We start from the raw sequence: 72089 nt of genomic DNA, 5'->3' as shown, positions 1-72089 counted from the left end.
GAACTCGGTAGTTCGACAGCGAGACACACTTACTACGTATTGGTGATGCTGTTCAGCAAATCTGGTTGTTTTCAGCAGGAAAGGGGGATCATGGATCAATTGTGAAGGTGAAAGATTGTCGCGAATTTTCCCCCACGACTGGGACGGCCAGTAAACATGGAAGCGAAGGTCCATCAAGATCAGGCAGGGTTTTACAATTTTATAAAAAAAAAAATAGACTAATTAAATTTAACATAAACATACAAGGACCAAGCGGTCGGGAACAAGACAGCTCCGAAAGAGTAAAAAAAAAAATATGATTCTGAAAGCTAGAATTTTGCACAAAACTTATTTCCAAACAATCAGGCTACACTTTAAATGAACATTAACTATACCAAGCCCCGGATGGCAAAAATGTTTCTTTACTTTAAAATGAACAATTTGGCCGGGGAAGTGACGACATGGATAATGCTTATCTTACCTCAATGGCATGCCCTCGAGAAAGACGCATTTTGCTCCTCTGCATGTCTCGTCGTCACATCGGTTCCCCCTCAAAATTTCTACATAAGTTACTTTACTAGAGAACCTACTTGATTTATATAAAGAAGAGCCTCTCTGACATTCGCGACACAGGCAATTCGCCGGACACAAATAATAACCAAACATATTCACAGAAAAAAAGTGAACCACGAACTCAGCCGTCTGCTTATTACTCCCACTCACTTATCCTGAACGTTGTGAAGGATTGTCGAGAAAAAACGGATCCAATTTTTTCACGACAAAGATCTCCGTTGAAATACTCTTCTTCTTCTAATTATGAAAAATTGACAAACAAGAGACCTTCCGTCAATGGTCCAAGTCATAACTGCTAACACTTGGAAACAGAAACCTACCACAACGAACCACACCATCTAAAAGAGACATATCTCTGCCAGAAGCAGACTTCCACTCTGGAGATGGGTCTTCCAATAAAGGAAAGACGAATCACCTAAAACAGTGTAACCTGATTTTATCACTGTCATAAATATATGAGGTCTTACGTACAATAAGAAGAAGAAGTACAGTACCCAACTTCGTGTGAAAAGCGATCTTCTTCAGCAACGGTAATGTCGACAAAAATTTACTAAAACTTCATTCTAGTCGTTTTAATAATTTTGTCCAATATTAGTAAAAGTTGCAATTGTACGGGCCATGGATGAGTGCGTCCGTCCTCACTGACGTGGCAGTTTGCTTAGCGTTCTGATTTCATTTCATTTGTAATGTTTTTTTTTATTTCTGGAGAGTGCACAGTAAGTTGTACTTTATTTTATAAGAGAATTGCACTAGATATACTCGGCTGTTATGTTATATTTAATCTAGAATTTTTTAACATTCTAGAAAAAATCGTAGCAAGGAAGTATAAGATCCCCAGCAGAGCTCCTGAGTGCACCCTCTTCCTCCCGAGACGCGAACCTCGTCAAATGTAAAGCGGGTGGGCTGCTGATCGAATCTTATTAGAAAGAAATGGTTGATGGTCGAATTTGTGCACAGCGACCAAGTCCTGCACTACCATTTTTATCGTGTTTATTCGAGGCCATCCGCTATTTTGCAAGGGCATGTAGCATGTTCAGAAATAGAATAGTATACGAGCACTTGTATAAGAATTGATTCAAGTAAGTTTGTTGAATTTTCAGTCAGTTTGTCTATACTGTCCAGCGACCCACACGCAGTCCAGAATTCTTCCCTTGCAGTAAAGTTACTGTGGCATGTCATTCGTAGCAAAGTTCACTTTGTAAAGTGTAAAGTCTAGCTCTGAGTATCTTAGTGCAATCCTTTTTTCTTTTTTTTTTTTGTAAATTCAGTTCATGTGTTCTCGAGAACCACCTGGTCCTCAACGTTGTTAACCCAGCTTTGTGTATATGTAAGTTGGTGTTATTTTGGAAGTAACATCAATGTGCATAGCTCAGGTAGATTTGCCTTGCTAGAGTTTATTTTTGTAATAAAATCGTTAAACTGCCTTTGTGTTTGGATAGCTATCTTGTGTGAATTCTGGTTCCTAGTCAGTGTCTTGTAGGACTATCTATCCCAGCCCAAACCATCAGGCAAGAACTGAAAAATACAGTTCGCATCGAGAAAATTCGCGACAGGCAACAATTTGGCTCTCTCCTTTAGTTCATGATCACATCCTGGCTATCAATACAACTGTGGAAAAGTGAAACGAAGTTACGGAGCCTTGGTGACATTCATGTGAACCTAACAGTAATATAATCAAAATTACTGATAAAGTCTGTGACTTAGGTTTCATACTGGATTGTAATTTGTCTCAATGCTTAAATAATTTTGTGAAAATTACTTGACATCATCTTGGAAATATTGCTTCAGTTGCAAAAACATCCTGATGAGTGTTCTATTAAAAAGTTTGTGACTGTGTCATCAATAAAGCAGTGTCACACCTCCATTTATTATTACTCTTGCACTGTTTCAGTTGCCATGTCTGCTCATCAAATCAATGACTCGTCACGTTAGTAAGACTGGATCTCTATAAAGTACTTGAGAGAAAATGCAGTTAACAAATGAACTCAACATAAGACCTACTGCTTGTGGTGTCCAGTCATTTAGGCCAAAATGCATTTCGAATGTTGTTCCAAAGCACTCATGTACACAGCTTTTTACAGTATACTCCCACTTGATGTTAGGAGGACTGAAGGTAACAGGTAACTAACCACATTAAATACCGCCTTATTATCTGAGTGTTATGACAGTGTGAACTGAACACTTATAAGTCAGTGCATATGGCGAGTAAACGTGCCGATACTGGAGGATACTTCCAGCGGAGCTGGACTAGATGATTGTTTATAACCAGAAAAGCCTAGAACTGTGGCCGGGGCCGGCGGATGGACAGTGGTTGGGGGGCCGCTGGGAGTTCACTGGCCCTGCAAGATGGAAGCTGGAAAGACAAAAAAGAAGCCCGGAATTGTGGCCGAGGCTGGTGGATGGACAGTGGTTGGGGGGCCGCTGCAAGTTCACTGGTCCTGAAAGATGGAAGCTGGAAAGACATAAAAGAAGCCCGGAATTGTGGCCGAGGCTAGTGGATACACAGCGGTTGGGGGGCTGCTGGAAGTTCACTGGCCCTGCAAGATGGAAGCTGGAAAGACAAAAGAGAAGACTGGAACTGTGGCCGAGGCCGGTGGGTGGACAGTGGTTGGGGGGCCGCTGGAAGTTCACTGACCCTGCAAGATGGAAGCTGGAAAGACAAAACAGAAGACCAGAACTGTGGCTGAGGCCGGCGGATGGACAGTGGTTGGGGGGCCACTGGAAGTTCACTGGCCCTGCAAAATGGAAGCTGGAAAGACAAAAGAGAAGCCCGGAACTGTGGAAGAGGCTGGCGGATGGACAGCGGTTGTGAGGTCGCTGGAAGTTCACTGGCCCTGTAAGATGAGACAGACAAAAGAGAAGCACGGAACTGTGGCCGAGGCCGGTGAATGGATAGTGGTTGGGGGGCCACTGGAAGTTCATTGGCCATGAGAAATGGAAGCTGGAAAGATAAAAGAGAAGCCCGGAACTGTGGCCGAGGCCGCTGGATGGACAGTGGTTAGGGGGCCGCTGGAAGTTCACTAGCCCTGCGAGATGGAAGCTGAAAAGACAAAAAAGAAGCCCGGAACTGTGGCCGAGGCTGGTGGATGGACAGCGGTTGAGCGGCCGCTGGAAGTTCACTGGCCCTGCAAGATGGAAGCTGGAAAGACAAAAGAGAAGCCCGGAACTGTGGCCGAGGCCGGTGAATGGACAGTGGTTGAGGGCCGCTGGAAGTTCGCTGGCCCTGCAAGAGGGAAGCTGGAAAGACAAAACAGAAGCCCGGAACTGTGGCCGAGGCCAGCAGATGGACATCGGTTGGGGGGCCACTGGAAGTTCACTGGCCCTGCAAGATGGAAGCTGGAAAGACAAAAGAGAAGCCCGGAACTGTGGCTGAAGCCAGCGGTTGGGGAGCAGCTGGAAGTTCACTGGCCTTGCAAGATTGAAGCTGGAAAGACAAAAGAGAAGATCAGATCTGTGGGCGAAGCCAGCGGATGGACAGCGTTTTGGTGGACACTGGAAGTTCACTGGCCCTGCAAGATAGAAGCTGGAAAGACAAAAGAAAAGCTCAGAACTGTAGCCGAGGCTGGTGGATGGACAGCGGTTGGGGGGCCGCTGGAAGTTCACTGGCCCTGCAAGATGGAAGCTGGAAAGACAAAAGAGAAGACTGGAACTGTGACTGAGGCCGGCGGATGGACAATGGTTGGGGGCCTGCTGGAAGTTCACTGGTCTGCAAGATGGAAGCTGGAAACATAAAAGTGAAGACTGGAACTGTGGGTGAGGCCGGCGGATGGACAGCGGTCGGAGGGTCGCTGGAAGTTCACTGGCCCTGCAAGATAGAAGGTGGAAACACAAAAGAAAGCCCAGAACAGTGGCCAAGACCGGTGGATGGACAGCGGTTGGGGGGGTTGCTGGAAGTTCAATGGCCCTGCAAGATAGAAGGTGGAAACACAAAAGAAAGCCCAGAACTGTGGCCGAGGCCGGCAGATGGACAGCAGTTGGGGGGCCACTGGAAGTTCACTGGCCCTGCAGGATGAAAGCTGGAAAGACAAAAGAGAAGCCCGGAACTGTGACCAAGGCCGACAGATGGACAGCGGTTGGGGGGCCACTGGAAGTTCACTGGCCCTGCAAGATGGAAGCTGGAAAGACAAAAGAGAAGCCCAAACTGTGGCCGAGGCCGGCTGATGGACAGTAGTTGGGGGGCCGCTGGAAGTCCACTGGCCCTGCAAGATGGATGCTAGAAAGACAAAACAGAAGACCGGAACTGTGTCTGAGGTCGGTGGATGGACAGCGGATGGGGGGTCGATGGAAGTCCACTTGCCCTGCAAGATGGAAGCTGGAAAGACAAAAGAGAAGCCCGGAACTGTGGGCGAGGCTGGCAGATGGACAGCGGTTGGGGGGTCGCTGGAAGTTCACTGGCCCTGCAAGATGGAAGCTGGAAAGACAAAAAAGAAGACTGGAACTGTGGCCGAGGCAGGCGGATGGACAACGGTTGGGGGCCTGCTGAAAGTTCACTGGCCCTGCAAGATGGAAGCTGGAAAGACAAAAGGGAAGCCTGGAACTGTGGGTGAGGCCAGTGGATGGACAGTGGTTGGGGGGATGCTGGAAGTTCACTGGCCCTGCAAGATTGAAGCTGGAAAGACAAAAGGGAAGCCTGGAACTGTGGGCGAGGCCAGCAGATGGACAGCTGTTGGGGGCTGCTGGAAGTTCACTGGTCCTGCAAGATGGAAGCTGGAAAGACAAAAGGGAAGCCTGGAAATGTGGGTGAGGCCAGCGGATGGACAGCGGTTGGGGGGCCGCTGGAAGTTCACTGGCCCTGCAAGATGGAAGCTGGAAAGACAAAAGAGAAGCCCGGAACTGTGGCTGAAGCCAGCGGTTGGGGAGCAGCTGGAAGTTCACTGGCCTTGCAAGATTGAAGCTGGAAAGACAAAAGAGAAGATCAACTGTGGGCGGCCAGCGGAGTGGACACTGGAAGTTCAGCAAGATGGAAGCTGGAAAGACAAAAGAAAAGCTCAGAACTGTAGCCGAGGCTGGTGGATGGACAGCGGTTGGGGCCACTGGAAGTTCACTGGCCCTGCAAGATGGAAGCTGGAAAGACAAAAGAGACGCACTGGAACTGTGGCGGATGGACCGGGCCTGCTGGAAGTTCACTGGTCTGCAAGATGGGAAACATAAAAAGTGAAGTGGAACTGTGGGTGAGGGGGGATGGACACGGTCGGAGGGTCGCTGGAAGTACACTGGCCCTGCAAGATAGAAGCTGGAAACACAAAAGAAAAGAACAGTGGCCAAGACCGGTGGATGGAACTGTGGCCAAGTTCAATGGCCCTGCAAGATGGAAGGTGGAAACACAAAAGAAAGCCCAGAACTGTGCCGGGGCAGATGGACAGCAGTTGTGGGGCCACTGGAAGTTCACTGGCCCTGCAGGATGAAAAGACAAAAAGAAGCCCAGAACTGTGGCCAAGGCCGGCAGATGGTTGGCCACTGGACAGCCCTGCAAGATGGAAGCTGGAAAGACAAAAAGAGAAGCCCAAAATGTGCTGATGGACAAGTTGGGGGCTGCTGAAGTCCACTGGCCCTGCAAGATGGATGCTGGAAAGACAAAACAGAAGACCGGAACTGTGTCTGAGGCCGGTGGATGGACAGCGGATGGGGGGATGGAAGTCCACTTGCCCTGCAAGATGGAAGCTGGAAAGACAAAAGAGAAGCCCAGAACTGTCAGGCTGGCAGATGGACAGCGGTTGGGGTGCTGGAAGTTCACTGGCCCTGCAAGATGGAAGCTGGAAAGACAAAAGAAGACTGGAACTGTGGGCGAGGCAGGCGGATGGACAACGGTTGGGGCCTGCTGAAAGTTCACTGGCCCTGCAAGATGGAAGCTGGAAAGACAAAAGGAAGCCTGGAACTGTGGGTGAGGCCAGCGGATGGACAGTGGTTGGGGGATGCTGGAAGTTCACTGGCCCTGCAAGATTGAAGCTGGAAAGACAAAAGGAAGCCTGGAACTGTGGGCGAGGCTGGCGGATGGACAGCGGTTGGGGGCTGCTGGAAGTTCACTGGTCCTGCAAGATGGAAGCTGGAAAGACAAAAGGAAGCCTGCAATGTGGGTGAGGCCAGCGGATGGACAGCGGTTGGGGGAAAGTTCACTGGCCCTGCAAGAAAGCTGGAAAGACAAGAGAAGCCCGGAACTGTGGCTGAAGCCACTGGGGCAGCTGGAAGTTCACTGGCCTTGCAAGATTGAAGCTGGAAAGACAAAAGAGAAGATCAGATCTGTGGGCGAAGCCAGCGGATGGAACAGCCTGGACACTGGAAGTTCACTGGCCCTGCAAGATAGAAGCTGGAAAGACAAAAGAAAAGCTCAGAACTGTAGGAGGCTGGTGGATGGACAGCGGTTGGGGGGCCGCTGGAAGTTCACTGGCCCTGCAAGATGGAAGCTGGAAAGACAAAAGAGACGACTGGAACTGTGACCGAGGCCGGCGGATGGACAATGGTTGGGGGCCTGCTGGAAGTTCACTGGTCTGCAAGATGGAAGCTGGAAACATAAAAGTGAAGACCGGAACTGTGGGTGAGGCCGGCGGATGGACAGCGGTTGGGGGGCCGCTGGAAGTTCACTGGCCCTGCAATATGGAAGCTGGAAAGACAAAAGGGAAGCCTGGAACTGTGGGTGAGGCCAGCAGATGGACAGCGGTTGTGGGGCCGCTGGAAGTTCACTGGCCCTGCAAGATGAGACAGACAAAAGAGAAGCACAGAACTGTGGCCGAGGCCGATGAATGGATAGTGGTTGGGGGGCCACTGGAAGTTCACTGGCCATGGAAGCTGGAAAGACAAAAGAGAAGCCCGGAGCTGTGGCCGAGGCCGGTGGATGGACAGTGGTTGAGGGGCCGCTGGAAGTTCACTGGCCCTGCGAGATGGAAGCTGAAAAGACAAAAAAGAAGCCCGGAACTGTGGCCGAGGCTGGTGGATGGACAGCGGTTGAGAGGCTGCTGGAAGTTCACTGGCCCTGCAAGATGGAAGCTGGAAAGACAAAAGAGAAGCCCGGAACTGTGGCCGAGGCCAGCGGTTGGGGAGCAGCTGGAAGTTCACTGGCATTAAAAGATCGAAGCTGGAAAGACAAAAGAGAAGATCAGATCTGTGGGCGAAGCCAGCGGATAGACAGCGTTTTGGTGGACGCTGGAAGTTCACTGGCCCTGCAAGATGGAAGCTGGAAAGACAAAAGAAAAGCTCAGAACTGCAGCCGAGGCTGGTGGATGGACAGCGGTTGGGGGGCCGCTGGAAGTTCACTGGCCCTGCAAGATGGAAGCTGGAAAGACAAAAAAGAAGACTGGAACTGTGGCCGAGGCCAGCGGATGGACAACAGTTGGGGGCCTGCTGGAAGTTCACTGGTCCTGCAAGATGGAAGCTGGAAACATAAAAGTGAAGACCGGAACTGTGGGCGAGGCGGATGGACAGCGGTTGGATGGTCGCTGGAAGTTCACTGGCCCTGCAGGATGAAAGCTGGAAAGACAAAAGAGAAGCCCAGAACTGTGGCTGAGGCCGGCGGATGGACAGCGGTTTGGGGGCCACTGCAAGTCCACTGGCCCTGCAAGATGGAAGCAGGAAAGACAAAAGAGAAGACCGGAACTGTGTCTGAGGTCGGTGGATGGACAGCGGATGGGGCGCCGCTGGAAGTCCACTTGCCCTGCAAGATGGAAGCTGGAAAGACAAAAGAGAAGCCCGGAACTGTGGCCGAGGCTGGCAGATGGACAGCGGTTGGGGGGTCGCTGGAAGTTCACTGGCCCTGCAAGATGGAAGCTGGAAAGACAAGAAGACTGGAACTGTGGCCAGGCCGCCAGATGGACAACGGTTGAAAGTTCACTGGTCTTGCAAGATGGAAGCTGGAAACATAAAAGTGAAGACCGGAACTGTGGGTGAGGCCGGCGGATGGACAGCGGTTGGGGGCCACTGGAAGTTCACTGGCCCTGCAAGATGGAAGCTGGAAAGACAAAAGAGAAGACTGGAACTGTGGCCGAGGCCGCCGGATGGACAACGGTTGGGGGCCTGCTGGAAGTTCACTGGTCCTGCAAGATGGAAGCTGGAAACATAAAAGTGGAGACCAGAACTGTGGGTGAGGCTGGCGGATGGACAGCTGTTGGGGGCAGCTGGAAGTTCACTGGCCCTGCAAGATGGAAGCTGGAAAGACAAAAGAGAAGCCCAAAATGTGGCCGAGGCCGGCTGATGGACAGCAGTTGGGGGACCGCTGCAAGTCCACTGGCCCTGCAAGATGGATGCTAGAAAGACAAAAGGGAAGCCCGGAACTGTGTCTGAGGTCGCTGGATGGACAGTGGATGGGGGGCCACTGGAAGTCCACTTGCCCTGCAAGATGGGAGCTGGAAAGATAAAAGAGAAGCCCGGAACTGTGGCCGAGGCTGGCAGATGGACAGCGGTTCGGGGGTCGCTGGAAGTTCAGTGGCCCTGCAAGATGGAAGCTGGAAAGACAAAAGAGAAGACTGGAACTGTGGCCGAGGCCGCCGGATGGACAACGGTTGGGGGCCTGCTGGAAGTTCACTGGTCCTGCAAGATGGAAGCTGGAAACAAAAGTGAAGACCGGAACTGTGGGTGAGGCCAGTGGATGGACAGCGGTTGGGGGGTTGCTGAAAGTTCACTGGCCCTGCAAGATGGAAGCTGGAAAGACAAAAGGGAAGCCTGGAACTGTGGGTGAGGCCAGCAGATGGACAGTGGTTGGGGGGCCGCTGGAAGTTCACTGGCCCTGCAAGATGGAAGCTGGAAAGACAAAAGGGAAGCCCGGAACTGTGGGTGAGGCCAGCAGATGGACAGTGGTTGGGGGGCCGCTGGTAGTTCACTGGCCCTGCAAGATGGAAGCTGGAAAGACAAAAGGGAAGCCTGGAACTGTGGGTGAGGTCAGCGGATGGACAGCGGTTGGGGGGCCGCTGGAAGTTCACTGGCCCTGCAAGATGGAAGCTGGAAAGACAAAAGGGAAGCCTGGAACTGTGGGTGAGGCCAGCGGATGGACAGCGGTTGTGGGGCCGCTGGAAGTTCACTGGCCCTGCAAGATGGAAGCTGGAAAGACAAAAGGGAAGACTGGAACTGTGGGTGAGGCCAGCGGATGGACAGCGGTTGGGGGGCCGCTGGAAGTTCACTCAGCCTGCAAGATGGAAGCTGGAAAGACAAAAGGGAAGCCTGGAACTGTGGCCGAGGCCAGGGGACGGACAGCGGTTGTGGGGCCACTGGAAGTTCACTGGCCCTGCAAGATGGACGCTGGAAAGACAAAAGAGAAGCCTGGAACTGTGGGTGAGTCCGGCGGATGGACAGCAGTTGTGGGGCTGCTGGAATTTCACTGGCCATGCAAGATGGAAGCTGGAAAGACAAAAGAGGAACTCGGAACTGTTGATGATAATAATCTTTTCAATAATATTTCCATTTTCCACGTGTAAATTAAAAATTGTGTACAAAAAATTGAACACTCTACTCGCAATTTGCCACAGAAACGTAGGTTTAAGGACCTATTCTGCTTTAACGGATCATAGACCTACGGTATACTAGATTATATACCACTATACCATGCAAGATGCTGTGTATGCAACAGAGAGAGAGAGAGAGAGAGAGAGAGAGAGAGAGAGAGAGAGAGAGAGCAAAAAATGAAAAACAAAAACATGAATTTCAAAGTGATGACAAGAAAAATGATAAATAAAGAAACCGAACGTGAAAACAAACAGTCAAAAACGGGTTGAAAAAATGTCAACAGAATCCAGACAAAAATGTTAATAAAACCCCCACAGAATACAATAACCAAATAAATAAACCCAAAAATAAAACATTGCAACTATTTGGAAAATTCATGAACCCAGCCACTCGGAAATTAAGAATTCCCGTCAAAATATGCAAAAATAAACATATAAAAACATAAAAATGTTCCAGTACCTGTTATATCTATCCTATGCTCTTTCAGATCTATATCTATCTATCTATATATATATATATATATATATATATATATATATATATATATATATATATATATATATATATATATATATATATATACACACACACACAACGTTATTTGTATGTATAATGCCTTATATTTATATGCATGTGTCAGATGAATATACATATATACAGTATATATATATATATATATATATATATATATATATATATATATATATATATATATATATATATTATATATATATATATTTATACATATGTATATAAATAAATAAATATTATATATAAATAATTATATATATACACATACACACACATTCAGAGCACCTCATGCATACGTGCATTCAGCAACATAATCATGATGACTTCCCCCTAACAAATGTGTCCTGGGTGAAATGAAAATTGGGAGAGTTTTGTATAAATATTTGCACACAGAGAGTTTTTTTTAAATGAAATTTTTTGTACAGAAATTTATGCCAGACAAGTTGGAACTGCACTAACTGCAAAATAGTGTACAGGTTTCTTGTTGCAGTTATGGTAAAATGACTGGGTATTATGTTACTCGTATATTAAATGCAAATGGACTACTTAGGTCGTGAAAGGTTAAACGGAATTTGACTTATACATACATACATACACACACACACACATATATATATATATATATATATATATATATATATATATATATATATATATATATATACATATACAGTATATTATATGTATATATGTATTATTATAATTTCCCAAGAATCCCATCCACAAATGCTTCATTTAACGCTTGAAATACAACTGTGCATTTTGATCACTGCCTTACAGGGAAGAGCAAAGGAATTAGGCCCCTCCCATAATCTTAATATTTTAATCGTCTTTCGACTTTCTCTTCTGGAACATATGACTGCGGAGGGTCTTTTCTTTAGACACGACCGAGCCGAGAAGATTAAGAAGAAGGACAGATGGGCCTTGCACCTGGCATTTGAGTCATAGGAGAAAGCCAAACTCCCTCTGCCTGGAGGTATCCTCCTGCCCTTGACCAACGTTATACAAGGGACAGACCGAGGAAACAACGAGAGACGCACTACAGGAAGCGAGAGAGACACTGTAGAATGCGAGTGGGAGACACATCGGTAGCAAGACACGTGGTCCTCATCTTGTAGGGACCCTCAGTATTTTTAACAGTGAAACCCCAGCCTTTCCTCCGCCGCCATTTCTCGCTGAAGCCACCTCTTCAACACAGTAAAGTGATCTGTTGCAAAAGTTCTTCCAAGTCAGTCACACTGTTCCATTTCTTGAATTACTTCCATTTCTAAGAGCCAGCATTCCCATATCCAACTTGCCTTGTCAGGCCAGTGTTATGTAGGCTAAATGCCTGTGTTTGAATACTTACATAAAATCGTATGTTCAAGGCTTCATGGCATCCTCTGTGCTTGCCTTGTCCTATGTCTATTTTATTGCGTACTTGCTGGATTTTAATTCGTGAATCTCTCTTTTACAGAGGGTCTGGTAGCAGTGGAAATCTCTCTTGACTGTGCCTTGTGTCAGCCTCGCCAGTCGGCACACCGACCGATGTAATTTCAGGTTTTCCCAGTTATAATTAACCTCTCAGGCCTTGCTTGCCTGATTAGTCCATTTCATCTTCTGATATTTCATTTCATGTAAATACACGTAATTTTAAACTTACCCTAACGTGTTTACTTACAAATGCTTTGTGAGTAGAGCCCTCAGCTCAGATAGAATCCCCCATTTTTCCTTGTTTTTTTATGATTTCCTGGACCCATAGCAGTCAGTTAAAGCCAAAATAGAGGTAAGTGACGAAATCATTCATTTAGAGTCTATAACTGGCTCATAGTAGGTATTTCCCCAGGTCAAATCATAAATAAATAAATAAATAAATATATATATATATATATATGTAAAGATTAGTGCCAAATATATATAAAGCGCCCGCCTTTCTGCTTTGCTCGGCCGATAGATAAGCCTCTGTCTATTTGAACCTGGGAGAAGTAGTGAATACTGGTTCAGGGTAGTTTGAACCAGAAGTTAGTGTTATACTCAAGATCTAATCTTTTTGCCCTGGGCAGTAAACTAGCTTTGCATCGTTTTCTTTGGTACAGGAGAGTAAGCTGTTTTCTTTGATATAGAAGCGTGACCTGGGTCAGGACATCCCCTTTAAAAAATGCATTAATCATTTTGAAGCAGTAAGAGAGACAGAGTGGGAAGTGGCTGGTTCGCCTAGTTTGCACCAGAAGTCTTCTGAAGGTTCGCACCCTTTTGGTTTCCTTTCCCAGCCCTTTTTGGGCTGGGAAAGGAAACTGGCTTTGCATCTGTTTGCCTCTTTGTGCCAAAGGGCAGGCGAGCGTAACTTCCCACTGTTTTCTTTGCTTCAAAATATTAGCATTTTAAAGGGGATGTCCTGACCTGGGTCAGGACTTCCCTATCAAAAAAAACAGCTTAATCATTTACCAAAGAAAACGATGCAGAGCCAGTTTACTGCCCAGGCAAAAAGATTAGATCTTGAGTATAACACCCCGACTTTGGTTCAAACAAGAACCAGTATTCACTATTTCTCCCAGGTTCAAAATAGACAGAGGCTTATCTATCCGAGCAAAGCAGAAAGGCGGGCGCTTTCATAGTTTTATTTTGGCCCAGCCCTTTACTGAGAATTAGCTCTGACCGTCGTCTATTGGCGACGGAAGTTAGATTAATAAATATAGCTTACACCCGAGTTGTAGGCCGCAGACATATAAATTTAGCATGGTTTAAGTTAGCGAATTAAAACCAGCGAATAATCCCTTTACCTCGCCGCTGTCAGAATACTGTCACTTCATTTTAGCGTTCGCGGGAGGTATTAGCTATACTCGTCGAGCTTAGGAACAGTTGTATTTCGACTGAAAAGGAGAATTGAATTTTGTTATTACAATTTCTGGTAAAGGGGATATTATTTAAAACCAACGGTGTATTGTCACTTATACAAGCCTCTTCAAGGCACAACTAATCGCATGCACGTAATTCCAGGATAGCATTAAGAAGTTGGTTGTTTTACATTTGTTTTCCTTTTACCCACTGCCTTGTATGTTTATTTTTTTTTTTTTTTTTATTTTGTAACTTTGAAGTGTTCTCTGTTTATTGTCTTTGAGTGCCTTCTTACCCCAGTAAAGTAAAACGAGTAAAGAATGGGTAGATTCAGTACTTACGAAGTATTTCAGCTAGAATTAATTTGCAAGTAAGGGCACCCTTTTCCTAAATTCCACTCTGCACTTAAAGTAAACCTCCAGTTTGTTATTGATTAGTAAGGCAGCAGAGTTTTGCAAATAAAGTAAAGTAACAGTTGTAGCAAAGCAGAAGATAGAGTAAAGTTGAACGTTTTCTTCGCTCATTTTTGCTGTTATCGAAATTCGCACCCGATTAAAGGGTGTGAATTTCATCTTGCCAGGGGAGCTGTAAAGATTAGCGCCAAAATACGCTATGAAAGCGCCCGCCTTTCTGCTTTGCTCGGCCGAAAGATAGGCCTCTGTCTATTTTGAACCTGGGAGAAGTAGTGAATACTGGTTCGGGGTAGTTTGAACCAGAAGTCGGGGGGGTTATACTCAAGATCTAATCTTTTTGCCCTGGGCAGTAAACTGGCTTTGCATCGTTTTCTTTGGTACAGGAGAGTAAGCTGTTTTCTTTGATATAGAAGCGTGACCTGGGTCAAGACATCGCCCCCCCCCCTGTCCAGAAGCGATAAAAGGTCAGGGCGAGGACAGCTCTCTCTCTCACTCACACACAGCCAGTAGTTAAAGTAAGGGGGTCACGAGTGCAGACCTCGCTCTTTCGCTCGCCGCCACGTGGAAGTCAGCTGCCCTTTGCTCCGTGCCCCGACCCACGTGGCCCTCAAAGACTGCAAGTGGGGATTGCAAGTCCCAACAGCGAGCTGATACTCAACTGCGGCCTTTTCATCATCCCAAGGGCGCCCTTTTCCGCCCCAATCTACGACTTGAAGCAGTACCTTGGTGAGGGAGGCCCTTTTGTCGACGCTCCCACACGTGGTCTCTGGCAGAAGACGCCGCTGGACGCCGACGTCAGCCTTACGCCCCTACAATGTGGTAAAGTACCCAAAACGAGTTGCTAGTCACGTTACTTCGCCCTTGTGCATTGATTAACTTCTGGGCCTATAACTTTGTATTCCCTGATGTTTCTTGGTTTAATCCCGGCCCACGTGTTCACTGCTTCTTTCCTCTGAGTCACAAGTAACGCCTCGGGGAGTCCTTGGCGCCTTCCGCGCACACCCGAGTAATTCATTCCCCAAATTCCAGCATTAGATTTGTAACCTGGGTCCTAATATCGTTTCAGAAGGACGATCGTAGCAGAATTTTCCTTGGTCCGTGTTCCTGGCATTCCCAAGCTCCCCCTTCGGGAGGACTTCTGCAGCAGCAATTTAACGTGTTTCAGTTCATTTCCCCTTTGATCTTGTGTGTTATGAAAATATACCTATTTTTGTATCCGCATGTTTCACGCACTTCCCTTTGAGTAAGAGCCCTCCGCTCCTTGTATCACTCTTATTAGTTTGTGTTTTATATGTCCTGGTTATCTTGCAAGGCCATTTTAGAGTAAAGTAATAAATGTGAGTCATAAGAACCACCTGCACCAGGAAACATAAAAAAAAAAAATATATATATATATATATATATATATATATATATATATATATATATATATATATATATATATATATATATTCAATATAATAAACATTTCGAATTCTCTCTCGGTCCAGATAGCAGATATAATGATCTCGTACCAGAGACGATGATTATCTACGAATGAAAGAAAATGGGAAAATAAAAAATGCAAATTTCCACGTATTTAAGAAGCCGACGATTGTGGTATTAAAGAGAGAGAGAAAAAATAAAACTTTATATTTCTAGGCGTTTTAACGAGGCCCATTAGGCATTGGCAACTAAGGGTCCTTCTCCTAAGGATCGTTTCAATTTGGGGGTCTTTCCATTTTTTGTGGGGTGTGGGAAGGCGGTGGGTTTTTCTGTAAGATAGTTTGAGCAGGGTGTAAATGTATGTGTATATATATATGTATAAATGTGTATATATATGTATATATATTATACATATATATTTATATGTATATATACATAAATTATATATGTATATGGAAATTATACATACACTAAAACACACACACAATATATGTGTACATATATATAATAAACAAATAAATGAGCTAAAAATAAATGGTTAGATAAATAGAAAATTGAATAAATGAAAAGGAACACTTTCTACGCTCATTTTCCATTACTGTTAAATATTAATATTGGTCTCATTAAGATGATTAGCGTTTATCTTCTAAATGAGACTACCTACATTACCGTTGGTTAGAGAATTATACGATACAGTGCAACGCGTTTGACGTTGAGTGAAATGAGTTGCTTATTTTTATTTTCTTCCTCTGAATTTTCTCTTATGATTTGTAAGTAGTTATATGTTCTTTTGGAACAACTGATACGCCAAGGAGATAAAACTGTTAAATTATCTTCCTGAACGAGGCTAAAATGTGGATAAAGTTGGAAAAACGAATAAAAATAATTCATGTCTACTTTTAGACAATTTTCTGAACGTATACTGTAAGTATTTAATAGATAATAATAGTAAATGAACCTAAATATTTGTAATTTCTATCAGTAACAACAAATAAAGGTGACTACGGACTCATGTTGAACTTTTTTTACAACTGTTGGAAATAAACACCAGGGGAAAATAATAAAAAATGAGATTGTACTGTACCTTGGAGGACATTTCAAACGATCCATGGTTTGTGGACATCGGTTACTAGGTCACCATTCGACGAAAGGTCGCTGAGTGTCACTCTTGGGATGACCCAGAAGATATACAAGCAATAAGTAAGTGACACGGAAGCCTTACGACAGTCCCCAACTAGAATACACATCGTATAATCTCTCTTCATTTTGAAATGGATATTTTCACCAGTTCATTCACACCAACTACTCAACACGGAGAGGGAATAGCCAATAGCATTGTCGCTATGATACTCTGTAGGCTTAAGAGGCCAATAAACGGCCCCATAGACGTTACGGTCGGCGGATCAGGTTCCGTTCTAGCTCCGGTATCCGTTCGGATTCATTTCAGTCTGCCGAAACCTGGTCGAGGGAAGAGGTGCCGGCTCCGTTAAGTGATGACGCTATAGACTGCATGTGCTCTTGCAGCAGAAATTGGAAAACGCCAGCGATTGTTCATTTAATGAACTGAAACTTTACCCTGGTGACTGGTTTAGTTATCCGAGAATGGACGAGCAGACCAACATGGAATTATTATGTAGGAAAGGCATATATACAGTAGTTTAGGCCAAGCATTGGGACCTATGAGGTCATTCAGCGCTGGAATGGAAATTGAGGGTAAGTAGGTTTGAAAGGTGTAACAGGATGAAAACCTCAAAGCAGTTACACTTTGAAATAATTGTTAGGAGAGGGTGGATAGCATGATGGAAGAAAGATAATATGAATGGAGGTACAATAAAACGGAATGAAGGGGTTGCAGCTAGGGGCCGAACGGACGCTGCAAAGCACCTTTAGTAATGCTTACAGTGCACCCCGTGAGGTGCACTGACGGCACTAACCCCCTACAGGGAAATTAATTTAAATGGTCTCCTCTCTTATAGAGATAAAAACACACTTGTATGAGACAACCAATATCTCTGTACAAGAGGTTGCTGGCTGCACGTGGGGCATATAATCCCAGAGACACGTAAAGCAATAATTCAAGTTATGCAACACAAGTTTACAAAGTTAAAAAGCAATGTTGCATAAACAGCATCTTGCATAGTATATAATCTAGTATAAAGTAGGTCTACGAACCGTTAAAGCAGAATAGGTCCTTAAAACTATGGTTCTTTAGCCAAACAAGAGTAGAATGTTCACCTTTTTTGTACACAGAATTTTTAATTTACACATGGAAAATTTAAATATTATTGAAAACATTATCATAAACTTTTTTTGTATGAAAAATAACAACTGTATATAAATATACTGTATATACATTTGTATATACATATATGTATGCATATATAAATATTTATAAACATTTGTATATACATATTTATATAATATATATATATACATATATATATATATATATATATATATATATATATATATATATATATATATATGTACATATATATGTATACATATATATACATATATGTATATATATACATATAAATATGTATATACAAATGTTTATAAATATTTATATATGCATACATATATATATATATATATGTATATACAAATGTATATATATTTATATACAGTATGTGTATATACACACATTTGTATATATATAAAAGTATTTATATATGCATGTGTGTGTGTATTAGTACTAGTGTTTAAATTACATTGTTATTTTCCATACAAAAAAAAAAGTTTATGATAATATTTTCAATAATATTTAAATTTTCCATGTAAATTAAAAATTCTGTGTACAAAAAGGTGAACATTCTACTTTTGCTTGGCTAAAGAACTGTAGTTTTAAAGACCTATTCTGCTTTAACGGTTCATAGATGTGTGTGTATATATAAATATATATATATATATATATATATATATATATATATATATATATATATATATATATATATATATATATATATCTTTGGGAATGATGGCTAAAATATCAGCAACATAAACGGTACCATATTACAGGAAAATGGAAAATCTTGGGGTGTAAATGCTTTAAAAAATTCCATATATAAATTTGTAATAAGACGAAAGTACTTAGCATCTCATTGTTTCACTTTTCCTTCGTGGCTGTAACTTTGTTCATATATATATATATATATATATATATATATATATATATATATATATATATATATATATATATATATATATATACATACTGTATATACATAATTTCCAAGAACAGGACAAATTTATAAGCAATATTTATGCTAAGCCCGTTGGCCGCTTGGGGGTAGGTTTGTTTTGTGTGAACAAAAAAAAATTCAAGATTCCGTTTGCTTTTTTCACTTGATTTCATCATAATACGAGCTTTACGTATGTATCGTTTATCGGCGTAAAAATAGCAGTAATAGCCTATGTGTTCTTTCATGACCAGTAGTTCTGATTAAAATACTTTCCAGTTTTAATTACGGTCGAGTTTCATCCATTTACAACTTAAATTTAGCAGTATATTTCCTTGACGATCTTTTATCTTTAACGAATAAGGGTATAATGTAAAAATGTATCAGTCCTATTCTACTTTACGTCATTTGCACTACAACTACGGTAATTGTTTACTACCGTACGATGGTTGAAATACAAGCAAATCGGCTGTTGTTATCCGATTCGGTTATAAGCAAAACAACATTTTCTCGTTCGGTTATTTATGGCTGTACGCATTTACGCAAGAGTATAACGTTACTAAGAATACTGTTATCATTCTCTTTTACTTTTTTTTTAACTAGAAGATGGGATAAAGAGATGGAGGAAAAGAATTTGGTCTCTTGTGATAGAGGTGCGAAATAATGGGCAGGAAGACAAGTACTGCTGCTTTATTGATTGTTGTTGTTGTTTCAGATTTAGCTGGCCTTGTGCCAGCACGGGCTCTTGCTCCTAGAGCAGCCCGTAACTCTATGTTGATGAGTCTGTGAGATGGGTAGGTTAGATAAAAACTTTATTATGATGCATGAAAGTGATTTTGAAGTGAGAAGATTTAACAGGCAAGGTTGCAACCTCTTTGAACCCTAAGGTACCCATCAGATGAGGACAAAAGTATGATAGCAGTGAGTGTTGGCTAGTGGGAGAGGCCAACAGATGGGGAAAAAGAATTTGAGTAGTAGGCACAGGTAGCTAGTATGCTAGCTCACGATGATCTAAAGCCATATTCCTTGTCCGGTCCTAATTCTTGTGTGTGTATGTGTGTTTTGTGCATTTGTTGGGTGTTGATTGTGGTGTATAAAAGGTGATTTTGATAGGGGAGAGATTGATTTCTGAAGAGTCAGCAGTTAGAGATGAGATGGAATGGTTTTTGATTTATTGTCTGGTTTAAAGTAGGGGTCGGGTCTGTTGTATCTGTTTTAAGAATTGGGAAGGAGAGCGGGTGGGTAAAGGTAAGGATTCTTTAGAGTTACCGTGGTGGTGCGTAGGAGCATAGGAAGCCTGCAAATTCATGAATGTTTCCCAGTACGTGCTTTGTTATTTGGGTAGCTGTTCTTTCATTTCCTTCATATCTTGTTCTTAACTGTTCTGTTTCTGTACAGTCAAGAAGGTAGTGTTCCAGGGGTTCTTCTGGGATTGTTTCACAGTGCTTGCATGGTTGGGGGTTGTCTACTATTCTTTGCCATGTGCATTGGTATCCCAGCCTTAGCCGATGGATTATGACTGCTAGGGCCCGTGACATGTCTTTGGTTATATTATGTGGTTTTAGGTTTACGGTGTCCATGTACCATTTGGCGGTTTTTGAGCCACCGAAAACAGCTCTTCTAACTTTGCTTTCTTCCTGCAGTTGGCAGTGTGCTACTGCCTTGTCTTTCAGTTGTGTGAGCGAGGGGGTGATTTTGATACTAATGCTGCTGTGTAGCAACCACTTTTTGCTAAAGAATCTGCTTCTTCATTTCCTTGGATTCCCACATGACTTGGAATCCAGTTTAGTGTTATTTGCCTGTTTCTGTTTTGGTGGAGGCTTGCGATTGCCCATATGCTTGATAGAAGTCTGATGTTTTCTTTTGTTATACTGTAGCCTGTATTGCTCCTTTCGAGTCAGTATGAATTGTTGTGTTTCCCTGCCTGTGCTGAGAGTCTTCCAGAGCTTTTGCAATGGCAATTAGTTCAGTTTGTAAAGTGGAGGCATTGTCAGAGAGCCTCCAGCATCCTTTGAGGGTTGTTGAGTGGACCCCAGCTGCTGCTGCTGGGATGCTGAGATCTACTACTGATCCATCCTGAAATATTCATTTGTGGCTGCAGTTTTCCTGATTGCCTCTTGGGCTGCTAGCCTTAGCTGTTGAGCAGTGCATGCTTCTTTGCTTGTAGGGAGGATTGTAAAATTTATTTTGAATAGTTCAGGCTCCCAGGGTGCTTGTTCTTTGTACTCTGTGACTGGTGTGTCTTCCTTGATTGCGGCAGTGTGATTTTGCATTTCTACTCTCCTTAAAGCTGCTAGGAGGTCGCCAGCATATGTTTTTTGGGGGTCTAGTTCCTCGTGAAGCTCAATGTTTTTCTTGATTTCTCTATTGAGTGGGCAGTTCCTGTTACCTTTCAAGGTTTTTAGCAGTATGGATATGTTTCTCTGATCTATTCTGTAAGTTAGAGATTGTAAATTTGTCTCGTTTCTCAAGATACGCAAGTCCACATGGGTGCACCTGTGATGAGTCTTAGGGCATTGTTCTGGATTACTTCGAAGCTTTTTTGTTGTGTGTTTGTGAGGCGAGTAAGGACAGGTGCTGCGTACTCAACAGTTGACCTTATTGTCTGTATGTAAAAAGTTCTGAGGGCATGGTATACTGCTCCTTGTTTTAGAGAGGTGATTCTTCTCATGGCACTCTGCCTGCATTTGATTTTTTGCTTGAGTATTTCTATTTCTTTACGTGGAGAGAGTTGTTTGTTGATATTTACTCCTAGGTATGCAAAGTTTCCTACCCATTCAATGGGTTCACCCATGAGTTGTATTTCGTTTGGGTTTAGATCATGTTTAATCGCCATTGCTTTGGTTTTTGCTGTATTGATTTTTTAGACCTAGATCTGTACAGCTATTTTCAATTTGTGTTACTGCATTTTGCATATTTTGGTAGGATCTGTACCTGTCTGTGCTCACTAAGCACACATCATCTGCACATATGAAAATTTCAGCTCCCTCTGGGGGGGCGACTGTGGCTACATTTTCCATCAGTACATTGAAGAGGAAGGGGCTAAGTATTCCTCCCTGTGGTGTTCCGTTTTCTAAATTGAGAAAATCTGAGATTACTCCTTGGAAGGTGACTCTGGCTTGTCTGTTTTGCATGTATCCTTTGGCCCATGCTAACAGGTTACCCTTAACTCTTTTGTCCACCAAGGTTGCAAGGATGACGGCTGCTCTGGCTAGTTCATAGGCTTTTTCTAGATCGAGAAAAACTACAATTGATTTTCTGTTGTTAATTGTTGACATTACATCTGCTAGGCATTCTTGTGTGCCTATTCCTTCTTTGTAGCCATATAGTCGATGATGTAGCGGTCCTGTTTTCCATAGCAGTCTGTTTAGTACCATTCTCTCTGTGGTCTTTTCTGTGCAGCTGATGAGAGAGATGGGCCTGTAGGAGTTTGGTTCCTTGGGTTTGAGAATTGGCTGTGTGTTTTGTTGATTCCATTGTGTGGGTCTGTTGGTTATATGGAGATGTACTTCCTTGGCTGCTGTGCCCATATTTTTCAGCATGCTGTATGTGATCATGTCTGTTCCTGGAGTTGTGTTCTTTCCTTTTTGGAGGGCTTTGTTAAGCTCATTCATTGTGAATGGGGTGTCTGTGTCGTCAGGCTCATTGCATGCTGTATTGATAACTAGCCATCTCCCTGGATCTAGTGTCACCTGCCTTTCCCTTGTGGCTGGCGGCAGATGTGCCGTTTTGGTCCTGTCAGCAAAATGTTGCGCAAGTCTGTTTGCTTCTGCCTGTGGGTTGGGATGATGTGTTTGTGGTGGTCTGATCTTTCCTGATACCTTGTTGAACCACCACCACATTTTGCAATTGGGGTTAGACAGGTCGTCTGAGAGCACCACATCAGCCAGGTTTCCTGCTTTACTTCTCTGGCTGTTTGGGTTGCATGGTTCATTACATCTCTTAAGACAGCATATAGTTCATCTGTGGGTTGTTTCCTGAAGAGCTTCCTTGTTCTGTTAACTCTCGAATTCATTTCTTTGATTCTTGAACTGTAGTACCAGCTGTCTTTGTGGGGGGTTTTGTTTGTACCAAAGGTTCTCTTTGGCATGGAAGCATTTGCTGCATTGTGTAGGTTCTTTACAAAGTCCTCTTGCAGTTAGTTCATGTTTTGGGCCGGGTCTCATATGTATTGTGTTGCCCAACTGGTCATATGGTTTTCAAACACTGACCAGTTGGCTAGACCTGGTCTCCAACCTGCTGGAGGAGGTGGTGGTGGAGGTATTTTCGTTATTATATCGGTTTCTGTAGCAAAGTGATCACTGGCTAATATTGGGTGCAATTTCCATGTGCAGTTTTCCTGTAGATTTTTGGATATGAAGCTTAGGTCTAGTCTTCCGCCTTGTAGGTGCATTGCTTCGTTGATATCGTTTAGCAGTTTGACTTCAGGAAATTCTTTCATTAGGAGATTTATGTGTCTGCCTGCTGCATTGGTATGTTGCTTTGAGCATAGGCACGGGTGATGGGCATTAAAATCTCACACGAAGAAGGTGTTCTTTCTGGTGGCTGCACTGAAAAGGTTTTCTCCTTCAAAGGTTTTGTTATGGCCTTTGTATATGTTGTGTACAATTAGGGAGGTATTTGCTAGTCTTATAAGGACACTTAGCGTTTCAATCCCTTGACCACAGTCTATATTTCTTGTTTGTTTGGAGGGAATTGTTGTTTTAATAAGCATGATTAGCCCTCTGTTTTCATTTGTGTGTGGGGTTTTGTACACTGTATATCCCTGGGATGTGAATTTGGTGGTTTCTCTTACTAGAGTTTCTTGTGGGAGGATGATATCATGCCCTTCTGATAGCACTTGTGATTGCAGGAGGACAATTTCTGTGTTGGCACTGTTTATTTTCCATTGAAGGATTCTGAGATTGGTATGTACTGTGTTCCTGCAGTTTTGGTTGTCTATATGATTTGGATTGTGTTCTGCCATTTTGGTTTATAACAGGGCTACAACTGTGTTCCTCAGTGTTGCTGTGTAGTCCACTCCTGGGAAGAGTTGTGCTATAACTGGTTCCACAACCCTGGCTACCTCTCGTCTAAACTCCTCATGGGTGAAGGAGACTGCATTTCTTTTGGAGGGGGACTCTGGGGCGCTGATGCAAATGCTGTGGGTAGGATGTGAGGATGAAGGTGCGGTGGTAGGGGTGGGTGGGAGGGTAAGTAGGGGTGTTTTTCTGGCTGGGGTGCTGATGGTGGAAAAAGGAGTAGGATTTGGAAATAAGGGTGTTTTTGTGACGGGGGTGTTGTAGGCAGAGAAAGGAGTGGGATTTGCGGATGGAGTCTGTGTGTCAGCACATGTGTCTTGGTTTCTGTGTTCTTGGAGTCTGGGGTCTCGTTTGTTTATGGGGGGTGGTGGTGGTAGAGTTTTGTGTTGTTGTCTGTGTTGCTGAGGCTGGTATGTGGTTGCAGTTTGTTGTTGGGGTTGTTGCATCTGTTGTGTAGGATTGTGTGTGTGTGCTGCTGTGGAGGTCTTGTGGGAGGGGCTTGCTGTTAGGGTTGTTGGTGAGGTAGTTGTTGCTGGTGTGGTTGTAGTAGGGGTAGTTGTTGCTGGTGTGGTTGTCTGACAGGTAGCTGTTGCTGGTGTGGTTGTTGGAGGGGTAGTTGTTGCTGGTGTGGTTGTTGGTGGGGTAGTTGTTGCTAGTGTTGTTGTGCCTGAGGGAGCACTCCCTCCATTTTCCAAATTATTTGAAGCCGTGTCATGCATCCTTTGTACCATGCATGATGTCCTTGTCAGCAGCTGGGGCATTTGGCTTTTGTTTTCTCCTTATTGTTGTGTTTCTGTATGCAGCTGGTGGTGTCGTGTCTTGAGCTGCAGACACCACAAACTACATATTGTGCTACGCATTGTTTCTGGTGGTGTCCGAAATGCTGGCATCTGAAGCATCTCAAGGGTTCAGGTGTGAAGGCTTCTGTTGGAAATTTTCCCCATATTGGGATGACTACTTCATCTGGTCTGTTCCCTTTGAAGACTGCTAGCACTTTTCTTGTTGGGTCTCCTGCCTTGTTTCTGCATCTTACTGCTTCCTGGATGTAGGGGAGTTCCTTTATGGGGTCTATGGGGAGGGTTATTGGGTATCTGCAAATGATGCCCTTCTGTGTCTTTTCTGCACAATCGAGTATCTGAGCTTCCTGTTTCAGAATCTCAACAGCTTCCTTTGTTTGAGGTGTAATTGTGAAAAGTCCTCTGTTGTTCGGTCTTGCCTGAATTCTTATTCCCGGGTGATTCCTCTCTAACGCTACTACTGCGGCATATGATGTCTGGTTTTCTTTTAGAATAGGTCTGAATTTGGGGACAGGGAGTGGGGGTATTCTTGTAGTGATTCTGTGTTTATGCTGGTGGTGTTTGTGGATGTTTTTGCTGTGTGAGTCTGTCTTTGTGCTTTTCTGAGGGCCTTTCTGTTTGTCACTAGTGTAAAGCCGTCACTTGTTTGTGTTCGTCTTTCAGTGTTAGTATCAGTGTCTGAGCTGTCGTCCATTCTCGGTCTTTGTGTGCCCTGTGTGTGAGCAGTGGGAGAGATGGAAAGGGATCTGACTCGTCATCTTGGGGCAGTCATGATGGGGGTAGCGGATGATGAAGGTGTCGTGCCACTGTGAGGCGAGTCTGTGGGTCAGGGCGTATCCGGCAGCAGAGGCGGAGGAGTTGTTAACCCGAGTGTCAGGTAACAACTGCGCTTTATTGATGAAGCGACCAGCTGATAAAGCGGGGTGCGGACATCTGCGTATAATGCAGAGACCGCGGGTACAAAGATTTACAGGTTACCTGAGGTCAAACTATTTCTCTACAAAAAACAGGACAGGTACATACAGAAAACATGATGATTAACATTGTCTGGTCTGATATAAAAAATATTCTGTTACATATACATAATGCATGGTCACTTGGACAGACAATAAAATATACAATTCATAATAATGATAATAATTTGTGTTCGTCTGACCCTAGGTCAAATGTGAAGGTGTAAGGATCGGATTGAGTGACATACTGGCTGGGTGTTGTCTGGTTTATTGGTGGTTCCTTACTGAATGAATGTAAAGAATCTTCGAAGTTCTTATTGGCTGGTGCAAGCCGCAAAGTAGTATCTACACACAGACAGGGCAAAACAGAGGTAATGTTTCATACATCTGTGTTTGTTGGCAGACAAATAAATGGCGATTGTGAGAGACATAATAAATGTACAGTGATAAAACATATATCAATGGAAAGGCCAGGAAATTCCACATATGGCCAATTGCATGGGATTCAAGACAGATTAATGAATACAATGCAGTAGCATAATATATGTGACATGGTGAGACATTTGGCGTCTTCACAAACAGAAACATACATACAGTTTGATACAGATTCGGTGGAACATTGTGAGTACATGATTAGAATGTTTGCATGGCAATGCAAGTAGTGGTGATTGTACATAAATCAAGACAACAATGAGAGAGAGAAAACAGGATGCTCTTGTTTTGTCTTGGTCCCTCCGGTGGGTGATGCACACACACGTGTGCTCTAAAGAGACCGCGATCGGCATGATGCAGTCTCTTACAATACTTCCCCCCCGCCAAGCAAGGCGTCGATGCAGAAATCGTCTTGCTGACAATTGGAATGGGTGTGAAGGGCTTGGGCTGTGGGAGGGTAGGAGGCTGAAGGGCAGTGCCGGCCAGCAGGAACTTGAGGAGGATGGTAGCGGGTTGAAGGGAACATCGCTCCTTCGTTGGTCAGGTCGTCTGGTACGAGTTCGGGGTGGGGGGCAGCAGGCTGCCTGGAGGAGGCGTCCAGGGTTCCTGTGGTGGGGTGGGTCATCTCAGAGGGTCAGACATCTACTGAGGAATAGGGAATGGCTGGAAGCAGGGAGGCGACGAAGGGTTCATTGGCTCATGGGTCATCATCTTGGGTCGGACGTCTGCCATTGGCTCCTTCGGATCACTCTGGGGTTGTAAGGACTGGGATATGAGCGACATACTGGCTGGGTGTTTACTGGTTTATTGGTAGTTCCTTACTGAGATAAATGTACAGAATCTTCGATGTTATTGACGCGTGCAAGCGGTAATGTAGCGTCTACACACAGACAGGTAAAACAGAGATAAAAGGTTCAGACATCTGTGTTTGTCAGCAGACAAACAGATGGCGATCTCAAGAGACATGATTAACATACAGTGATGAAACATACATCAGTGGAAAGGCCAGGAAATTCTACATATGGCCAATGCATAAGATTCGAGACAGATTAATGGATACAATGAAGTAGCATAATATATGTGAAATGGAGAGACATTTGGCGTCTTCACAAACAGAAACACACATACAGTTTGATATAGAAGATTCGTTGGAACATTATGAGTACATGATTAGAATGCTTGCATGGCAATGCAAGTAGTGGTGATTGTACATACATTAAGACAACAATGCTTAGGGAGAAACAGACGGAAATATTGTATGGTTGAAATCGTGTTCCTGTAGAGAAAGAAAACGAGACGCTTGCTTTGTCCTGTCCACTTCGATGATGACGATTTACGAACACACAAACACACACGTGTTTGGAGGAGACAGCATCGGGGCTCTTAAAAATACTCTCCCCCAAGACGTGTCTAACGTCTGATTGTTTGGAAGAGATGGCGTCGGGCTCTTACAATGTTCCCCCCACAAGCTAGGCATCGATGTGGAAATTGTCTTGCCGACAATTGTAGTTGGCTCGAAGGGCTTGGGCTAGGGGCGGGTAGGAGGCTGAAGGGCAGTGCCGGCCGGCAGGAGCTCGAGGAGGACGGGAGCGGGTTGAAGGGTGACGTCGGATGATCCTTCGGTGGCCGGCTCGAGGGCTGAAGGATGACGGCGACTGATCCTTGGTAGCCAGCTCGAGAGGGGCGGCAGCAGGCTGAAGGATGACGTGGCTGGTCCTTCGTTGGTCAGCTTGTCCAGTACGAGTGCGGGGGCGGCTTCAGGTTTCCTGGAGGAGGCGTCCAGGGCTCCGGTGGTGGGGTGGGGTCATCTCGGAGGGTCGGACTTCTACTGAGAACTCAGGAACAGCGGGAAGCAGCGAGGCGGAGAATGGTCTATCGGCGCGTGGGTCGTCATCTTGGGTCGGCCGGGTCCTTCGGGTCACTCTGGGGTCACCAGTGTAAGGACTGGGATATGAGTGACATACTGGCTGGGTGTTTACTGGTTTATTGGTAGTTCCTTACTGAGATAAATGTACAGAATCTTCAATGTTATTGATGCGTGCGAGTGGTAATGTAGCATCTACACACAGACAGGTAAAACAGTTAAAATAGAGATAAAAGGTTCAGACATCTGTGTTTGTCAGCAGACAAACAGATGGCGATCTCAAGAGACATGATTAACATACAGTGATGAAACATACATCAGTGGAAAGGCCAGGAAATTCTACATATGGCCAGTTGCTTGAGATTCAAGACAGATTAATGGATACAATGCAGTAGCATAATATATGTGAAATGGAGAGACATTTGGCGTCTTCACAAACAGAAACACACGTACAGTTTGATACAGAAGATTCGTTGGAACATTATGAGTACATGATTAGAATGCTTGCATGGCAATGCAAGTAGTGATGATTGCACATACATTAAGACAACAATGCTTAGGGAGAAACAGACGGAAATATTGTATGGTTGAAATCGCATTCCTGTAGAGAAAGAAAACGAGACGCTTGCTTTGTCCTGTCCACTTCGATGATGACAATTTACGAACACACAAACACACACGTGTTTGGAGGAGACAGCGTCGGGGCTCTTACAGGGTCACCAGTTAAGGATCGGATTGAGTGACATACTGGCTGGATGTTGTCTGGTTTATTGGTGGTTCCTTACTGAATGAATGTAAAGAATCTTCGAAGTTGTTATTGGCTGGTGCAAGCCACAAAGTAGTACCTACACACAGACAGGGCAAAACAGAGGTAATGCTTTGGACATCTGTGTTTGTCGGTAGACAAACAGATGGCGATTGTGAGACACAATAAACGTACAGTGATAAAACATATATCAATGGAAAGGCCAGGAAATTCCACATATGACCAATTGCATGAGATTTGAGACAGATTAATGAATACAATGCAGTAGCATAATATATGTGAAATGGTGAGACGTTTGGCGTCTTCACAAACAGAAACATACATACAGTTTGATACAGAAGATTCGGTGGAACATTATGAGTACATGATTAGAATGCTTGCATGGCAATGCAAGTAGTGGTGATTGTACATAAATCGAGACAACAATAGTTAGGGAGAAACAGACGGAAATATTGTATGGTAGAAGTTGCGTTCCTTGAGAGAGAGAAAACGGGATGATCTTGTTTTTGTTTTGGTCCCTCCAGTGGATGACGCACACACACGTGTGCTTGAAAGAGACCGCGATCGGCGCGATGCGGTCTCTTACAAAGGCACCGCAGAAAACAGGATGTTCATTACAGAGAACACGTTGAGCGGGGACTTTACACTCTCTCACTGCTTGCACCCGCGAGAAATTTAAAAGTATTTTATTTTATAAATATTGTCATATTGGTATTAATTGCTTACCCCATTTCAAAATAGAATTATCATAAGACGAATTATCATAACTCGAGCACTACCTGGGTACCTGAGTATTTTAATAGTTTTATCACAAAAAGTGCATTCAGTCATGAAAATGATATGGAAATACAGTAATTAGTGAATATTTCTCGAATGGGCGAATTTTCAGAGAATAATGCATATATATGTTCCATAGAGAAATCCGCGAATACGGAGGTGCAATAAGTCCGTTGTGTTGGGTGTGGAGAGTAAAAATAGTAATCAGCTTCATATTCATTTTATCCCTGACGTTGCCACAAAATCGGGCCTCCTCTTTGTGCTTCGCTGTCGCCTAAACCTGTGCAGAAGAACCTCAGTTATGAATGCTGGAACTGCAAGGGCGATACCTGAAGAAGAAAATGCATAATGCTTACTAACATTATCACAAAATATATATATATATATATATATATATATATATATATATATATATATATATATATATATATATATATATATATATATATATATATATATATATATATATATAGAAGAGAGAGAGAGAGAGAGAGAGATGAATTCAGCCTAATGTAAAAATCTTTAAAGTCGTTCACCATCAAAATCAGAAAGATTAGAACAATTTACTAACCTTCAAAATGATCAAGAACACCAAAGACCCTGTACTAGTAACCAGCAAACGATCAAGACTTTAGAAGGGGTCTTAGAAATAAGAATTTATCAATGCAAAGGATGGACTAACCAAAGTTTCCATATAAATGTTACAGATCACAATAATCGATCAGTCAACCGAAATGCAATGGTTAAGAAGCAACCCCTGCTATCAAACCTTTCCTATAGTGCCATCATGTTATTGTTTCCTGATAAACACTTTTTTCTTTTGTCTTTGCAAAAAATTTAGTTGTTTATATGAGACCTAACTAATGTGGAGGGATTCTTTTGGTCCTTTTGGTTGCGTGGGTCGCCAGAAGATACAGTGAAGAACTAAAACATCTTACGTGTACTGTATTTGTTTGGTTAGTACAACCTGACAAGAGTTAGACTCACTTTATCAGGCAGCTGACATAGAATCATAAGACTTCCCATGAAAGGTTTAAAAATATGGTTTTACCTTTACCTCCCACATAGATGATAAAAGTACTCAAAAAATCCTTGAGGTTCAGTGCACGAGCTTGTGAAGTTTCTTCTGTTTTTATTGATTTCAAGCACTCTGTCGCATTGATGACCCCTTTGTTGAAAACATGACTTAGGATGCCAGCTTCACGCAGACGTAAGATCCTGGAAAGGAAATGAAAGGCACAAATTAAAGGATATAAAATTTCATAAGAAAGGAACAGGATCTTGGCTGCTAAACCCAGTTTTCTATCCTAAAGACACAAGATCTTATGAAAAGACTAGATGAAAATGATGTCCCTAAATGGCGCAAAGTCACATATTTCAAGTGAAACTATGATGATAAACAGAATTTAGACACAGCTTTAAGTAACTGTGTACAGGGAAATGGGGTTTTGTTTCTTCGTCATTCAAAAGACTAACCTAGTAAATAAAGAGACGCAGCTATATATTTTGAAACAAAGTCCTTCCTGTTGTCGTTAATAATTATTGTCCTTTACATTATGTCAAGTTCATTGAATCTCTTCATACAGTAATTAGGTTTATAAATTATTCTGATTATCTAAATGAACTGAGGGACTGAGTGAAGTCGTGAAAGGCAAGATATTAGACTGTCGTTGTTAATGATGTGTAAATTAACCCTTTGAGATTTGGGGCAGGGGAAAGGGGGTTACAAAACTGACTGATTATGGGCAAAGCAATGATTTTCTTATATTTCTTGCCGAGTTTTATCTTTCATGATGTAAAACTGGTTCTGGTGTCATCTTGATGCTGAATATCTGTACTGTGTTTTAGTATGTTAAAAATTTGAAACAACAAAAAATAGTGTAAAAATAATAAACTGAAGTTCGCAGAAAATTTCCAGGAGAGGACGTCACCAGAATTTCCAGGTCAGAAATAAGATTGATGTCATACAAAGTCGTCAGAGTCTCAAAGGGTTAACTAGTAAATATTTTTCTTCACTTACAGACCAGCATGAAGACTGATTAGGTTGGAGGAGGTATTGGATCAAAAAGGCCTAGGAAGTAGAAAATTGTACGCATGACAAGGGTGAATGGCACAGGATGTATTTACTCGTATAGGTGGGTTCATTGCACTCACTCCTGTTGAGACATTTGAATGTGTATAGGGAGCGTCTAACTTTTCTGATCATGAGGTTCATCCTTGATTTATAAGGTACAGGATGGATGTGGCCACGACTACTTTGATATGCTTACAATTGTAAGCCTTGAATATGAAGTGAAATAAAGGAAAAAACTCTCCCTTTCCCGGTGGGATTCGGACCCATACACCGTATAAAAGTAAGGTTATAGCTTACTCATAATTCTAGCAAGACTGATATTGTAAGAGACCGCATCGCGGTCTTTCGAGCGCACGTGTGTGTGCATCATCCATCGGAGGAAACAAGACAAAAACAAGAGCATCCCGTTTTCTCTCTCTCAAGGAATGCAACTTCTACCATACAATATTTCCATCTGTTTCTCCCTAACCATTGTTGTCTCGATTTATGTACAATCACCACTACTTGCATTGCCATGCAAGCATTCCAATCATGTACTCACAATGTTCCACCAAATCTTCTGTATCAAACTGTATGTATGTTTCCGTCTGTGAAGACGCCAAACGTCTCGCCGTTTCACATATATTATGCTACTGCATTGTATTCATTAATCTGTCTCGAATCTCATGCATTGGCCATATGTGGAATTTCCTGGCCTTTCCATTGATATATGTTTTATCATTTTATCATTGTACGTTTATTATGTCTCTCACAATCGCCATCTGTTTGTCTGCCGACAAACACAGATGTCTGAAATATTACCTCTGTTTTGCCCTGTCTGTGTGTAGAACTACTTTGCGGCTCGCACCAGCCAATAACAACTTCGAAGATTCTGTACATTCATACCTAACCATCTCACAGACTCATAAACATAGAGTTACGGGCTGCTCTAGGAGCAAGAGCCCGTGCTGGCACAAGGCCAGCTAAATCTGAAACAACAATGTACGATATGTTTCTATAATGCACTGCTGAGCATGAACCAGCAACGCATTTCCGAGTCAGTTGGCTCTCTGGTCTCTTACAATAAACTTGTCACCAAGATGTCGTCTCATTGCAAACCCAACATGGCACAGTGAGTACGATTCGAACCAAGTCATTCCCCTGATATGTCGACCACCCCAGGCCACGCCGAGGCATGCCTCTCCTGCAATGCCAAGGGCCTTGTCGTGGGCCGTGATGCAAGCACAGATGTTAATTGCAGACCAGCAACACGCCATCCGTTCCCTTCAGGATGCCCTTCCTGGTTCTGGATCATGTGCTGGGAAAATCCCTGTCTCTGCTGCCCCTGAGAAATGTGATGTCGTGATGTCCTCAGAGCGTTCAGGTCCTGGAGACGTTCGATGACGAGTTGGATCCACCTCAACAAGTTCCCGCCGCAGGATGTTGTCCTGCATATTAGACTCAACTGTGTGCTGGCACTGCAACGTGCACTGGACGCTCGGTACTCAGAGGCCAATGGAATGCCCTTACTCCAGACGCGGCTCTGGATGCCATTGGGAATACTGTGTTACGATCGTCGAATCAGGCAGTGCAGTGGTCCGAACTCTTTGCCCTCGCACAAGGGCACGAAGAGTCAGTGAGTGATTATTTCTCAAGGTGTACTCAAAAGGCTGGGATTTTCAATGTCCCAAATGCGGGGAATGCTTGGCTGAATATATGCTATTACGGAAAATAATGGTAGGTCTCAGTGATCCTGTGTTAAAAAGACATGTGTTTCAGGCATGTGATACGTTTAAAAGTGTAGATGCCCTTCAGGCTTTGTGTTGTATTTTTGAAGCTGCTTGCTAAGACGTTGAAAGCGTCCCACGCGGTGCGAGGGAGTCGGCCAGCGCCTCAAGTGATGACGACACAGGCAGTGATGATGTACAGCCAGATGTCGCGGTGTTGTGCGGTAACTTGAGTGCAAAGCATTGCGGGAATTGCGGGGGACGTCATTCGCCTTGTCGAGCATCATGCCCAGCAAAAGGTATGACATGCCACGGGTGCAAAAGGTAGGGCATTTCCAGAAATGTTGCAGGAGCACGAAGAAAACGCCGCTCACCTCGAGTTCAGTGATTGTTGCAGACACACACCTCTCCCCCAACCCTACAGTCAAGGCTTGTGTTTCCCATGGGAACGGGAGGTCGGTGTCCACACTCATCGTAGCAGATACAGGAGCACAGATCTGCGTTGCTGGACCCACGATTCTTTCAAGCCTGCACATAAAACCCCTGGAGTTGCAACCTCAAACAAGTCTGAAGGACGTAGCTAATCTCCAAGTGAGATGCCTCAGACCAATGGCATGCACCATTGAAATACTGTAGGTGGGAGATGCACGAAGCAGGAGTTTACTTCGTGCCGATGGCCAAGAACTTCTATATATTGCTGAATGCCTGTAAGGAGCTGGGAATAGTACCTCCTGGTTTCCCTCACCCTTCCCCTCTCATTGCATCAGCTGATGTTACTAGTGAGGCAGTCTCGCAACCTAACTCCCCTCAGACAACGAAGCCAGCCAACATACCTATCCAACCTGTGGAGGAGAACATACCAAGACTTGAAGAATGGTTGTTATGTCACTTCTCATCTGTGGCCTTTAACACAACCAGGGAACCTTTACCTGTGATGACAGGCAAACAGCACCACATACACTTATGCTTGCACCACATACACTTATTGCCTGATGTCGTACCTTATGCCTGTCACACGCCGGCAACAATCCCTAAGCATTGGGAAGAGGAGGTCAAGGCCCAGCTTGACGAGGACGTCCGGAAGGGCGTGATAGAACCAGTCCCAGTAGGGGATGTAATGGAGTGGTGTGCAAGGATGGTCGTGGTAGCCAAGAAGACGGGCCAACCTCGCCGCACAGTAGACTTCCAGCACCTCAATACCCACTGTCTTCATGAGACTCATCATACACCGGCACCCTTTGACATGATTTCCAGCATCCCCATACACACATAGAAGACTACAGCGGACGCCCGTTGGGGTTTCCACCAAGTGGAATTGGACGAGGACAGCCCCCGCTGACGACCTTCATCACCCCATGGGGACGGTATCGTTATCGTAGAACACCCATGGGTCACTGTTCAGCTTCCGACGCCTACACGAAAAGGTTTGACAACGCCCTACAAGACATCACCAGAAAGCATAAATGCATCGACGACACCTTGTTATACGATCACAGCATCGAAGAGGCGTTCTGGCACGTATACGAATTCTTGTCGTGTGCCTCTGCAGGTATTACACTCAAGCCCAAGAAGTTCAAATTCTGCAAGAGAGAGGTTACCTTCATCGGGTACCACTTGGGATGGGAGTCATACAAGCCTGCAGACAAACGACTAGACGCCATTCGTAACTTCCACATGCCAGAGAAGCCCTCCATCACTGATATTAGGTCGTGGTTCGGATTCGTGAATCAGTTAGCCCCCTTCCTTGCAATGGCGCCCATCATGGAGCCCTTTAGGGACCTCCTCAAGAAAGCCCACAGGGAAAAACGTCTACTGGGATAGCCAGCTACATAGCAAACTCCAGTAGGCACAGGAGGTTATCTGTCAATTAGCCAAGGACGGCTTGGCATATTACGACAAGACGCGCCCTACAATAATCATGATGGATTGGAGCAAGGAAGGCATTAGTTTCATCGTCCTTCAGCAGTATTGTGCTTGTCAATCAGCTGACAGCCCCTTTTGTTGCAAGGGCGGCTGGCATCTTGCCCTATGTGGCAGTCAACACCTCAACCCCTCTGAAGCAGGGTACGCCCCTGTGGAAGGAGAAGCCCTTGCAGTCACCTGGTGCTTGTGGAAGGCCAGGTTGTTCCTACTTGGGTGCCCTAATCTCACCATCATCACGGACCACCGTCCACTTGTCAAACTACTGGGTGATAGGGCTCTTAAGGACGTCAACAACCCAAGATTGTTTAACCTGAAGGAGAAGACACTCCAGTTCAAGTTTCACATCAAATACCTGCCTGGAAAAAGGAACACTGCCACGGATTTTCTCTCAAGGTACCCAACCATGCGAGCACCCCACAAAGCTTCCAATGTGGATTTGGAGGATGACATTCAAGTGGTAGTGGCATGTGCAACCTTGGCCGCTTTGGAACAGGACATCATTGTGTTGGATGAAGACTGTGTCAGGAGCGCCGTGTCTAATGACCCAGTGTATCAGTTCTTGCCTGCTAGGGTCACAGCGAGCAATTGGCCCCAACAGAAGTCACAAGAACTCTCCTGCCTTCGTCCCTTCTTGAGCGTTCGGGATCGGCTAGCCATCAACCAGGATCTGGTGACATACTATGGACCAAGGATGCATACGTTTGGTTGTCCCCGAAGATTTACGTCATCAGGTAGCCTCTAACCTACATGCAGGACACCAAGGCCTCAACTCTATGCTTAGAAGGGCCAGGCAGTCAGTCTACTGGCCGGGAATAGAAGGAGACCCTCAGCATCGCTGTGCCCAATGCCCTTCATATGATGAACATGCCCCTTCACTGCCTCCTGAAGAAATGATGCACACGCCACCAGCAGAATACCCCTTCCAGAAAGTTGTCGCAGATATGTTTCAAATAGAAGGCAATGTATACATGGTATATGCAGATAGACTAACTGGTTGGTTAGAAGTAGCTCACTTCCCCAGTGGCGCCACATTCAACAAAATAAGCAATCATCTTCGATCCTATTTTTCACGTTGGGGACCCCCAGAACAAATATCGACTGATGGAGGTACTAACTTAGCCAGCGAAGGAGATGGAGGCCCCTTCTTCAGGAGATGGGGAGTCAAGGTCCGTCTGTCATCAGCCCAGTGTCCCCAGTCCAACAGCAGGGCAGAAGCAGCTGTCAAATCGGCAAAGAGGGTACTCCAAGAAAACACATCAAAAGGTGGAGCCCTTGAGTCAGACAAGACGGCCGTGGTGATACTCCAATATCTCAACACACCTCTCAGGGAGATTAACAAGTCGCCATCTCAGCTTGCAACGGGTCGCCAGCTGTGTGACGGGGTACCGACAGCTAAAAGACACCTGTTAGTAGACAGGTATTGGAGACGGACGATAAGTCGAAGGGAGCTACAGGTGGCAAAATCACAGGAGGCTATGCGCGCCCTTGATACCACCAGGATACTGCTGCCCATCAAACTAGGTACCCATGTACGCATACAAAACCAAGCTACTAAGCAGTGGGACAGAACGGGCATAGTCTCAGAAACTAGGCCCCATCGTCAGTATTCAGTCAAGCTCAACGGGAGAGGCAGGCTCTCAAAAAGGAACAGACGACACTTGAGTGTCATTGCTCCGCCCCCTAGCACACCTGTGTCTCCTCAGCACGGCACCTCCACGAGCCCTACGCCCATAGAAACGGTAACACACCCCATGCAGGAGCCCGGTGTCGTTAGTAGGCCAAAAAGGGCCGCTGATAGACCCAAGTGGCTCAAAGGACTTCATATAATACTGCTATTATTTGTTGTTTGCACATGCATGCAATCGTACAATTGTATCAAGAATTGATACTATTTTTCAGGAATCCATATTATTTCTTTTTCTGTATATGTATTACGTGTAGTATTTGAATGCCACCAAGCAGCGTACTCTGTGTATGTAACTGCGTGTTTTGGTATTGAAAAGTTAGTTAATTTTTTTTTATCTCAACATAATCATAGTGACATTTGCCCCTTTAATTTTTGCCATGTATATGTATAATCTTGAGGGGGGGATGTACGATATGTTTCTGCAATGCACTGCCGAGCATGAACCGGCAACACGTTTCCGAGTCAGTCAGCTCTCTGGTCTCTTACAATAAACTTGTCACCAAGATGTCGTCTCATTGCAAACCCAACAAACAGCAACATGTACATTCATTCAGTAAGGAACCACCAATAAACCAGGCAACACCCAGCCAGTATGTCACTCTATACCATCCTTACACTGGAGCACTTCTTGTCTTCCTGCTCATTATTTCGCACCTCTCTCACAATATGTTACCAGTGAACTTACTTTCTAATGTTTGTGTATATGAATCCCAAAATGGAAAGGAAATCCTATACATTTATCTCTTCTTCTGTTTGTTAGTATATACTTTTCACACCTACATGTACCTCGAGACTTACATGGGATCAAATTTGGCTTTGAGAGGCGATCCTTTTCTGAAGAGGAGGCTCTGTAAGAACGTTTTCATGAATCCTTCCGCCATGACGTAGGTGGTGCATTTCCCAATCTGAAATATCTTTTGGTTTTAACAGTCTTGATGACATGACTCTCTGTCAGCCACATTGCAAGCAATTACCATTTACTCTGAATCTAGATTCACAAGTACAAGCCTATATCTCTGTTTTAAGAAATTATATGGATATTTTTGTATGGTTATCTAGTTTTCATTGAGGGTACAGAATAACTTGCTTTTATACAAATTCTAAGGTTGATCGGAGTCACATTTACCTTTGAAAACAGCCCATGAGTAATCTGGAGAACAGCTGATCGTGGGGCGACAAGGACATGACCACCCTTGGCCAGAGTCCTGACAGCCGCTGGCACATCTGGAGGGCCACTGGAATCTTTGAAATTCTTCTGAATACGTCCGAGGCTTGAGTCTTTAGGAGCCAGCTGCGAAAAAGTTCAAAGATTCCTGACATGAACCATAAAAAGTTTGCTTGTTCTTGCGTCTTCATGTAAGAGTGAATGGCTGCAAACATTAGGTGTACAGAATTTAGGTTCAACAAAGAATAATATTGCTTAACCTAAACTAATCCCACCTTTGTTCTGACTTTTATTCTTCTTTTTCAGACTGGGGTAGATATGTAATCAATATCATACAGAATTAACATAACTGATTTCACTTGCCGAGCAATGGAATTATAGCTTTAGTTAACGGTGAACTAGTTAATGATCAGTAAATACAACTTTGAAGTGTCTAACCTTAGATGCAATATCAACCGAGGACCCTGCTGGCATCCACACAGGAAGGTCCGACTCAGCCAGCTCCTCGAGGTTGTTGAAGGGCAGTCTCATAGTCGGCAGGACGAGCAGCGACAGGAGGCTCGAACGGTAAACAGTAGTGACAATAAATGTCACGAAGAGCCACAACAGCGTGATGACCCTCACTGACTCGCCTGTTACTTTTCTTTCCACACCTTTTAGGAACGAGAGTGAGAGTCTAATGAACAGATGACCAACAGGTTAAGTTATGCAAGAAGAAACCTGTGAACTTCGTATAGAAGCTTGTTAAGATACAAAAATGCACATTTGTATGAGAATTGAATTTTACAATGCATACGAGAGCAAGACGTCTAATCTAGTCATAATGGTTCGCATCATCATGTTCTATGGCAAGTGTTCCTTAGATTTTCCGTAAAGAGACGCAAACATTTTGATGTAGAGGCGAATTCAGGGGCGTCATTTAGGGGGGCTAGGGGGGGGAAGTGCCCCCGACTCAAGTTGCTCCCCAGCCTCAACTTGCCCCCCCCTCACCCCACCAAGCCCCAAGAAGTAACAGCAGCTGGTTTTCCATTATTCCTACCGAAATTCAAATGTGTCATCACATTAAGTTACATCTATCTATCTATCTATCTATTTTATGTGCTTCAAAAAGCACATAAAATAGCTCAAAATAAAAAAAAACCAGGTGATTAGGCTCGCTTCGCTCGCCAAACCACTTGCCATCCCTACTCCCCGGCATCAAAAATCTGAAATGACACCCCTGGGCGAATTAGGACCATCTTGTCGCAAATTACCAATCCTCTCCTACCTCATTGGCAGCAACTGACAGATTCTTAAACCTCTGAAGCATACATGGGATTGGCTAAGCTGATAAATGTTTTTAAAAATACTTCTTGAGAATTAAGCTGGCATTATTTCTGTAACGTTTCTTTCCAGTGAAACAAGTTTAGTTACAGACGTCAAAGGAATGGTAGGCGTGGCATTTTCTATGGAAAATCCTTTCAAAAATGTTTGCGGACGCTTCAGTGCTTCAGAGGATCATAATAAAAATTTGTTTGCGAACAACGCAAAAGAATATTGTAGTTTATTAGTTAAAGTTGAAGAAGTGTTGGGTGCAATAAAACAATGAAAATTTAATCTGGTAGAAATAATTTCCTTCTGCAAAATATTTCTCAAGTGAATGAAATCATCACCCATGCAATCAAGGAGTGTCCAAATCACCAGAACAGCAAGCGTGACTGCATCTTTGGCTGGAAGCATTTAAGACAGAGAAAGACTCAAGAAGAAAAGATATAAATCAGAGAGATCAAAGGAAACGTTGGAGGAGCTAATAATTGCTCCATGTGGTCTCCACGTCCCGCATTACCTGACAGCACGAGAGTTGCAGTAATGTACCTCCATTAAGATATAACTAAGTTATGGTTTCTCTTCCAAAAGTGTAGGGTAACGACTGCCTAAGGGTCTAGAAAATGTGAAAATGAAGACGGGTTAATCACAGCTGGGGATTTAAGTAAAGAAAAGACACGAACATTGTAAACATTGACCTCTGAATTGTGAAAAAGGAGAGATAAGAAACAGAAAACTATACAAAGATTTGCGATCATATTTTAGGATGTCCGAGAAGAAAAAGGACTAAGAAAACCAAGGGGAGGGCCATCTTTGCTCAACTTCGCATGTTAATATTCTATTTCTTTGTGTAATTGTATCATGCTAAAGTCATCCATTCTGCACAGAAATTACTTATATCCTTGACTGATTGGTATAATTTACAAAGTGCTTATAATTACTTACGTATTTTCTTTATTCTTACTTTTCTTTTTTTTTATCTCGTTAATTCGAACAGCTTTTCCTCTTTGCTACTTCCGTCGGAAATGAATAATTACCAAGATATGAATATCATGAAGAACTGCTTGTGTGTCGAAACATTTATTATTAATGAACATTTCTAAGCGGTCGTAAGTCTAATGTGCTGCCATCTAACTTTGATTGCCACCTTATCCCTGTCAAGTAGACCGCTACGGCCTAATCATGATTGAGGAGAAGAGGGACGTCACCGATGCCAGGTAGGACGTTTGCATGATTCAGTTAATGGACGTTTATTGCCACGGTCGGAAACTACATTCCTAGTTATTTCTTATCGATTACATATAACTTAAATACACAATTTCATGCTTATTCCCATGACTTTCAATAGGATCGATCATATCAATATGAGGTGTATACCGATATTAAGCTGCCATCAAATTCTCGACACTCCCAAAAGATGTATACAGGGGACAACACATTACAATTTATGCCGGCAGGTACTTTTTTCAAGTTAAGAGTAGTTAATATGATCCCATAAGCAATCAATCAAAGAGATGGCTTTGAAAATTCAGTGGCCTGGTCAACTGGGAAGAGTGTTTGGTCTACTTTTTACGGCGCTATGATTGTGAATTACTGTTTCTGTGGAAACTTTCTTCTTGCTGACATTTTAGGTTTATTCCTTATGAATATTGACTCATTTTAAATAATAATGATGATGACAATGACCCCTGTGTCTATTCATCTGACGCAACCACATGCAACCAACGACCTCTAACAGAGCAACGCTTACCTTGTGCCAGGAGAGGTGCCAGAGTCCATAGCCAGGATTCCTCCAACAAAGCTCCGTTACTTTTCTTGGGGCGAACATTTCTGCCATTAGAAAACGCATAACATTTTTCTTTAGCTTTGGATGGCAATTTGAAGGCAGAGACAGGGCAAGATCATATATCAGATCATAAGAGTTGAAAGATTTAAAACTGCGCCGAATGAGCGATTAACTAGGCACTCGGGAGCTAAACTGTACTGCAAGTTGGAGGAGGAGGGTCAGTCCTTACCTGTGTTCGTGTATTTTCTCAGTAGCCAACAGTACGAAGAACATAGCGGTTGTGAATGCAACTGTTGTTATTATAATCCAGATCCAAACCTGTCGTGGAGAAGAACTCGTCTTTATTGTTCAGTAAGTTAGCCAATCGTCAGCAGATCAAACGCAAGGCCCACTACGTATGCGCTTGAGTTGTGACTACTTTATGCATCTTGTAAAGTACAGAAGTATTTTCATGAGGAAGGTCAAAATGCGTCGCACTTTTTGTAGTTGTTTTGTAACAGTAATTACAACTTTGTTAGCAAGATTGGCTGCTGTCGTATATTTGTATCTCATTCTGATCTTCACTGGTAATAAAAAATGTATTATTTCCCACAATTCACAATATTATTATATACCAATATATATATATATATATATATATATATATATATATATATATATATATATATATATATATATATATATATATATATATATATATATATATATATATATATATATATATATATATATATATATATATATATATATACATACATACATATATGTGTGTGTGCGAGCGTGCGTGTGAAAGTGTGTGTGCTGTATGCGTTTATAGGGAAGCACTGCTCAAATAGTTATTTGTTGTCAATACATGTGTATGCAAGTATGGAAATGGCGTCAACTTCTAGTTCCTGTTTAGGTTATAAGACTAAAAATAGTGGATTGGTGATTTAATCATTTTCGTTTGATAAAATTCCTGGATTCATTTTACTTTTTATACATTTACGTAATGTGAGCATCTTCAGTGGACTTCAGAAAAAAAAGCCCTTGTCTGTCACTCTACGCAAACGAAACTCGCTCTCACCAATGGCGTAAACCCCTTGATAAATCCACTAAAGTCGGCCTCAGAAGTCGGGCGTATGTACGTGGCTGTGAATTCGTCCTGGTAGAGGAACTCGCTGAAGGAGAAATCAGCGAAGCGGTCATTCGTCACAGCAAGTCCCAGGCCTGACATGTCAGCCTCCTGGAGTTTGGAAACAAAACAAAACAAAGGTTTTCAAGCTGACTGACAATTAGAGCCTTACTACTAACAAAACCAACGGAAGAAACACTAACGATAATGACTACAATGACGATACCGGTAGTGAATGTCAAAATAACCTTGGCATCAAAGATAATTAAAAGACCTTCGTTAATACCCACCCCTCGTAGGACTTCGCCAGCTGCCCCGGTCCAAGAGCCGTTTGGCAGCTTGTAGCCTGCAGTCTGATCTTTGACCATGTGATGCCTATAGCTTCAGGAGAAAGATTGAACGCTGAATTCATTAACCTTTAAGGAAAGGAACATATGAACAACTATCACTGCCACGTTTATCCTATATATATATATATATATATATATATATATATATATATATATATATATATATATATATATATATATATATATATATATATATATATATATATATATATATATATATATATATATATATATATAGAGAGAGAGACAGCCTTACCATATATTCAAATGTCTGGCAAAAATCTCGAAAACCTCCAGCATGGTTCCTCCAACAATCTTAGGGTACTTGGCATTTTCGTCGACAAGGATGTGTGGCATCCACTACGGAAAAGGGCTGTCCATGAGTTGTAAATCACGTGTATACAGGAAGTGGGTGAACTCTTATCAAATATATCCCAATTTTATTTTTTGAAATGTTGATGAATTAATTTAATATATCTGGATTTGCTGTACTACAGCAACAACAATAACATCAATATCAATAATAATATCGTTATTATGGAATGTTATTAAAATTTAACATTATAAAATACAAGGTCCACCTACAACAATAGTAGCCAGGGCTAAGCATTTTGAAGAATTCGTGTCCATGGCGAATGGCCCTGTGGAGAGAAAACATGCCTTTATGACAAATCATTAAAACAAACTTTTTTATGTCTAAAGAAAATTTTGTTATCAGTAGGAATTTGAGGGTAAATAAAACTAGGAAGAAGCAGCATTGACTCTGAGTAAGGATTATGAAGGAATGGGAGAGGTTGACTCTCATGAGGATTTGGGAGTAACTATAACAGATGATGGTGGGATGAAGCAAGGCTGGTAGAGGGTGTGAGAAAAAGATTGGAAGGAGACTTGGAGGATCTGTGGAAGCTGAGGTGGGAATATATGAAGCGACTGTTGAGCCAACTCTCCTCTATGGAAGTTATGTTTGCGAGTTGATGTCGTGCAAAAAGAAATGAATGTGACAGTGACTGGAGTGTGAATGAGTGTGTGAATGTGTAGATACAGAGAGGCAGGCAGACAGACAGAAAGAGTCGCAAAACATGCCACAACTAGATGACCACTACTTCAAAAACTGAGAAACAACCAAGAAAATCTTTGCATTTCGTATTAGAAAACGATCATCAGTACATGCAATTTCTTGCGAAATAAATTCACTTCAGTTACCCAAGAATTATTTATCAAGTTGTGTCAAAGAATATAAATGCTCTCATCCTAAATGCAAGGAAATGAGTGATTACTTGGGTCATTATCTGAGTGGCTACAAAGTGTATTGTACCACCTTGCTAGCTGAGATATGCACTGCATTTCTAACTTTACTACTTTATATTATAGCCGGCTCGATTTTCCTAGAATAACTTTAGACTTTTGGAGGGCCGAACATTCGGGTTAACCTTCAATTAATTTGTTTTCCAATGTTCACCTTTTATTTCGGGAACCCCTAGCAATCTCTTTCATCATTCAAAAAATTAGCTTTACACTTTGTCTGGAGACAAACACAATTTGGAGGGTTCATATTGGGTGCCAGGTAAGAAGAAGAGAAAGAAAGAATGATTACTAATTCTCTTTTGCCTACGCTCCTCAAATCAGCCTGTGAAATACACCCTGTTTATTTGATGATTAATTCGCTGATTTATTCATATCGTTGAAGAGATTTCCAATCTAGTATTAATTAAAGCAGACATGAACTGATCTTAATGGTTCCTGAATAAATAAGATAAACGTTGTACATGGATATCCTAGTTCCTGCTCATTACTACTGAGGATTCCTTAGTCCAGAGAGATTCTGATGTTTTCAGTATGATATATTAAAACAGTCCAGAGAGAGTCTGATGCATTCAGTATGATGTATAAACACAGTACAGAAAGAGTCTGATGTTTTCGGTATGATGTATTAAAATAGTCCAGAGAGAGTCTGATGTTTTCAGTATGATGTATTAAACCAGTTCAGAGAGAGTCTGATGTTTTCAGTATGATGCATTAAAACAGTCCAGAGAGAGTCTGATGTTTTCAGTGTAATGTATTAAACCAGTCCAGAGAGAGTATGATGTTTTCAGTATGATGCATTAAAATAGTCCAGAGAGAGCCTGAAGTTTTCAGTATGATGTATAAAAACAGTTAAGAGAGAGTCTGATCTTTTCATCCAGCACGATGTATTGAAATCCAGAAAGAGTCTGATGTATTCAGTATGATGTATTAAAATAGTCAGAGAGAATCTGATGTAGTCAGTAGGATGTATTAAAAGTACAGAGAGAGTCTCATGTATTCAGTACGATGTATTAAACAGTCCAAGTATATTCAATATGATGTATTAAAAGACCAGAGAGAGTCTCATGTATTCACAATGATGTATTAAAATAGTCCTGAGAGAGTCTGATGTATTCAGTATGATATATTAAAAGTCCAGAGAGAGTCTAATGTATTCACAATGATGTATTAAAATAGCCCAGAGAGAGTCTGATGTATTCACTATGATGTATTAAAAGTCCAGAGAGAGTCTAATGTATTCACTATGATGTATTAAAATAGTCCTGAGAGAGTCTGATGTATTCAGAATGATGTATTAAAATAGTCCAGAGAGAGTCTGATATATCAGTAAGATGTATTAAAATTGTCCAGAGAGAGAGTCGGATGTGTTCAGTATGATGTATTAAAACAGTCCAGAGAGAGTCTGATTTATTCATTATGATGTATTAAAACAGACCAGAGGTCCAGAGAGAATCTGATGTATTCAATATGATGTATTAAAAGCCCGGAAAGAGTCTGATGTATTCAGTATGATGTATTAAAAGTCCAGAGAGAGTCTAATGTATTCAGTATGATGTTTAAAAATAGAACAGAGAGGCTGATGTATTCAGTATGATGTATTAAAATAGTCCGGAGAGAGTCTGATTTATTCATTATGATGTATTAAAACACCAGAGGTCCAGAGAGAGTCTGATGTATTCAATATGATGTATTAAAAGCCCAAAAAGAGTCTGACGTATTCAGTATGATGTATCAAAAGTCCAGAGAGAGTCTAATGTATTCAGTATGATGTTCAAAAATAGAACAGAGAGGCTGATGTGTTCAGTATGATGTATTAAAACAGTCCAGAGAGACCCTGATGTATTCAGTATGATGTATCAAAACAGTCCAGAGAAAGAGTCTGATGTATTTATTATGATGCATTTAAAACAGTCGAGAGAGAGTCTGATGTACTCAGTATGATGTATTAAAACAGTCCAGAGAGAGTCTGATGTATTCAGTATGAGGTATTAAAATGGTCCAGAAAGAGAATGATGTAGTCAGTATGATGTAGTAAAGAGTCCATAGAGTCTGATGTATTCAGTATAATGTATTAAAACAATCCATTAAAAGTCCAGAGAGAGTCGGATGTATTCAGTATGATGTATTAGAAGTCCAGGGAGAGTCTGATGTATTCAGTATGATGTTTTAAAATAGTCAAGAGAGAATCTGATGTATTCAGTATGATGTTTTAAAATAGACAGAGAGATTCTGATATATTCAGTATGATGTATGAAAACAGTCCAAAGAGCCTGCTGTATTCAGTATGATGTATTAAAAGCATAGAGAGAGTCTGATGTATTCAGTAAGACATATTAAAACAGTCGAGAGAGAGTCTGATGTATTCAGTATGATGCATTAATATAGTCCAAAGAGAGTCTGATGTATTCAGTATGATGTATTAAAAGTCCAGAGAGAGTCGAATGTATTCAGTATGGCGTATTAAAACAGCCCAGGAAAAGTCTGATGCATTCAGTATGATGTATTAAAACAGTCCAGAGTCTGATGTATTCAGTATGATGTATTACAACAGTCCAGAGAGAGTCTGTTGTATTTACTATGATGTATTAAAACAGTCCAGAGTGTGTCTGATGTATTCACTATGATATATTAAAATAGTCCAGAGAGACTCTGATGTATTCAGTATGATGCATTAAAAGACCCGAGAGAGTTTGGTGTATTCAGTATGACGTATTAAAGTCCAGAGAGAGTCTGTTGTTTTCAGTAAGATGTATTAAAATAGTCCAGAGAGAGTCTGATGTATTCAGTATAATGTGTATTAAAATAGTCCAGATAAAGTCTGATGTATTCAGTAAGATGTATTAAAATAGTCCAGAGAGAGGGAGTCTGATGTATTCAGTATGATGTATTAAAATAGTCCAGAGAGTCTGATGTATTCAGTATGATATATTAAAATAGTCCAGAGAGAATCTGAAGTATTCAGTATGATGTATTAAAACAGTCGAGAGAGAGTCTGATGTATTCAATATGATGTATTAAAATAGCCCAGAGAGAGTCTGATGTATTCAGTATGATTTATTAAAACAGTCCCGAAAGAGGATGGTGTATTCAGTATGATGTATTAAAAAGTCCAGTGAGTCTGATGTATTCAGTATGATGTATTAAAATAGTCCAGAGAGACTATGATGTATGCAATATGATGTATTAAAACAGTCCAGAGAGACTCTGATGTACTCAGTATAATGTATTAAAATAGTCCACAGAGAGTCTGATATATTCAGTATGATGTATTAAAATAATCCAGAGAGAGTCTGATGTATTCAATACAATGTATTAAAATAGCCCACAGAGAGTCTGATGTATTCAGTATGATGTATTAAAGCACTCCAGAGATAATCTGATGTATTCAGTGTGATGTATTAAAACAGTCCAGAGTCTGATTTATTCAGTATGATGTATTAAAACAATCCAGAGAGAGTCTGATATATCCAGTATGATGTAATATAATAGTCCAGAGAGAGACTCGTGTATTTAGTATGATGCATTAAAACAGTCCAGAGGTCCAGAGAGAGTTTTAGTGTATTCGGTATGTTGTATTAAAACTCCAGTGAGAGTCTAATGTATTCAGTATGATGTTTAAAAATAGAACAGAGAGTCTGATGTATTCAGTATGGTGTATTAAAACAGTCCATAGAGAGTCTTATGTATTCAGTATGATTTATTAAAGCAGCCCAGAGAGAGTTTGATGTATTCAGTATGATGTATTAAAATAGTCGAGAGAGAGTGTGATGTATTCAGTATGATGTACTAAAAGTCCAGAGAGAATCTGATGTATTCAGTATGATGTTTTAAAGTAGCCTAGAGAGAGTCTGATGTATTCAGTACGATGTATTAAAAGACCAGAGAGAGTCTGATGTATTCAGCATGATGTATCAAAAGTCCAGAGAGAGTCTGATATATTCAGTATGATGTTTTAAAATAGTCCAGAGAGAGTCTGATGTATTCAGTATGATATATTAAAACAATACAATGAGATTCTGATGTATTCAGTATGATGTATTAAAACAGTCCGTAGAGAGACTGATGTATTAAGCATGATGTATTAAAACAGTCCAGAGAGAGAGAGTCTGATGTATTCAGCATGATGTATTAACAGTCCAGAGAAAGTATGATGTATTCAGTATGATGTATTAAAACAGTCCAGAGACAGTCTGATGTATTCAGTTTGATGTATTACAACAGTCCAGAGAGAGTCTGATGTATTCAGTATGATGCATTAAAACAGTCCAGAGAGTCTGATGTATTAAACGTCCAGAGAGAGTCTGATGTATTCAGTGTGTATTAAAATAGTCGAGAGAGAGTCTGATGTATTCAGTATGATGTATTAAAACAATCCAGAGAGATTCTGATGTTTGCATTCAGTATGATGTATTAAAATAGTCCAGAGAGAGTCTGATGTATTCAGTATTATGTATTAAAACAGTCCAGAGTCTGATGTATTCAGTGTGATGTATTAAAACAGTCCATAGAGAGTCTGATGTATTCAGTATGAAGTATTAAAACAGTCCATAGAGTCTGTTGTATTCAGTATGATGTATTAAAACAGTACATAGAGAGTCTGATGTATTCAGTATGATGTATTAAAACAGTCCAGAGAGAGTCTGATGTATTCAGTATGATGTATTAAAACAGTCCAGAGAGAGTCTGATGTATTCAGTATGATGTATTAAAACAGTCCAGAGAGAGTCTGATGTTTTCAGTATGATGTATTAAAACAGTCCAGAGAGACTCTGATGTATTCAGTATGATGTATTAAAACAGTCCAGAGAGAGTCTGATGTATTCAGTATGATGTATTAAAACAGTCCAGAGAGACTGATGTATTCAGTATGATGCATTAAAACAGTCCACAGAGAGTCTGATGTATTCAGTATGATGTATTAAAACAGTCCAGAGAGAGTCTGATGTATTCAGTATGATGTATTAAAACAGTCCAGAGAGAGTCTGATGTATTCAGTATGATGTATTAAAACAGTCGAGAGAGAGTCTGATGTATTCAGTATGATGTATTAAAACAGTCCATAGAGAGTCTGATGTATTCAGTATGATGTATTAAAACAGTCCAGAGAGAGTCTGATGTATTCAGTATGATGTATTAAAACAGTCCAGAGAGAGTCTGATGTATTCAGTATGATGTATTAAAACAGTCCAGAGAGAGTCTGATGTATTCAGTATGATGTATTAAAACAGTCGAGAGAGAGTCTGATGTATTCAGTATGATGTATTAAAACAGTCCATAGAGAGTCTGATGTATTCAGTATGATGTATTAAAACAGTCCAGAGAGAGTCTGATGTATTCAGTATGATGTATTAAAACAGTCCAGAGAGAGTCTGATGTATTCAGTATGATGTATTAAAACAGTCCAGAGAGACTCTGATGTATTCAGTATGATGTATTAAAACAGTCCAGAGAGAGTCTGATGTATTCAGTATGATGTATTAAAACAGTCCATAGAGAGTCTGATGTATTCAGTATGATGTATTAAAACAGTCCAGAGTCTGATGTATTCAGTATGATATATTAAAACAGTCCAGAGAGTCAGATGTATTCAATATGATGTATTAAAACAGTCCAGAGAGTCTGATGTATTCAGTATGATGTATTAAAACAGTCGAGAGAGAGTCTGATGTATTCAGTATGATGTATTAAAATAGTCCAGAGAGAGTCTGATGTATTCAGTATGATGTATTAAAACAGTCGAGAGAGAGTCTGGTGTATTCAGCATGATGTATTAAAATTATCTCAAATATTCAGAGAAGTGTTCAATTTGTCACCTGGTAAAAATAAAAAATCTCGAGGAATGAGTGACTAGGAACTGGTCATTTTGTATGGTTTGAAATGACAATTTTGCAAATGATGCAGAAAGTTTTACGAAACCTTCAAGCTCAAATCTGATATAAGCTCACCTGCGTCTTAATTTTTAATCTTAAAATATTTTTATTGCAACCCCCAACAATGAACTAGTCCTCGTTGTGATCTTCTTCGACTTGATACTAATCTTTCTCATTCCATTCCTTCCATCACCTCACGAGCAGTCTATCCTGCACAAGTCTGTTAGTGACCTTATTAGGGTTAGTGTTACCCATGTCATGAACTTAAGGTGTCCCCTCCCCTCACCCCGGAAGTACCTCTCGCACCAGGCTTCACAAAATCACAAGTAAAGTGAATTGTTTTGAACTTATGTGACTGGACAGGAAAATCGCAATTTTGTCATGGCCACTGGTGATGCCCCAAACAACTAGCAATATTAAAATGACACATTTGAAGTACAATATCATATGAACAACAAAAATGCCTCGATGCCGATATAGTCTGATGTGGTTAAATTGAAAATTTGTTAAGAAAGCAATCAACATCGAAGTAAAAATGATTAAGAACATCAAAATTATGTTCATATTTACATTCAACGTTACCGTTGCATGAAATGCATTACAGCACTAAATTTGCATAATCGATAATGATCTAAATAATGTAGGAGGTACAGACAAATGCACTTGGAGATTCGCTCATGACTGAAATGACTCACAAAGAAAAGACAAAAAAATAACAGGAACAAATAAATAAGAATTTCAGCAATGAGTAAATGTGTCCCTGATAGGACTTTTTAAGTAATCAGCTATGAGAATAAAATACTTATTTCTGTTTACTTACTTCGTTGTTTCTAAAACAATATTGGTAAAGAATGTCTCTCTTTCGGCCACAAAAACAAAATCTCTGTTTTGTTTCAGAAAGCTGTTACAAAATTCTAATTGCGATTTATGATAACCGATATCAGTAACGAAAGTAACGATGTTACTGCAGCGATTACTTGTATCGTCTTAATATTTTCAAAGCAACGATACATCGGAACTGTGTCGTCAGGGTCATTTCAGATGAGCAGGGCGTGACGAAATCACGCGATTCGATGCATCAATGTAATTGGATACGTAACACGGCTCTGACGGGAGCGTGCTACTGAATAACTGCAGCCACGAAAATGATTTTATTTTTATTAAAGAGGCAACTGATATTCACTGAGGAAGACTCAGGAGGAGCTGAGTATGAAGAGACATAAATACGGTATTGCTGAATGGCACTGAGCCCAAAAGAGTCTCTCCAGGGAGACAGAGAACATTATATCCATATTATGCTTCGAAGAAGTTGGTTAATATCAAAGGTAAATAAAATTGGAAACTGAAACGAATTAATGAAGGAAACTGATATAAAATTGCTGACTTGTTGACAGGTGCATAAATTATTGCATTTAGTGCATGCTCCACCATATGCCACAATATAAATAAATATATATATATATATATATATATATATATATATATATATATATATATATATATATATATATATATATATATATATATATATATATATATATATATATATATATTTATGTATGAGTAACCAATATACAAAAATAAGGGTAAAAACAGAGGTAGAAAGCACAGGGTTTTATTTCGTATGGGCGTTTTCTCCCTCCATCAGGCCTCTACTTGGGAACTTGATTGAATAAGCCATTTAAAAAATATGCATTCGCAGTAAGGTTGCATCTGAGAAGATGATCTGCATAAAATGAAAACAACTAGTAAATATGATAGATTGTGCGTACAGCTATCACAAGTTCGTGTAAAAAAACATTAGCTCATAATAACGTAGTTAATCTGCAATGGCAACAAGCATATAAGGCAAAATAAGGTCAATGTTTAAATACTGTGGTTAATTATTTACGCAGTTTAATTCGACTTATAATGATGCATCATTTAAAAACTAATCTATTTTGTTACTATACATGTCAGCCTTTGATCATACAATCTAACAACTTGAAGTATTAATGTAAGAGTCTCACTGCCTTATCCAAATACCACTGGTACAAGTTTAATAAGAAACAGCCCATATACGACAAGAGGGATAGTGTACAAAGTTCTTTGTGGGTGTCATAAATTCTATATAAGACAACCCGCAAAAAATTGTTGGAAGACAGAGAGCACAGAATAAGTATATATAGTATGTTAATGATCAGGAAAACAATAAAATCAATAATCAATTAAGGGCGTGCTTTTATCCAATCTAATGGCCAAAATCATTTATTTTATATAGACGTAGTGAAGTAACAGAGAAAATTTTATTAGAAAGACGAATTTAATAGTGTTAAATGACTTCATTACCGCACCAGCTTATCCAAAAGAGATCGGATCTTTCCCCATGTAATGACAAATCAGTGCAAATTATATGGCAGATTGAGTCAGGTGTTTCCACAAAGAATGACCTACGCAGCCTTATCAGATTGTCGTCCTCTCCGTCGGACGAACTGCGTGCGAGACTAATGTGCTTATGTAATCCAAAAATAGCTGCAAGCTCCATCACATTTACTATTGTTCTTATTTAAAGGAAATCATCTTGTCATATGTAACCACAATCTGATTTATTTTTTCTTAAAGTCCTTAGTCAATTTTCCAGGAAAAGGCCCAATGGAGGAATAAACTCCCAAGACGAGACCCTGAACTTCTCACCTTCCTCTGTTTTCCTCTTCATATACATAGCAGAGAAAATCATGTTTTATCTTCGTAGCTAAGAAGGATATTACATACACACACATACACAAATATATATATATATATATATATATATATATATATATATATATATATATATATATATATATATATACTGTATATATAAATATATATACTATATATATATAATATATATATATATACTATATATATATATATGTATATATATTATAATATATATATATATATATATATATATATATATATATATATATATATATATATATATATATATATATATATATATATATATATCACAAGGTAATGCATATAACCAAGACAGGGATGCTGTCACCTGTTGCTACTATCGCTGTCACAAATACTGTAGCTGTTACTGAAATAACGAATAGTAACTATAATAGTAATACCGTCTGTTGTCTATCATTACCGTAACATGAACAAAATACTGTAATCATAATTACCAAGTAACTATCAATACTGTACCGTCAATACTTTGTGTTAGTATCTTATCCATCTCTTTTTTTACCCGAGCCTCGTTATCTTTTTTAACTCGTCATCAGTCCTAGTTACAGTTACGACAGCCGACCGTCAGAGGCCCAAAGAGTTTCCGCTGTTCGCTCACGCTGATGTCAAAAGCGATACTAAATCTATTTCTTGCAGCTGTGGCGCTGCGCGGGAAGTGTCAAGTGTCAACCAAGGTCTAGACTACAGTAAAGGAGGTCTTGTCACGCGCAGCTTCATCAGTGGTAGAGGATTATACGGCGAGGTGCGTGACGTCACAATAACCACTGTCAGGCTCCTTAAACCTATTGAAATCTTGCCTTTACTTCTTTTCTCCTTTTCTAAATACTCTAGGTTATTCGATAATTAAAGCAATAGTCAGATAAAGATTCTTCTTTCTACTATGTTAATAGGAATATTCATAAGAAAGATCATTAGAACATTTTCGCCAAATAACATTAAAACTATAGAAAACCTACCTTTGATTTCTTCTTTTTTATTCCATTTTTAAATACTATTATCTGTTTGTTAAGGAAATTAATAATAATTGGATAAAAAACTAATTTTATTTATTATGTTAAAGCAGCTAATCATCAGGGAGTTCTAAAGAATATTCTAAACAATATAATATAAATATATTTCTAGAATTATTACACATTTAACATATATCCATAAAGTCACATTTCGCACATATTTGAACCGCATGTCACTAACTTTTTCATCTTATTCACCACTTTTATGGAATGACTAGTCTCTGTTCAAATTTCGAATTCTAAAAAATGTACGGCAACGAACAAAATATTTTATGACTTCTGAAGGTAATTGGATGTGACTGCTAATTATATCAGCTAATTTAATGATCGCTCCTTTTCCTGCTGTTAAACATTTTCCTCCCCATGGTGAGAACCAAACATCTTATCTATACACTTCAAGTGTTCAAGAAACTCTTCACTAAGTTTCATTAATTTACCCTCTCTGAAGCTTATGGCACTAATCCATGTGTCATCTCCCTTTGTCACTTTTCCTCCTAAATGTTCATATTGTGGACACTTGCAAGCAATGAAGCCGCCAACATATCGCAAATCTTCTTCTGTGGCATCTTCCAATGTTTGTTCTTCGACTTCCTGGTCTTTGAAGTCATCACTTTGATCATCCATATAAAATTTTGGTAAGCAAAATTAAATTGCTAATAAACTGAGCTCTTTCTGAAGAGAATTTCCTTCGTTTTCGAACGATGCGTCGTTTGTCTGGGATGTGGGAAAATGAGCCGGATGTTACATTTTCACTTTTGCAGTTTTCAACGTTGCTCTTTGAGCTTACAAGTGCTCTGTCTTTTCCTAAAAGATGGGCTCTTAGACGACGTTTAAATGCAATGGTGATGGGTGTTGATAGCACGCTCCCATTTGCTTTATGCAACTCATGTCTTGCAAGATTTTGTCTTGCGTTTCCAGTCCTTATCTTCAAATTTACCTTGGTTGCCGAAGTGATCAATAGATTTATAGGTAGTTTCGGACAGCAGTTGCACGGCAAGTTTAACTCTAATAAGTTTTACTAGGTGTGGAGCATCTGCAAACACGTGTAATTCTCTGCTGTTGTCCACTGGATTAATAAATGACGAGGTATCCATATCGGTACCTAATGAATTCCATAATTTGACATTTGTTGGCCCCTAGTCATTAACCATACCTACAACAGGATATCCAGATTTTTCAACCTTAATAATTAACTCAAACAGTAGATTCTTAATTATTTCTGTATCAAAATTATAATATATTATTTGTTTCCAGGATTTCATGAAACCTATTATCATCACACATTGCACTTTAGATGTGGGCGCATACAAAGTATCGTTACCTTTATCATAACTTCACATTTTTGCAATACAGCATTCGTTAAATGAAATATTACATACCCGCTCACTTTGCGTCATTGCCTCAGGTTTGTGTCTTCACAAGTTAATCACTGAGTCCAAAATATCAGGTTCTACCGAAAGTTTTCTTGCTCAGCGATATAAAGTGGTTACTGAAGGAAAAGGATATTTCTACTGTTCCCTTGAAAATTTATAAGCTGTGTCCTCGTGGTAGCCTAAGGCGAGGTTGTTTTGACATCACGCTCTCGACCTGAGCAGAAGAGGACTTATTTTGGGTCAGCACTGACAAGACCGCCCTATACTCTCTAGAGCTTGGTGTCAACAACTCCCCAGCCATATACTACTGTAAGCGAGACGCACATCAGGCCAGTCAAAATGCTCATTATCATGCAATGTGCTTGTTTTGAAGGAATAATAATAATAATAATAATAATAATAATAATAATAATAATAATAATAATAATAATGCTATTGTTATTACTAGTGACAATTAAGTTATGAACTGAAAAACTGATGAAGGCAAAACATGAACACTGAACACTGTGAAAGAAAATAATGGCCATCGAGAAATCTTTATGAAAGAGTATATCACTGCGTCGATAAAACAGTATCAACAACGAAATATTATATAAATAATCTTTAGAAAAATTTAAGAAATTAGAAACTTCTGTCAACAAGGTCTTCTGCAGGGATTTTGCTGACAAAACCTTTTATCTAGTCAGGTTTAGAGATCAGTCAAAATAATAAACAAGACGTAACGAGTTACGTGGAAAGCAATGAGTGACGTGGAGGACTTTCGTGATTGTTCTGATTTGAAATGATACTACTATTTCTTTTGTTACACGTCTTTTGTTGTTGAAGAATGCGCTGTATGTTGCACTTTTAGTTAATTGGAGTTATGGAGCTAAGAAATTTGATTACAGTAACCTAGTTAAAAACTTCAGATTTTTGAAGAAGACGTTCCTTGGCAAAGCCAAGCAGCGGCGCTCGCCACTCATTTTCTAGCACTTGTACAAGTTAGACGTGTTTGTAAAGTCCCCGCTCAGTGCATTCTCTGTGGAGAACATCCCGTTTTCTGCGGTGCCTTTCCACGACCTAAGGTCGATCGGAATATATATTTATCATCATAATTGTAAACTGTGTATATGTTGTCTTTATAAGCAATCATGTATTATGTACAAGTAACAAATTATTTATTTCGAATGTCAGACATTGTTTATCATTATGTTCTCTGCATGAACCTGTCCTGTTTTTTAAGGAACTAGTTTGACCTCAGGTCATCTGTAAATCTTTGTACCAGCGGTCTCTGCTAACTACGCAGACGTCCGCATCCCGCTTTATAAGCAGCTAGTGTTCATCAATAAATGCAGAGTACAAAGAACAAGCACCCTGGAAGCCTGAACTATTCAAGATGAACTTTACAGTCCTCCCTGCAAGAAAAGAAGCATGCACTGCTCAACAGCTAAGACTAGCAGCCCAAGAAGCAATCAGGAAAACTGCAGCCACAAATGAATATTTTACGGATGGATCAGTAGAGCTCAGCATCCCGGCAGCAGCAACTGGGGTCCACTCAACAACCCTCAAAGGATGCTGGAGGCTCTCCGACAATGCCTCCACTCTACAAACTGAACTAATTGCCATTGCAAAAGCTCTAGAAGACTCTCAGCATAGGCAGGGAAACACAACAATTCATACTGACTCAAAAGGAGCAATACAGGCTATAATAAAAAGGAAAAGCAAAAGAAAACATCGGACTTCTATCAAGCATATGGTCAATCGCAAGCCTCCATCAAAACAGGAACAAGCAAATAACACTAAACTGGATTCCCAGCCATGTGGGAATCCAAAGAAACGAAGAAGCAGATTCTTTAGCAAAAAGTGGGTTGCTACACAGCAACATTAGTATCAAAATCACCCCCTCGCTCACACAACTGAAAAACAAAGCAGCAGCACACTGCCAACTGCAGGAGGAAAGCAAAGTCAGAAGAGCTGTTTTCGGTGGCTCAAAAACCACCAAATGGTACATGGACACCGTAAACCTAAAACCACATAATATAACCAAAGACATGTCACGGGCCCTAGCAGTCATAATCCATCGGCTAAGGCTAGGATACCTGTGCACATGGCAAAAAATAGTAGACAACCCCCAACCATGCAAGTACTGTGAAACAATCCCAGAAGAACCCCTGGAACACTACCTTCTTGACTGTACCGAAACAGAACAGTTAAGAACAAGTTATGAAGGAAATGAAAGAACAGCTACCCAAATAACAAAGCACATACTGGCAAACATTCATGAATTTGCAGGCTTCCTATGCTCCTACCCACCACCACGGTAACTCTAAAGAATCCATACCTTTAACCACCCACTCTCCTTCCCAATTCTTAAATCAGACACAACAGACCCGACCCAGATAACAAATCAAAAGCCATACCATTCATCTCTAACTGCTGACTTTTAGAAATCACTCCCTCCCCTATCAAAACCACCTTCCATCCACCACAATCAACACCCAACAACTACACAAAACACATACAGACACAAGGATTACGACCGGACAAGGAATATGGCTTTAGATCACCACGAGCTAGCATACTAGCTACCTGTGCCTACTACTGAATTCGTCTTTTTTTCCATCTGTTGGCCTCTCCCACCAGCCAACACTCACTGCTATCGTACTTTTATCCTCATCTGATGGGTACCTTAGGGTTCAAAGAGGTTGCAACCTTGCCTGTTAAATCTTTTCATTTCAAAAATCACTTTCATGCATCATAATAAAGTTTTCATCCAACCTACCCATCTCACAGACTCATCATCAACACAGAGTTACGGGCTGCTCGAGGAGCAAGAGCCCGTGCTGGCACAAGGCCAGCTGAATCTAAAACAACAACATCAATAAATCAGCAGTACTTGTCTTCCTGCTCATTATTTCGCACCTCTCTCACATGTTCTTGGTGTATTGTTTTTCCAGGGCAACCAGCCACCTGCTAGATTGACCATGAGACTTTAGGTAATTATAGCATATGTAATCCAATTTAATCGATGCCCATCTCAACGTTAGTGCTGAACTGAAACGTGCTGCGAAGTAGCACAGCATTGGTGAGCCCGATGGGTAAAATTCTAGACTTAATTAAATAGCGACATCGGTGAAATTGTGGTAGGTTTAACATAACTTTTTGTGCCTTGATTCAGCTGCCACGTGTTCCAGAAATTCATCCTTTGCTCCTCGTTCAGTTCGCTCTTGAATGTAAACCCAGCTATAGTTCGTATTTACATAAAAGTCTTGTAAATTTGCATATATTTTTCATGGTAATGTAATTTTAAATAGCTTGGGTGTGTTTTTAGTGCTGAAGTTTTTATAATAAAATTAGAAAATGTACTCACATTTGGTGTAACTACCACCCTGTAGTGCTGGTTCGAAGCCATAATCAGTGGACTTCTTATCCTTGCCCAGAACAACAGGCATGAACCGATATAAAAATCGAGGAAAATTCTCAACATTTTTTCCTTCGACGGCGGATCCTCAGGTAACGAGGCAGGACACACGTGGCCAGGCTATACTGTTCCAGGTAGCATTACAGTAATGCGGAATTCTGGACACGTAGCCTACAGTACATATGATTTCGCTGTCTCATACATCGGGGGCAACAATCTAGCAGTAGACGAGCCAAAACATGTCAAACGCTGGTGATCTGCGTTGCCAAACTGCAAGATCACACAATAGTTTTAACATAACCACAGAGATTTGCAATCCCCGAGTGTGTAACTATTACTGTGATCCAGATGGCGGCTAAAGCAACAGCCCTTATAACTCTCCTTGGTCATTATGTCAGAGTCCAGCTGAGAACTGTTACAGAGTCAACCTGAAGAGATGTATCAGGATCTTATTAAAAAGATAAACCGAGATCATGACAAACTTACCAACATTTTAAAATCTGGTGTTAAGTTAGAGGATGTCTCTGATGTAGATGTAAGCAATGCACTCAGCAAGGTGGAGCTCCTAAAGGCGCCCTTCAGGCGAAAGTCTCACAGCTTTCCCAGACTTATCAACTGTCTCAAGGGAAATTAAGGGAGATTAAATTACCTGTCTTTAAAGGGGATATGAGCGAGTACGCAACATTCAAACAGCTTTTCGATGTCTATGTGCACAATTGTTTAGAGCTAAATCTAATCACCGAGTTCACATACCTACTTAGCGTGCTAGAAGATGAGCCACTTAGATTGATGAAGTTGTTGAGCATCACTGCAGAAAACTATGATGTAGCAATCCATTTATTAGACAATTTGCATGGTAACTCACAACTGACATTAGCTCTCTTATTCAATCACCTTGGGAATTTGCCTACCCCTACCTTTGGCCATGAAAGCCTCAAAAAGTTCCAAATCAAACTTGCTATTGTATTGGAGCCAACTGACAAACTTAGTCCCCTGTTAGGTGGGGAAGGGATAGTACTTAGCTTAGTGAGCAAGAAACTTGTCGTGGGAGGAGTCTATCTTCCAACTCCTCAAAGCCTTTGTCCAAACAGCCATCAGCTGCTGCTTGTACCAAATCTTACCTCTTTTGCAGGAAAGGGTATTCCGCAAATGACTGTCACAATTTTGTCAGTTTAAACAACCGTAAGAGGGTCTTAATGCAAAACCAACAAGGTTTCAATTGCCTTATGAAAGGACATTGTAGTTATGAGTGCCGTAGTAATCAAAATTGCAAAGTTTTGTGGAGGACATCACCATACACTCATTTGCTCCAATAATGCAAAATCTAATCAAAATCTTAACGTAGTGTAAGAGCGACAAATCGCACCTCTCCTTTCTTGTGTTTCTCCCTTCAGATTTACATTGATCACATCATGTATATTACCTGTCTTTATTTCAGAGTCTTTATGTACCTCATCTTATGCATCATTGTACAGCCTTTCCGCCGATATGTATCTCTACCTTTTATATGCCATGTAACGAATATTGTATGTATTTTTATGCTTGTCAGAAAACACAAATTCTGTATGGATGCAGCGGGGGGCCTCGGGTCGCCCGTTACCTTTCCGTCCGGTTTTTGTTTTATAAACACCTGTCGAGAATAATAAAGAATCAGTCTCTCTTATGACATTTCTCCTGAACCTCACACTGGTTGCTACCTTTCTGTCTGCTTTTTGTTTTATAAACACCTGTCGAGAATAATAAAGAATCAGTCTCTCTTTTGACATTTCTCGTCAACCTCACAGTAGCTTCACCAAGTAACTCTGTTCCTAGATCCAAACTTGTGTCTAAAGCCACCACTCAGAACCAAAACCAGAAAAAAGAGAGCCCGAAGAGAAAACATAATGTAAACAATCAGTGTGACAAATCAGAAGAGAAGCCAACTGTTAATGCTAGACTACTGAATTCTCCTAGTAGCGTGGACTCACCACCTATCTTATTGCCAACTGCTTCAGCTACCATTCGTGGTAATAATAATAAGGAATGTGTGACCCAAGTGTTTTTCGACACAGGAGGCCAAAGGAGCTTTATATGTAGCTGTTTGGCTGCTCAACTGGACCTCCCCATCGTCAAAAAGGTTGCACTGAATATTGCACCCTTTGCAAGTGATGTGACGGAGGGGGAGTTTAACTTTGTAGCGTGCCGGCTGAGAACAGGCCAACGAGTTCTGAGGTAATGGTTGTTAGTTCACGATAGGGTAAACATGCCCATTCATAACATCAGGCTGATGAGTGTAGGAGAGCATTTGGAGCAGAAAGGTTACACACTTGCTGATCAGAAGGTTGAAAGTGACATACTGGAAAATGTCCAAATTTAATTGGTGCTGATTATTTCTATTTTATGTATGGATTAGAAAAGCGTCACAGCGTCAGCTTATTTGTCACACCTAATGGAGTATTCCCTCATGGGGGACTGCCAGGATGGGCTAGACAGGGTGTTGGTACATCTGTCGTAAGAACATTACGTGTGTAGAATTCAAGAGACTGAGCATGATGTTGATGAGTGGTGGAGATTAAACATGCTGGGCATTCAGCCGGATGAGCAATTCACTGTTGCACATCACGCTGCGATGCAACGTTGTGAGCAGCGTTAAATCTCGCAAGGTTACCAGGTCAGTCTGCCATTCCATGATTGTGAGAGGCCAGCTACCAACTACAGTACAAGCTTGCAATTGCTCACATGAAATCATTATTGTTTCAGTTGTGATCCCATGTACCATCAGCAATATTCTGATGTGATCCAAACTTACGTAGATACCAGGATCATTTGAAAAGTGCCAAGCCCATCGAGGACTATTATATGCCTCACTTTGGGGTAGTTAAGGAAACTGTAACCACACCACTCTGAGAAGCATTTAATGCATCTTCAAAGTATAGTGGTGGACGGTCACTTAACAAGTGCCTATATGCCAGCCCTAACTTAGTAGAAGTGTTATTTAATTTCTTATTAAAATTCACTTCCAAGCCCTGTGCTGTTACCAACAATATTTCTAAGGCGTTTCATCACGTTATCCTAAACCCCAAAGACGCCAAATATGCTAATTTTCTGTGGCCAGTAAATTCATTCAAAATTACCACCTTAGAGTTCAAAGTAGTTGTATTTGGTGTAACCTCGACCCCCTACCTCTTGCAGCAAGTCTTACAAACTCATCTGCAGAGGGAGGGTAGAGTTGATCTCATAAAGTACTTTTACATCGACCGTTTTATTAAGATGTACATTTCAGTTGAGAAAATCATGCATGATTCAGTTCAAGCCAAAGCAATTTTGGAACGCACTCACATGCCACTCAGGGGATGGTCTACTAACAATTCACAATTTGATTCTGAAGTTCATGTTGAAGAGGCAGTAGAAATTCCAATTCTTGGAATTGTTTGGAACTGCAAGTCCGACACTTTGTCACTTAAACCGTTCAAGGGAAAGAGAGTGATAAATCAGAAATGGGTACCCACCAAACGAAAGATCCTGTCCTTAGTTGTGTCCAACTTTGACCCTTTAGGCCTTATATCCCCAATTTTTGTCAAAAATAAAACCTTTTTGCAAGTTCTGTGGAATGAGAAAGTGAGTTGGGACGATGTGCTAACTCCTGAGAGAGCAGCAGAAGTGAGAGAAATACTTGCTGATTTTATGGAAATTGATCAATTAAAGTTCAAAAGGGGAGTAGTTTCAGAGAATTCAAAATTGCACGTCTTTTGTGATGCTTCCATGGAAGCTTATGGGGGTGTAGCTTACGCCAGGAATGTGAGTGGGGAGACACATCTATTCGCAGCAAATACTTAGAACTGCCCCTCGAATGAAACATACGCTAACAATCCCATGATTAGAGCTAATGGCTTTACTTGTCGGGGCCAGATTAGCCAAGTAGCTAAGCCAGATCTTTAAATTTAGTAAAGTAACGACCTGGGGAGATAGTAATGTAGCTATTGCTTGGGTGGGTAGTAAAATTGAAAACCTTTATAGCCAACAGGACACAGGAGGTACCCTTTATTCTACAGGAGCGTGGATTTGACTTGCAGTATATTCCCACCAAGCAGAATCCTGCTGATGTGCTGTCCTGCGGGCCAGATGTTAGGCAACTTCATGAGCAATCCTTGTGGGCAAGAGGCCCAGCCATGTTATATAACCCAGGTCCAGTGGCTGCAATTGATGACTCCCGAGACGATGCATATGTAGTGAGGACCGCTTGCCATCAAATATGTCGTGAAGACCCTCACTGGTTTGTTAAATAAGTTGAAGTGTTAAAGAAGAACACAGCTTCCCATTTTGGTTTATTATGTAGCTTAAGTACAAAAAGTAAGTGTGTTACCGCTCTCACAACCTGCGCTTGAATCCCCTGAGTGGTGATTCAGGCTACACTCATGTTTGCGCATCACAGACACATGCACGCACACATTTTGAAACATATATGTGAATCAAAGCTTGTAAAGTACAAGTAATGATTAAATTGGTTACGATAAATAATCAATAGTTGTTTCCGACTTGAAACAGAACAGATAATGTTGTTAGAGATAAGATAAATTTCATTCAGTTATACAGCAAACTGACAAAAGATAGCCATGTGACCTCGTTCGCTCTCGCGTTGTGTCTCTTGTTTTTCTTTGACAGCACTGCGTCAACAGGTAATATGAAAACAACACACTGTGACTCTCTCCTTTCTTTACGCTACTGCGTCTTGGTTGTATCATTGTTAAACAGATATAATTTCAGAATAATATTCATTACACATATTCGTCAATACTAATGTCTGCAATACGAGAATTGCAGAAGGAACTTCAGCCAGCACCTCCTGCTCCATTACTTCACTTTTTAGAGAGTATATCCAACTACAGCTCTCTTTACAATATAATGAAACATATATGGAAATTTCTGAAAATTAGAGTTAATCCCGTAGCCAAGGTGGCATGTGTAGAACAATGCCCTCGCTGGCCCACTTTGTGTAGATATTCAGAGAAAGTTGGAGAAGCTTCTCATGAAATAGTTAATTTCACCAGACAAATTTAGTTTAATCGTTAATTTAATATATCCTAGATATTGTCTGAAAAACACTAGTAGTACAATAAACAACTTGATCCTGTTGCCCACTAAGGGCAAACTTGTGATGTATCTCAAACATATACAACAGTTATCTCACTTTTCAGACAAGAGTGTTGGATGCCAGCGGTGAGATTACTGGTTAAGACTATCAATCAGCCTTCAGAGTGTAAGCAGACGCTCAGAGCTCCATTGTCGTGGCCTCCTCAACCCCAGCTACTGAGCCCTTGTGTGACTCTGACGACTCCATTTCACAATGTAGGACTTGACCATGTAGGTCCAATCAACATCCAGGAGGGTCAGGCATACATCCTCCTAATTATGTGCCTCAGCACTCGTGCCATTTACCTGTATCTGGTGACGTCCCTCAGTGCTGACACCCTTATCCTGTGTCTTCATAGATGTGTCACCTGTCACAGCACCTCAGCTACCATCCATTCAGATAACCACGCCACTTTCAAGTCTGTAAGCAACTTGTTAGCCGATCTCTGCAAAGAGGACATGACTCAGTCGTACTTGAGAGAAGCAGGGATACAATGGTATTTCCAAACTCCACATTCGCCTTGGAAGGGCAGAATGTTTGAGAGACTAATCAGGGTGACGAAGCATGCCCTAGCAGTCTCACTTGGTAGAGCCTTGTTCAATGAGGAACAGGCAAGAACACTAGTTAGAGAGGTGGTGTGTGTCAAAAACAAGCGCCCTCTTACTTATTGTGGTGACACCTGCGAGGATGAGGTTCTCAGTCAGTTGCATCTCCTGTGAGGTAGGGCCATCCAGTTGCTGCTTGTCACAGCCCCGAATGAAAGTATATCTGATACCTTCACAACGAAGAAGATTTGAGCTGAATACTTCAAGTTAGTTGATGCTCTACGTGCCTTTCAGCTACACTGGATCATCGAATACCTAAAGGCTCTATGCCAACATCATGACTTCAGCCCTGGTGTGCCAACTCCACTCTGATGAGATGATGTCATCTTAGTGAAGAAGACTGATCGCCGTCATAAATTCTGGCCTCTTGAAAGAATTATACAACTCTACTCCAGAGAGGATGATGTCGTCCAGTCTGTGAATGTCCTGTGTGAAGGTGAAGAATGTCTAGTGACAACTGAGCACATTATTGTGTTGGAAGTAAATGACAGACATGAACACCGTAACTGTGATAGCATGTCAGGTGAAGTGAACAACGATACCAAACTCGTAAGTGTTGAAAGTTTTAATGACAGTAAATATTAACAATCACGAACTAATTGATAATGATTCAGAGACAGTGGGCGTAGATAGTAGCGAAACGCACAATATCGTGAATGCAGACAGAACTCAGGGTAGACCCAAAATAAAAGCAGCTTTAACCCGAGAGAAAATGGGACAATGGCTCCATGAGGGAAAACTATAGTGCTGTATAAGAACATTTATTCCTTGAGGAGAAACGATATGGAACTATGAGAAAGTCCAGGGACCCTTATAGTTAGGATAGGATGTTTATTCTAGTGTTAGAGAGAGAGAGAGAGAGAGAGAGAGAGAGAGAGAGAGAGAGAGAGAGAGAGAGAGAGAGAGAGAGAAGCACCATCATGCAATTTATTCACATTCTCATTGTTCTTATGCACGGTGTTATGTCACTGTAAGGCACGCAGTAGTGTCCAGTACCATGCTTGTGCTGCGAGCCAGCTGCAACTGTGAGGCCTCCAGTCACAGTTGGGCCGCAAGGCAGACTCAAGCGTTGTCTCTTCTCAGACGTCATTCTCAACCTTCCTTTTCTGGCTGTCAGATTCTTCTGGCTGGGAGGATGTCGACAGGATCGTCTGCAGGGATTTTGCCTACAAAACTTTACATCTATTCAGTTTAAGAGATCATTAGAAATAGAATACGTAATGACTTACGTGGACGATAGTGACTGACGTGGAGGACTGACATGATGGTTCTGATTTGGAATGATGTTACTATTTCCTTTATTACATGTCTTTTATGGTTGAGGAGTACACTACACATTGCATGTTTGATAAATTAGAGTTACGGAATTGCGAAATTTACTTACAGTAACGTAGTTAAAAACTTGAAATTTCTGAAGAGGACGCTCTTTGGCGAAGCCAAAACGAAATGCCCTCCTCACTCACACTTCTAGCACCGTGTAGGGTAGACGTGTATTTTGTGTGTGTCACGGGCGACCATCCAGCTAGAATCGACTGTAAAGCATTTGGTAATTGTAGTGTTTTTAATCAAATTTGATTGATGCCCACCTTAGCCTTGTATCAATATGTAACATATCACAAAGTAACACCACTTTCATAGGCTCGATCAAATTATGATTTCAGTGATTTTGTAACAAAATTAATGTCAGTTTTGCATCGTGATTGCCAGCCGCCACATGTTCCAGGATTCATCGTTTGTTCCCTTCTTCAGTTCGTTCTTGATTGCAAACCCAGCTATAATTTGAATTAACGTAAAATTATTGTAAGTTTGCATATATTTCGTCATATTAATTAGTATTATATAGTTTGAGTGTGTTTTTGTACTGTAGTTTATTTTTGTAGTAAAATCAGAAAATGGACTCGTGTTTGGTGTAGCCACCATCTTGTTGAGCTGGTCTGAAGCCACAGTCTGCTGACTTGGTATCTTAGCCCAGAACAGCGGGCAGAGAACCAGAATACAAAAATTCTTGACAGCCTGTTTTGTTGCGGTGCCAGATGCACTTGTAAGAGACCCGTCGCACCGACGCCGTCTCTTCCAAACACACGTGTGTGTTCGTGTGTTCGTCATCCATCGGAGGGGACAAGACAGAACAAGAGCATCCCATTTTTTCTCACTCGCAGAACGCAACTTCTACCATACAATATTTCTGTCTGTTTCTCCTAACCATTGTCATCTTGATTTATGTACAATCACCACTACTTGCATTGCCATGCAAGCATTCTAATCATGTACTCATAATGTTCCACCGAATCTTCTGTATCAAACTGTATGCATGTTTCTGTTTATGAAGACGCCAAACGTCTCGCCATTTTTCACATATATTATGCTACTGCATTGTATTCATTAATCTGTCTTGAATCTCATGCAATTGGCCATATGTAGAATTTCCTTGCCTTTCCACTGATATATGTTTTATTGCTGTACGTTTATTGTCTCTCACAATCGCCATCTGTCTGTCTGCCGACAAACACAGATGCCCGAAACATTACCTCTGTTCTGTTCTATCTGTGTGTAGATGCTACTTTTCAGCCCGCACAGGCCAATAACATCTTCAAAGATTCTGTACATTCATTCAGTAAGGAACTACCAATAAACCAGTCAACACCCAGCCAGTATGTCACTTAATCCCGTCCTTACACTGGTGACCCCGGAGTGACCCGAAGGACCCGGCCGACCTAAGATGACGACCCACGCGCCAACAGACCCTTCGCCGCCTCGCCGCTTCCCGCCGTTCCCGAGCTCTTAGTAGATGTCCGACCCTCCGAGATGACCCACCCCACCACCGGAGCCCTGGACGCCTCCTCCAGGAAACCTGAAGGCAGACAGAAAAAGTGTGGACGGACAGACAAAGCCATCTCAACAGTTTTCTTTTACAAAAAACTAAAAAAGGAAAGGTGGGTAGGCAGCAACCTCTGGCATAGCAACAAAACTCGTATATTAATGCCTCCAATCCACAAAAAAAAAAAAAAAAAAAAAAAACGAAAAGTGGGGATGCAGCAACTTCTGGCGTAGCATTAAAACTCGTAAGTTAATGCCCCAACACCCCCCAAAAAACAGAAAGGTGGAAAGGCAGCAATCTCTGGCGTTGAACAAAAACTCGTAAATTAATACCTTCACCTCAGAAAAAAAAATAAAAAACAAAAATGGAAAGGTGAGGAGGCAGGGACGTCTGGCATGGCATAAAAACTAAAAAATTAATGCCTTAAATTCACAAAAGAAAAGGAAAGGTGGGGATGAAGCGACCTTTCAAGTAACATAAAACTTACAAGTTAATGCTTCCAACTCAAAAATAATAAAAAAATAAACACAGAAAGATGGGGAGGCATAAACCTCTGGCACAGAATAAAAACTCCCAAGTTAAGGCCCCCAATCCACACAAAAAAAAAAAAAAACTGAAAGGTGGGGAGGATGCAACCTCTGATGGAGTATAAGAATTCGTAAGTTAATGCCTCCAACCCACAAAAATAATAAACAAACAAAATTGGAAAGGAAGGTAGGGAGCAACCTTTGGCATAGAATAAAAATGCCTCCAACAAAGAAAAAGAGTAAAAAAAATAACGGAAAGGAGGGGAGGTAGCAACCTCTCACATAGCATAAAAATTTGTAAGTTATGGCCTCTAACCCACAAAAAAAAAAAAAAAACCGAAAGGTGGGGAGGCAGCAACCTCTGGCGTAGCATAAAAACTTGTAAGTTAATGCCTCCAAACCATACAAAATTAAAAATGAAAGGTGGGGAGGCAGCACCCTCTTATATAGCAAAAAAATTCAGTAGTCAATGCCTCCTACCCATAAAAAATTTTTTAAAAACGGACAGATGGGAAGGCAGCAATCTTTGGCATAAAAACAAAAAGTCGTAAGTTAATACCGCCAACATCTCCCACAAAAAACGGAAAGGGAAGGCAGGAACCTCTGGAGTAGGATGAAAACTCTTAAGTTAATGTCTCTAACCCACAAAAAAAAAAAAAACAAGCAGAAAGGTGGAGAGGGAGCAACCTCTAGCGTAGTATAAATTCTCCTAAGTTAATGCCCCTGACCAACAAAATAAAAAAAAAAAAGGTGGGGAGGCAGCAACCTCAGGCGTATTATAAAAACTTATAAGTTAATGCTTGTAACCCGCAAAAAAATGTAAAAAAAAAGCAAAAAACCAAAAGGCGGGGAAGCAGCAACCTCTGAAGTAGCATTAATTATTATTATTAAAGTAGTTTAACCAGACCACTGAACAGACTTTCAGTTCTCATAGGGCTAGCCCGAAGGATTGGAATAAAATACCAGGTCCAGGCCTCAGGCCAAGCACTGGGTCCCGATAGGTCATTCAGTATGATGAACAAATTAAAATGAAATTAAAAACTGCACATAGGCACATGCTATCACACTGGAACACATACATACAATAAATACATTTACTCATGCTTCCTTACACACACACTAAAAAGGTATATTAAAATTCTGAATAGTTAAGTAATATTTTAACATTTTTTTTCTAATTCGACAAACGCTATAAGGGTTTTTGTGCTTTTATTATTTACCTGTTTTTTATATTTTATTAATTAAATCACAGTTCCTCATGAACATCAAAATTGGAACTACTGAAAATGTAAAAGATTCTGACAAAATTTCCTTCATTGATTTATTTCCAAAAGTTGACAGTCACTGTTAATCATGCTTTGAACACTCACACAACACGTCTGACCGTTATTATCACCTTGCACCCTGAGCACTCGGGAGCTGGGCCACGTGGGCTGCTCATTAAGTGCTCATGTGTAAGACGAGTATGGCCTATTCTGAGATGTTGAAGTAGCATAAAAACTCCTAAGTTAATGCCTCAAACCCACCAAAAATAAAACAGAAACGGAAAGGTGGGGAAGCAGAAAACTGGCATAGTATAAAAACTCTTAGGTTGATGCCTCTAACCAACAAAAAACAATTAAAAAATTAAAACACAAAGGCGGAGAGGCAGCAACCTCTGCAGTAGCATAAAAAAAACTGCTAAGGTCATGCTTTTAACCACCCAAACAAAACAGAAACGGAAAGGTGGGGAGGCAGCAACCTATAAAAACTCTCAAGTTAGTGCCATCAACCCATAAAAAAAAAAAGAACGGTGGAAAAGACACAACCTCTGGCGTAGTATAAAAACTCAAAAGTTAATGCCTCCAACTAAAAAAAAATGAAAAAATTAAAAATGGAAAGGTGGAGATGCAGCAACTTCTGGAGTAGCATAAACACTCGATAGTTAATGCCTCCAACCCACAAAAAAAAAAAAAAAAAAAAATAATGGAAAGATAGGGAGGAAGCAACCTTTGCCGTAACACAAAAACTGACAAGTTAATATCTCAACCCATAAATCAAAAAAATAAAAGTCAGAAACAGAAAGGTGCGGAGGCAGAAACCTCTGGCGCAGCATAAGAACTCCCAAGCTAATGCCTACAACCCACAAAAAGAAAAACCAGAAACTGAAAGGTGCGGAGGCTGCAACCTATGGCGTAGGATAAAAACTCCTAAGTTAATGTTCCCAACCCACAAAAAAAAAAAAAAATAATAAAACAAAATAAAACCAGAAAGATGGGGAGTAGCAACCTCTAGTGTAGGATGAAATCTCCTGAAGTTAATGCCTCCAATTAAAAAAAGAATTTTTTTAAGTATTGCATAAAACTCTTATGTCAATGCCTCCAACCCACAAAAATATATAATGCCGGTAATAACCTCTGCAGTAGCATACAAACTCCTAAGTTAATGCCTCAAAAAAAAAATGGAAAGGTGGGTAGGCAGCAACCTCAGGGATAGCATAAAAACTTTTAAGTTAATTCCTCCAACCCACAAAAAAATAAAAATAAAACAGAAAGGTGGAGAGGCAGAACCTCTGACGCAGTATAAATACTCAAAAGTTAATGCCTCAACCCAGAAAAAAATTAAAAAACAAAAATGGAAATGTGGGGAGGCAGCAACCTCTGGAGTATCATAAAAACTCCTAAGTTAATGCCTCTAACCTATAAAAATTTTTTAAAAATAAACAAAAACGGAAAAATGGGGAAGCAGCAACCACTGGAGTAACAAAAAACTCCGAAGTTAATGCCTTCAACTCCCCCCAACAAAAACATTAACAGAAAGGTGGAGAGGCAGCAACCACTTGGCAAGCACAAAAATTGTAAGTTATTGCTTCCAAACCATAAAACCATAAGAAAAACAGAAAGGGAAAGGTGGGGACGCAGCAACCTCTAGTATTGCATAAAAACTTGTAAATTAATGCCTCCAATCCACAAAAAAAAACAGAAAGGTGGGGGGTAGCAACCTTTGGCGTGGCATAAGAAACCATACAAGTCAATAGCTTTGGGGCTCCCCCCTCACAAAAATAAAATCATACAAACATTAAAAAAAAAGGGCCGGGATGCAACAACCTTTGGGATGGTGAAAAAACCCGCAGCTTAATGCCTTCCAATCCTTAAAAAAGTAAAAAGGTGAAGAGACAGCAACCTCTAGAGTGGCATAAAACCCCTTAAGTTAATGCCAAAAAGTAAAAAGGTGACGAGACAGCAACCTCTAGAGTGGAATAAAACCCCTTAAGTTAATGCCTCTAACCCACAAAAATAAAAAAAAATCTGACAGGTGGTGAGGCAGCAAACTCTGATGTGGTGTAAAACATGTAAGGTGATGCCTCCAACCACTGAAAAAAATAATAAAAAGGTGGGAGACTGTAACCTTTGGCATGGTATAAAACACGACATTTTTATAATAAATTAAGTTTTATATATACTTGCCAAGTAATTACATAACTATTTATTTCATTTATCCGCAGCAGCTTAAATTTAAATTTCGGAGTAGCGACACTGACGTTCTGTGTAGGTAACTAGTCTCGCCCATAACAAGAGAGTTAGGAATGACTTAGCAGATACTCCTCAGTCTGTTTATGCTCATGTCCATCAGAGGGGAGGAGGGAGGGCTCCAATCATGTAATTACCTGGTAAATATATATAAAACTTTATTATAAAAAAAACCATTTTTATATAAGTAACTTACCAAATAATCACGGAAGGAAGCATGCGATTTTCTCCTACTGCCTCTTCACCTTGTAGTGAAGTGTTGAATTTTGGGGAGCTGGGTGGGGTACAATTTACCTGGAGCACCCAGCACTCTTAGTGGATGGGTTGTGGTTTTACTTCAGCGTAGGTGATAACATAATCTGGTTGTTTTTATTATGGTACTGTGCCTAGGGCAAGGGCACCTTAAAAGATCTGCTAGCCATTGGATAATTCCTTGACTGCATAACCTCCACTGGTGCTTTGATAGCAATCAAAGTACTCCTCCTCTACAAAGCTTCCTCTTTAGTAGAGGCGGCCCTCGGCTTTACCGCCATGCCACTACAGGTTAAGTTGAGCACCAACCAGAGGCAGTTTATACTGCAGGCTCTCTTAACTAACAAGGAACAACAAGCATTGTTTTCAATGGTAGCAACCTTTCTGTTTCTAATTCATTACATGACTTAATGTTTTAGAGTAGAATATGTCCATGTATCCCACTCCTATCAATGAGGGATTCAGCTATGTAATTACTTGGTAAGTTACTTATATAAAAACGACAATTTTATAATAAAATAAAGTTTTATATATACTTACCAAGTAGTTACATAGCTGAATCCCATATTGACAGGAGGTGGGATACATGGACATATTCTACTCTAAAACATTAAGTCATGTAATGAATTAGAAATAGAAAAGTTGCTAGCATTGAAAACAATGCTTGTTGTTCCTTGTTAGTTAAGAGAGCCTGCCCTTGGCATATCCCCGGCTACTCTCACCTTAGGCAAGCAGTCTTGTTCTGCTGGGATTCATGTCCATGGGAATGTCCAGACTCCACTTCTGTCTTACGCACATTGTCAAGAGTTGGCTATAATATCTCCAGATTTTCCTAAGCCCATTGCTGAAGTCAGACATGTCAATAGGTGCAAGGAGCTACCCATCTCAGCCACCACATCGCCTTCGGCTGCCAAGGAATATTTCCTCTGAGAGTTTGCAGATGTGTTGGTTTCCAAAGAAGACTTGAAGTCAGCTCCTCTCAAGCCCATGGTTGTTCCTCCCATGAGGATTCATCTCAAGGATGGTGCTGTGCCCTCGCCATCCACACCCCAGGACAGATTCCCCTAGCATTCAGGGACCAGGTCAAGGAAGAGCTTGACTCCATGGTAGCCAAGGGAATAATCAAGCCGACTGGTGATGACCCTTCAGAATGGTGTCACCCCCTCATCGTCGTTGCCAAGAATTTCACGGGAGTATGCATCACCATCGACCTCTACAAGCTGAACAGCCAAGTTTCCGCCCAGCCCACCCTTCGCCCACACACTTCACCGCTATTTGTAGTGTGGACCCGAAGGCTTGGTTTTTCACAGCAGCTGATGCCCTCTGTGGGTACTGGCAAATGGAACTGGCCAAAGAGGTTCAACATTTGACTACTTTTATTACACCATATGGTTGGTTCAAACACTGCAGAGGATCGATGGGCTTTGCAGCTACTGGAGATGCATTCTGTCTGCGAGGCAATATGGCCCTTCAAGGAGTCAAGAATTGTGTGAAGGTTGTCGATAACACCCTTCTCCATGATGAGG

General features: G+C 41.2%; 2 protein-coding genes across 2 annotated transcripts; both read right to left on the bottom strand.

The window, feature by feature from the left end:
• Positions 1-23315: 23315 nt before the first annotated feature.
• Positions 23316-24083, bottom strand: LOC136841051 (uncharacterized). Its single transcript, XM_067108106.1, has one exon. The coding sequence runs from the start codon at positions 24081-24083 to the stop codon at positions 23316-23318; it is 768 nt and encodes a 255-aa protein (XP_066964207.1).
• A 1512-nt stretch (positions 24084-25595) lies between these two features.
• On the bottom strand, positions 25596-42702 carry LOC136841215 (glutamate receptor-like). Its single transcript, XM_067108247.1, has 11 exons — positions 42649-42702; positions 42320-42423; positions 42004-42094; positions 41666-41824; positions 40829-40917; positions 40564-40643; positions 37947-38161; positions 37470-37634; positions 37142-37248; positions 30011-30171; positions 25596-29282 (listed from the first exon to the last, which is right to left on the bottom strand). Exons 1-11 carry the CDS (start codon positions 42691-42693, stop codon positions 29170-29172), a joined length of 1329 nt encoding a protein of 442 aa, XP_066964348.1. The 5' UTR covers positions 42694-42702; the 3' UTR covers positions 25596-29169.
• Positions 42703-72089: the final 29387 nt, after the last annotated feature.

Source organism: Macrobrachium rosenbergii, chromosome 8, assembly GCF_040412425.1.
Source record: "Macrobrachium rosenbergii isolate ZJJX-2024 chromosome 8, ASM4041242v1, whole genome shotgun sequence".
In the NCBI taxonomy this organism is placed as follows: Eukaryota; Metazoa; Arthropoda; class Malacostraca; order Decapoda; family Palaemonidae; genus Macrobrachium; species Macrobrachium rosenbergii.
This window is presented reverse-complemented; position numbering and strand designations above follow the sequence as displayed.

Coding starts and splice junctions, on each gene's coding strand:
- LOC136841051 (XM_067108106.1), bottom strand. CDS start 24,083: ATGCATGACACGGCTTCAAATAATTTGGAAAATGGAGGGAGTGCTCCC.
- LOC136841215 (XM_067108247.1), bottom strand. CDS start 42,693: ATGGACACGAATTCTTCAAAATGCTTAGCCCTGGCTACTATTGTT. Junction 42,424..42,648: donor TAGCCCTGGCTACTATTGTT/GTAGGTGGACCT, acceptor CCTTTTCCGTAG/TGGATGCCACACATCCTTGT. Junction 29,283..30,010: donor TTTTATCATCTATGTGGGAG/GTAAAGGTAAAA, acceptor TTTCTTCTTCAG/GTATCGCCCTTGCAGTTCCA.